Source organism: Gracilinanus agilis, chromosome 2 (genome assembly GCF_016433145.1).
Source record: "Gracilinanus agilis isolate LMUSP501 chromosome 2, AgileGrace, whole genome shotgun sequence".
Lineage (NCBI taxonomy): Eukaryota > Metazoa > Chordata > Mammalia > Didelphimorphia > Didelphidae > Gracilinanus > Gracilinanus agilis.
Genome location: NC_058131.1, coordinates 63,806,154 through 63,874,519, shown reverse-complemented (window position 1 = coordinate 63,874,519; position 68,366 = coordinate 63,806,154). Strand labels below are relative to the sequence as shown.

Genomic DNA, 68,366 nt, shown 5'->3' with positions numbered 1-68,366 from the left:
TCTGCCAGCCAGCTAACCAGGAAACCCAAGAGACCTTTTCTAGTCCCTCCTCTGAATTTAAGCTGCCCTATGCATGGGGACCTTTGACGTCCCCATGCCCAAAGATCGGAAACCCACTGGAATCATGGGTAATGTAGTCTCAAAGCCCCCACGTGTCCATAGGGAGTCTGCTAGACACTTCCAAATAGCACTTCCCTGAATTCAAAACAAAGTATACAATTTTTAAACATCAAAGCAAGCGGTTATAATAATGGGTTTGTTTGCTATTGTCTTTAAATGTGTTATTGGAAATCTGGGTACTTTATTTGAATGTGCATTACGAATCAGCTCTTTTGTAGTCCTGGCTCCTGAATGGGTAATTGCAAACTGCTTAAATCACTTTAATTGGGCCTTGATTTATGGACCTGTTATAAATTTAATTTTCCTTACATTTTTGCACATAAGACTTTGACATTTTACATTTCATTCACAAGTTAATTTTTTCTTTTATTTGGATTTCATTTTTATTTTTTTTGCCAACTGATTTCATACAACCCTGTGACTCAGCCATGTATCCTTAGCTGACCTGGGGTACCCTCTTCAGGGGAGAATGTTATTGATTCTCCTCATGAGGGTAAATTTTATAATCATAATTTCTGTATTATAATCTATAATGTAAAATTTTAACTCTTTTGAGAGTAATTTCAGGGGGGATGTAAAATTCTCCTCAGAAGGGAATGTATGTTTTATAATCTATAATGTAAAGTTTAAATTCTTTGAGAGTAATTTTAGGATAAGAAATTTGCCATCTCCCCAGAATCCAGACAACAAACCTGTTTGGAGAAGGCACCATGAAGATGCCTAAAGAACCTTCACTGGATCACAAAGATCCAAATGAACTTTGGGATGCAGTTGATTGAACTATGGGGAGTTGAATGCATTTTGTTGTGAATGTACACTCTTATGCCAAAGGGGACTGCCTCTAATTGGTGCTTTATCAATGTGGCTAGCAACCATTGATCATTGTTTTTGTCCTCTTTTCTTTTTATTCCCAAATTTCTGTAATTTAAAAGTTAGTTATGTTTACAAGAGCATTCGAGGAGACCAGTCTCTTGCTGCTCTTCAGGGGGGAATGTGATATTGGAAATTTGGGGGTCTTGATATTGAGATCTATGATATAAACTTCCTGTGGACATTTAAGGGACTTGAAAACTACATTTCCCATGATTCCTCTTACGTAATACAGGTGGCAAGAAGTGTGATTATGTAGACAGAGGTATAAAGACTCAGAACTTGATTGGGATGCTTTTTTTCCTATGAAGGAGCCAGGGAGAAAGCATGGCAGGGCATTTGGATTAGATCTTAGCATGCATGTGGTTTTTTTAATTACCAATATGGATTACAATAAAACCCTAATATCTTTAAATATATCTTTCTATATTAATTTTATTTGTTACAATGGTGACTTCCCAGAGAACTTGAATTTGGTGACAGCCTCTTTTTCTTGGCCTGATGAGAATGTAGAATTTTGGAGCTGGAAGTAATCTTAACTGATAATCTAGTCCAATCCTATTTGGTGAAATGAGAAACTGATAGGACTGGCCAGTTCCTATAGCTCCCACATGGGGCATTTTCCTGCTTGTCTATAGACAATGTCCTTTCTTGGAAAGCTCCTATTGCCATCTGTTGATAAAGGTATCAAGGTAAGACCGGTTTAAAAGCCAACCCTGCTAGGAAACCTCTGATCCTCAAGGTTGGAGACTCTATGTCTTTCCTCAGACTTCATTTTGGAGGTTTTTTTGATCTGATTCTTATATAAATCCTGCTTTCCTTTGTATTATTTGTACATCAGGGATGGCGAACAGGTGGCCCATAACACTTCCAAATGGGGCTTGAATTGGATTAAAACATGATTAGGAAACACTTTAACAAAACAAATAAAAATACAATAAAACCTAATGGTACTTTGTGGTTTTCTAAGTCAACAGGAAGCCCCAAAGATCCTTATGTCACCCTAGGTGGTCTTGGTTTTAGTTTTTGACACCCCTGCTATCCAAGCTCCCTCTTCTCCCACTAGACTATAAATTCCCAGAGGCATGAGCTTGTGGCATTCGTTTTTGTTCTCTAAGCTTAGCCTCAAAGGGTTCTGCAATACTCTCCCCAATGTACATGTACTACATGTGGGTAACTTTCATCTTAGATGGAATGAGCTTGGGGCACAGAGGTTATTGATTTGCCCATGGCCACCCAGTCAGTCCATGCCAAGCAGACCTTGAACCCAGGTCACTCTCATTCCAAGGGCAGCCCTCTATTTACTGCCCCTAACGATTAAAGCAGGTATTGCCAACTATTGCACACATTTTAGAAACCACATTTTTATTCTCTGGCTTCTCCACGTAGAAATCTTAGCCAAATTGGTTTTGTCAAGAAGTAGGTCTTCTCAGTGGAATTGCTTGTCAGCTCTGGGAGGGGGGGAGTAAAGAAGGGAGGGAAAGAAAATGAATCATGTAAACATGGAAAAATATTAAAAATAAATTAATAAAATAAAAAAGTAGGTCTTCTTGGAGCTCCAGACCACAAGAAAAAGAAGGGCTGCTCCAATACAAAAGATGTGGCAACCCAGGCTGGAATGGTTATTTCACTGGAATAGAAATATCACCCTCTTCTAAGGCAGCCTGGTGCCTGCCCTGGTGACCCAGGCCAGGAAATCTGTGGGCCATGGAGAGCCAGTGAAGCCTGGAGGATGGAGCCAAGAACTCCTCAGCCTCCACATTAGGAGGGGACATAGGACAGACCTCAACTCCTTTTCTGCCCAGCTGTACCCATTTTCAATCACCCTTTTCACTTCTCCTCTGAGCCCTCTGACCAGAGGAATACCTTCCCCACCAGCATCCCCCACACCCCACCTAATCCTAGCTTTCGCTGGGCTCATCTTCCCTAGATTACCAGCTCTGTGAGCGAAGGGATGGGCCTCTTCTTTTTTGGATCCTCAGTTCTTAGTGCCTGGCACCCTGTAGGTACTTCATGTTTATAGACTTGCCTTAGGGTTACGGTCAGCATGTTGATGGGTAGGATTTGAGCCGAGGCTGGCTGTCTATCCATTCTACGTTAGAGCACCAAGTCAGATTTGAAAGTGATCTTAGAAGGGTGATCATTTATGCCAAAACTTTCATCTTAACAGATGAGGAAAGTGACTTGTCTCATACCACCTAGCCAGGCCAGGGCCCCTGCTACAGGCACTGAGAATGGCTCCTTGGCTAGAAGCAGAGCTCTGAGCACCCATGGCCAAGTTGCTAATCATGCCACTGGTCCCAGTCCTGCCTCCCCCAGGCCCAGCTGACTCCTCCACACCCTCCTCAGCCATTTTGCCTCTTGGCCCCAAAGTTTCAGGCCCAGGGATCATCTGGTTCCCCCTCCAGCTGGTCTTTGCTGGGAACCAGGGGAAACAAGGGTGCAGGAGGGGCCTGGCCCTGAACATGGGAACTCCTCTGAAAACATACCAAAACAAAGTTTAGAAACTTTGTGACAGTGAAGTGGAAATTGAAGATTTATTAAGATATCTCAAATGTCCTCTTCAGTGGCACAACTCATCTACTTGGATCTCCTTGTGCCCGTGCAGACAGTCATTTGCCAAGTGGCCACAGTGAGCATGGCATCTCCCACGTAGTTTTCCTCAAACACAAATGGGGGTTAGGTGGGAAGCCAGAAAAGAAACTGAGAGCTGCAGGATACTTGGAAGATACTTAGCTCTCCTAGGTGTACTAGGAACGGGCTGAGAGACACTGGTTTACCACTTCCAGTAAATGGGAATTCTCCAAAGCTGCTGCGACGCGCTCCTTGTCAGCAAGCTGTTTGTTCACTGGACGAGAAACAAGCAGACAGGAGGGGTGAGGACATGGCCCTTGCCTTGGCCTTTCCCCACCGCTGCCAGGGCCAAGCTTATCCCCACTGTTTCTCAGCACCTCCTGCCTATCAGTCCCACAGTCTGAGGGTAGATAGCAAGATTATTAGAGCTGAAAAGGACATTATGACAGAATGTTGGAGCTGTAAGGGACCCGGAACAAAGCATGAGGATCTCTTCAGTTCAAATCCTCATTTCAGAAGACACTGGGGCTGAGAGAAAGCTGACTTTTCTCAAGCCACAGTTATAGAAAGCCAGACCTAGAACTCAGTTTCTGACTTTAGGCTCAATGCCTTTCCTGCTGTTCTAACTCTTCTCTATATAGTCAATTAGTCTGTTGTTTCTTACTTCAAAATACTATTCAGATTCACCTCTATTTCCAAATCTTAAGACCATAATCCTTGTTCAGTCACTTCCATTCCATACTTGTGCTTCTTCAGTAAAGCAATTGGCATCCCTGTCTTCAGATTTTGGTCTCTAATTGATCCCACCCAGGTCACCAGAAAACCTTTCCAAACCCTCACTTCCTTGTCCAAAATTCCCCTGGCTTACATTTTCCTGCAAGGTAAATTCTGTATGCCTCAGCAGGCCACAGAGTGTTCTGGCTCTGTCAGAAGCTTTATCTTGCACTCCTCTCAGGTCAGTCCACAAACTCTGCTGGAAATCCATGCAGGCCTTCCTGCACTCTGCCCCCCCCCCCCCATTTCTTTGTCTATTCTCTTCTCCCTGGCAGTTGCCATCCATCTTCATTTTTCCACTCATTTATATTCTTAGGCCCTATTCCCAATGAATCTTCCAGATCAATCCTAATCTATAGCAATTCCTTTTATTTGGATTTTCCTAAGCACTTATAATTTGTAAAATAATGCCATCCATAGTAATAATGAAGGTGGTGGTGATAAGTGAAATCTCTATATCTCACATAACACTCATACTTCCTATCAGAGCACTGTTCTTAAATTGTTTACTTTTTCTTTCTCAAAAATTAGGTAAGAAATATCCCCACCCCTCAAACTGTCTAACACTCCTCCTGTGCTGCCCCCACTCCCTCATCCTCCACCCTAACAGGAGTTCTTACCTGTCAGTACAAAAGGCTGGGTGAGGAGAAAGCCCCATATACCCCATGTCTGCCTCCTTTTTGCTCAAAATGTCCTTTTTCTCTAGCTAGTGCAAACTTTTCCATACCATCTAGCCATCCAACAGAAAACCAGGACCCAGCTGGCATCAGTTCATTTGCCTCACTCCTGGTTCCTTTCACCACAAGTGGAACACAATCCTCTGGACCAGACCTTTACTGAAAAAATTTCCTCACCCTGAGGGAGTGGATATATTGGGACAGGAAAGAAGAAGGGAGCCGGGTAAGATATGGTGATGGTATCTAGATTTCAATCCAGATTTCTCCTCTGGCTCGCATCATGATTTTAGGAAATGGGGTTGGGAGAAGGTTGCTTCCTTTAATTCAGACCCCAGAAATGAAGAAAGATTTCTTGATGCATGGCTGGAAATCAGAAAAAAACAACACCACCCCAATTCCATCCTTTCTTGGGTGTTTCCACTGGAACTGAAAATGGAAAACTGTGGGCCTGGGGACCCGTACTCACCAGCATGTTCTGAGGCATGTGTCCCAGGGGTAATGTGAACATCCATCTGGAAAGAAGAGTAAAAGAGCCATTAAAAGGTCTTGAAGGACTTCTGACCCTTGCTAAGTGCCCATCCCCCAGGGCAAGGGGCACTGTGACTTCTGACACCCCATTCTTCAAAGGCCTTTTACTCAGGATGCCAGCGTAATTGGTACCTCACTCAAATTCCCCTGAAAAGTATTCAAAGAGTTAACCGGTGCCAGGACTAGTCACGAGGGTAGGGAGCACGCATGCCCTTCACTGACCTTGAACCTTTCTGGCAAGGAGCGGATCAGCTTGACTTTGATGGACAGACCGATTAATGTTGCCATACTGCAGTGAGGGATTGTGGGAGTAAATTCCACAGCCACTGTACTCTCCCTGTCATTAACCTGTAGAAGGAGGGGAGAGTGTAAACTACTGTTTATCTGGGCTCTTCTCCCAAAGTCAAGGTCAACTTGGCAGGGAGGGAAGCACCTCAGTCAATAGTGATGCCCAGGCATCGGTCAGTCCCACATTCTGACCTTAATGCCAAATAAGAGCATTTCTATATCCCAAGTGGAACAGAAAAGGAGAACACACATTGAATTATGAAACTCTATTATGGACAGTTCACTTTTATAATATATGATAAATTTGACATTTAACTTTTAAAGCTGTCCTGCTTCTATGGGTTCTTACCTGTTTAACTTATAGTATTCCCTCAATGGTCAAACTCAAGAAAACCACAAACTGCAGGGCAAACCCACCTGGGTTCCCTCCCTGAATTCTCTAGGTACACAAAATCAAGAATCTTAAGGGAAATAATTAAAAAAGGGAGGCAGCTAGGTGACACAGTGGATAGAGAGCCAGGCCTGAAGTGAGGAGGGACTTGGGTTCAAATCTGACCTCAAAAACTTCTTAGCTATCTATATGACACTAAGTAAGTCACTTAACCCCATCTGCCTAACCCTTGCCCTTCTATCTTAGAATTACAATTAAGAAAGAAAGGGTTTTTAAAAAGGGGGATGAGGGTTCCACAAGGAATGCCAAGTCTCAAACATACTACAAAACAATAACCATCAGAATAGTTGGTACCAGTTTTAAAAAAGAGATATTGATGAGTGAAACAGGTTTGGCATGCAACATAGGGAGCAAATGCACCCTGTAGCAAAATGTTTGATAAACCTAAAGAGGTCAAATACTAAGTAAGGTCTCATTATTTGACAAAATATGCTGGGAAAACTAGAAAGCAATTAGGTATAAAATACATCTCACATCATTTACCAAGATAACTCCAGATAGATACATTTTTTAGATATAAAGGGTAATATCATATACAAAACTTGAGGAGTAAGGAAGAAATTACTTTTTGGATCTCTGGATAGGGGAAGAGACTATCAAGATCAAAAGGGATCACAGAAAATAATGGACAATTTTGATTATATAAAATTAAAAAGCATATGGGGGCAGCTAGGTAGCTCAGTGGATTGAGAACCAGGCCTAGAGATGGGAGGTCCTAGGTTCAAATCTGACCTCAGACACTTCTCAGCTGTGTGACCCTGGGCAAGTCACTTGACCCCCATTGCCTACCCTTACCACTCTTCTGCCCTGGAGCCAATACACAGTATTGACTCCAAGACAGAAGGTAAGGGTTAAAAAAAAAAAAAAAGTGTATGTTGTTAGTAGTAGCAATGTAGTAGCAATAGTAGCTGTTGTAAATAATTTTGTACATATAGATCTTTTTTTTTTTTTAATCTTGTTATATAAACTCCTTCTATGGACTAATTCAGCATGCTAGAGTCATGAGGGGTTACTCTAAAACATTTCAATTCATTAAACTTCTATTAACAGAGCCAGAAGAATATTGTACACAGAGACCAATACATTGTGGTAAAATAGAATGTAATGGACTTCCGTACTAGCAGCAATGCAATGACCCAGGACAATTCTGAGGGATTTATGGAAAAGAACGCTACCCACATTCAGAGGAAGAACTACAAGAGTGGAAACACAGAAGAAAAGCAACTGCTTGAACACATGGGTTGAGGCGGACATGACTGGGGATGTAGACTTGAAACAACCACACCAATGCAACTATCAACAATTTGGAAATAGGTCTTGATCAATGACACATGTTAAAACCAGTGGAAATGCATATCGGCCATGGGTGTGGGGAGGGCGAGGGGTAAAGGGGAAAGAAGGAGCACGAATCATGTAACCATGTTAACTTTTCTAAAAAATGAATATTATTAAATGTTTAAAAAAATTCAGCAAAAAAAACCAAACAAACAACTTCTATTAAGCACCTGCTAAATGCTTGGTGCTGTACTAAGTGCTGGGAATACAAAAAGAGGCAAAAGACAGTTCCTGCTCTCAAGAAGCTTACAATACAGGAGAGTCAACATGCAAACAAACACCTACAAATAAAGTTATATACTAGAGAAAGGAAATAATGGAGAGAGGGAAGGCACTAGAATTGAAAGGGTTTGGTGGGAGAAGGCTTCCTGTAGGAGGTAAGACTTTAGTTAGAACTTAAAGGAAGCCAGGACCAAAAGGAGATTATGGGATAATCTGGAATAAAGAACACTAGTCCTGGAAAAGATTGGCATTCTGGTCCTGATCTGGCCACTTCCCAGTTATGACACTTTGGGCAAATCTTTTCCCCAGTTAAACCTCAGTCTCCTACAGGAGCGATGATATTGGCATCATAAGCTGAGGAAAGCACTTCCTAAACCTTAGAGCATTATTTTTAAAAAAGGAGGGGGAGCCACGATCACCACTTAGCACAGTGCTAGATACATAGCAGAGGTAAATAAATGCTATTTGACTGAATAATAAAGAAAGCATCCCTGTGAATGGGTTCATCTCTACCGGAGATGCCACTGGGAGAGCCAGAAACCACCCCCCTTCCATCTCCGCCCCTTCCTCACTTTCACGCGGACTTGCTCCACCACATTCAGCTCCTCCAAGGTGAGTGGGTGCTCAGGGTCATTGATGGACCGGATCAGGTGTGGGCGGGAGTGAAGGAAAACGCTACTGAGTAAGCCCAGCAGAGGGCGCGCCAGAGCTTCCTGCCCAGGCCCAGCCCAACTTTCGAGGCTAAAGATGCTCAGGTCCAGTCCCACTAGCCTAGGTCCCGCCCACACCCTAAGGATAAGGATGCTCAGGTCCTGCCCCACCCAGGTCCTGAGGAGGACAAGGCTCTCACTCCACCCCCGGCCGCGTTTCTATCCAGGCCCTGCCCAACGCCGGCTCACGACCCGCCCCACGCCTCGTTTCCATTCAGGCTCCGCCCCCCCCGAAGCAAAGGGCCTTTTGCCGCCTACTCCAGATCCCTCTTTCCCGCCCCCGCCCCCGCCCTGTAAGTGCACGCTCTCCGCGGTGGATATCAAAGATCTCTCGGTCGTCAATGCTATCGGGGACTTGGTCGTCTTCCTCGCCCGCGGTGACAGGCCGCTCTCCGGACCGTTGGTAGATCAGCGGGTTCGCATTCTCCAAGAGGCCGCCCAGGCCAGCGCCACCGCCTGCGCCTACCATCTTTGCTGAACCCGCGGCGGGCCGCTCATTGGGTGCCTCCACCGGGCAGGCTCAGGCCCACTTCCTGTGCATGGCTCTGGAGGCGGGAGGAAGCAAAGTGCGCTTCCGGGAGGGGCGGTATGGCGGTGCGGAGAGGACAAAATCATTCTTCCTGCATTCTAGCCCCGCCCTGCTCCGCTCCGCTTCCCTAGGCGCGTAAGGGCTAGGAGCTAACGTCTGTCTACCCGTAGGTTAGGAGGAATCTGCAATTTTCTATGCCTCTGCAAAGCCCCTGCACTTCCCAGGGCCTCAGCCTTCCCATCTGTAAGATGAGTGCATTGGAACAAATGCCCTTCCAGGAGCCCTTCCCCCTGGAATCTGCTAGTCAACATTTAACAGTCAGCTCTTTGGGTGGGGATATAGGCAAGACGGTCTTAAATTTAATCGACTTCATTAACCCCTTCTTAAGTCTAGATCATCCAAATGGCAATACAGAGGGTAAAGTGTAAAATGCTAACAATGAAAATTTTAACAGCCTACTCTTGTAAGCCATTTGGAACTACTCCAGCACTTTGATCTCGCCTCCACTTCATTCTGCAGTTATTGAGTGTCTATGGCATGGGCCCTCCAAATGATGCTGCCTTTGTTTTCTAGGAACTGGCATTCTACCAGAGGGTGTCTACTGGGTTTTTGGGAACCTCAAATTTGCCCCTCCCTTGAGAACTCACCCATTTCAGACTGAACAATAGACCTTAAAGTACTTAATGATCCCAAGCCCAACCCTTGGCTGGACCCTTTCTTTTTGTATTCATAGTAAAGCTTCAGCCTCTCCCTAATAATCCTGTCTTTTCCTTGTAGCCAAGGTAAAGCTAATCAATCACACTTCCTTGCCCTTATTTCCCCTGAAGATGTGTGTCCCCCAGTTCTATTATTCTTTGGAGAATCATCTCAAACTGATGATCCTCTCAGAAATACTGTTCTCAGAGTCCCAGAGCCCTTGGCTCTGTGCGGTTTTTAGACGCTTGACTCCTTGACTCGGTGTGAGGGTGGAATATTGAGCACTATGTAGTTCCTGATTAAAGACTAGATTTTATCTGACTACTTTAGTGGTTCTGTGTTTTTCCAGGTTCACATAAATGGAGGCTCCAGGGAGAAGATTTGCCAAAGAATAATAAAACATAGGAATCTTATATACCTTTTGGGGAACTAAGGACAGGAAGGTATGATTGACTGGCTTTTATTAAGTACTTTAAAGTCTATTGTTCAGTCAAAAATGAGCGAATCTAGGACTCAGCTCCCAGGAGTTCTCATGGAACAGGGACAAACTTGGGGTTCCCAAAAACCCAGTTGACAAGGGAAATAATAATAATAATAATATATAACATTTCTGTATCTTGTACTATACAGCATGCACTTCACAATTATCTCACTCAATTCTCACAACAGCCCTAGGAGGATGTGCTGGGATCTCCATTTTACAGATGGGGTAAACTGGGTCAAAACAGGTTAAAGGGCTTTGCCTAGGATCACACAGCTAGTGAGTATTTGAGGTTAGATTTGAACTCAGGTTTTGCTACTCATGTCAGGCCCAGCTGATCCACTGAGCCACCTGGCTGCTTACAACATGTTGGGATACACCATGTATACAAGAATGACCTGACTAATGACACACAGGTATTAAGCAATAGAAGATTTGAACCTAGGCCCACCTACTTCCAGACTAATAATACTTTATCCATTTCATCAGGGGGGAGGTTTCGGAGGTAGAGTTGACAAAGCTCAGCAACTGCCTGGATATGAGGGTTGATGAAGTCTTTAAAGAGTTAAGGATGACTTGAAGTTGCAAGCCTGGTAAAGATGAAGAGATCTTATAGGGGCAGCTATGTGGCTCACTTCCCAGCTGTGTGACCCTAGGTAAATCATTTAATTCCCACTACTCTTCTGCTGAAGTGGGGTACTTCATAACACGAGTCCAGACACCCAGAAATTCAATAATTGGAACCATTATTTATTGATTAAAAAAAGAAAAGAAAAAATCTACCACCTGGGACAGCCTTCCCTAGTGGAAGTTGTATCAGATTATCATGACAAGGCACCTTATAAAGGATACAAGATGCAAGGCTATTCCCTTTCACATCCAGGTTCTTATTTGTCAAGACAAAACTCATCACAAAACATCAGTAGTAATAAGTGGGTGACATTTAGGATATTTGCTCTTCACATATACCTAAACATTCAACCTTAATTAGCTATATGTTTACTCTACATTCTATCCTGACCTATTTGTTTGTACCTAAACACTCATCCCCAGTTAACTATGAGTGTTTACCTTGTATTCCATCCTGACCCATTTGTTTGTACTGGAGTCCCTTTGATATCTGCAGGAGGAATTAGGACTCTGACCCTCCACTTGCCCAGGTTGTTTGCCACCTGGAGGGCCTAGGTCAGTTTCTTAAAAAATGCAGGAATGGATTCATCTACTTTGATTCTACTTTGTTCTTTAACCTATTTAGTCTTCTTCACTACTTTGGAACTGATGCACAGTTTTGATTCTAAGTTGGAAGGTAAAGGTTTAAAAAAGAACAAAAGATTATCACATAGGCCCCTTCCAATTCTGGAGATGCCATGAACACACAGAAAACATCTACCATGCATAAAAAGGAGAGCTCTAGATCAGTATTCATTTGTGCAAAACTACAACTATATAAAAGGAGAAAATAGAGAAAACAATAACTAAAAGACTGTTAGATATGGTATCCAGGTGGTACAGTGGATAGAACCTGGAGTCAGGAGATCTGAATCAAAATCCAGCTTCAGAACTTGATGTGTGTGTTACTCTGGGCAAATTATTTTACTTGTTTGCCTCAGTTTCCTCAACAGCAAAGTGGGGATAATAAAAGTACCGACAGGGCAACTGGGTTAGCTCAGTTAGATTGAGAGCCAGGCCTAGAGGCAGGAGGTCCTGGGTTCAAATGTGACCTCAGTCACTTCCTAGCTGTGTGACCCTCGGCAAATCACTTAACTCCCATTGCCTAGCCCTTGCTACACTTCTGCCTTAGCACCGATACACAGTATTGATTTTAAGATGGAAGGCCAGGGTTTAAAAAAAAAAAAAAGCACCTACCTCCCTGGGTTTTTATGAGGTTCAAATGTGATAAATATTTGTAAAATGATTAGTCCAGGGCCCTGTACATAGGAGGTGCTTAATAAATGTTTGTTCCCTTCCCCACTGAAGTTTATGATTTAGTGACCATAGTTCCCAAGTATGTTTAATAGATTCTGTTGTTGAGGACAAAGCATCCATTAAAAGGAAAGTTTTAAATAATAGTTCCAGAACAGGTTGAGGAGAGTGGCTAGACAATAATTTCTTTGGAGAAGATGGGAGATTTGGTGGATTGCTTTCTGGGAGTCAGGTCATTTGAATTCAGACTTGTTTATCCCACCGGTACAGTGCCTCCACCCACACAATCATCTGCAAACTCAGTCATCATCATTGTTTACCCCACATCCTCTCTCATCTGAGCTCTTACTATCTCCCATCTCCAATTTACCTTCCACTCAGTTACAAGAATTATAATATCACCATAGCGTACCTCTCCAGTCTTACTTCACATTACATAACTCACTTTCATGAACGCTGTGTTCTGGCCAAGGCCATCTCTATCAGTTATCTGAACTTAGCATTCCATCTCACATTTAGATAGTACTTTAGACATTTATAAAGTCGTTTACTTATTTTACTGTTTTGATCCATGAGCCAGACTCTTCTGTTGTTTTTTTAACCCTTACCTTCCATCTTTGAATCAATACCGTATATTGGTTCCAAGGCAGAAGAATTATCAGAACTAGCTAGGCAATGTGGATTAAGTGACTTGCCCAGGGTAACACAGCCAAGACATTTGAGGTCACATTTGAATCCAGGGCCTCCTGTCTCCAGGTCTGGCTCTCTATTCCCTAAGTCACTACTTGTTTATTTATTTATTTATTTAGTCTTTACATTGTCTTCCCTTGCACTTGTCACACAACTTTGATTTGTGAGTTGAGTTGTTAAAAAGATGACCACTGTTTTGAATACTGGGTGTAATCCTTTGGGTCTGCACTCCTAATAGTATAATTTGTAAGCTTATGCCAGTGTCCTTAGCAAAGGAATAGTAAGATGGCATAGTTAGGACAGTAGCTATGAAATACATTCTTTGTAAATCTAGGACATTTGTTGTTCAGCCATGTTTGACTGTTCATAATCCCATTTGGAATTTTCTTGGCAAAGATACTGGAGTGACTTGCCATTTCCATTTTTATGGATGAGAAACTGAGGCCGATAGGGTTAAGTGACTTATCCAGGGTCACATAGCTAGGATGTGGTTGAGGCCAGATAAGGAAGATGAGTCTTCCTGACTCTAAGCCTGGTACTCTATCCACTCTGCCACTTGGCTGCCCCATCCACCTAGCAACCCCATTCAAACTTTCCTGCATATGAAGACAATGATTATTGTTCACCTTGAGTTTTCTCCAGGCAAAACATCCTCAGTTCCCTTAGTCCAGGGGTCGGCAGCCTTTTTGGCTGTCAGAGCCAAAAACGCCACATTTTTTAAAATGTAATTTCGTGAGAGCCATACAGTGCTCCCAGTGCCGCTCCTGTAACAGCGCCTGAAAAAAAATTGACTTTATGACTCCTGCAGAAAGAGCCATATCTGGCCCTCAAGAGAGCCAGATATGGCTCGAGAGCCACACATTGCTGACCCCTGCTTTAGTCAATCCTATTATGACATTTAATCAGAGTCTTTACTAGCCTGGTGTCCTCTTCTGGACACTCTCCAGTGTTCCTCCTATACTGTAGTGCCCAGAACTAAAAACAGATTTCCAGATGAGACTAAAGAAGCATTATCACTTTTTTATATCTGTATGGAAGCTTTGCCCTTCGATGCAGCCAAAAATAGAACTTAATTTTTTTTACATTGCTCTCTCGTTTCCTATTTATTCTATCACTCTTCAGTCTCTTTTGCTGTTTTTTTATTCATACCACATCCTCTGTTTGTGGATTATTCTTCAAGGTTCTGTGCTGGGTCCTCTTCTCTTTGCCCTCTACACTATCTCTACATGGTGACCTCATCTGTTCCAGTGGATTCAATGGTCATCTCTATGCAAGTGATTCCCAGATCATTTTCCTTAGTCTCGGCCCTGAACTTTAGAACCGTATCTTTCTCTGCCTCTTGGATATCTTGAACTCTGGGTATCCCAGATGCATCTCACACTCAGTATGTTTCCCCCCACGGACTTCCCTCGTCTGTACTTCCCTGCTGGTATCATGAGTTCCACTATCTTCCCCGTCACCCAGGCTCACAACCTTAGTGTCATCCTTGACTCCTTATTCTCCAATCTGTGGCCAGATTTTGTCATTTCTGCTTTTAGAATATCTCTTTACTCAAAGCAGCCACATCTCTAGTTCAGGCCCTCATCATTTCCTGCCTGGCTTATTTTATCTATTTAGTAACATTATTTAGTAAGACTGAAGGGGAGGGACTAGGCATCCTTCTGTATTTTCTAGCTGGTGTCATGCCATTCTTCCAGTCTCTCAGGCTCATAACCCATGTTTATCCTTAGCTTTCACTATTTCCTCAAACCTAGACTATTGCCATTGCTACTAGTGGGTTTACCTGCTTCAAGTCTCTCTATTCTATTGTATCCTCCATTTAAGGCACTTAAGTGATTTTCCTAAAAAGAAGGTCCAACCATGTCATTCCCCTAATCAATAAACTCCAGTGGCTCCCTATCACCTCCAGAATCAAATACAAAATGCCCTGCTTGGTATTCAAAACCCTTCATAACCTCGTCCCCTCCTACTTTTCCAGTTTTCTTACACTTTACTCCCTGATTTTTACTTTTCAATCCAGTGACACTGGCTTCCTGGCTGTCCCTTGAACAACACATTCTATCTCTTGGCTCTAGGAATTTTCTCTATCCCACATACCTGGAATGCCCACCTTTACCATTTCTGCCTGCTGTCTTCCCTGGCTTCCTTTAAGTCCCAACAAAAATCCCATCTTTTGCTGGAAGCCTTTTCTAATCCCTCTTCTCTCTATTATTTCTTATTTATCCTATAGATATAGCTTTCTTTGCATATATTTGTTTGCATGTTGTCTTCCCCTTTAGATTGTCAGCTCCTTAAAGGCAAGGACTGTCTTTTATCTCTTTTTTATATCCCCACACAGTGCTTGGCACAGAGTAGTGCTTGACAAATGTTTGTCAATTGATTGATTGGTGAAATAAGGGGTTGCTAAAGCTCAGTGAGCAAGAAAGTTACATGACCAGATCTTTGCTTTAAAAAAAAAATCACCTTAACAGCTAAATGAAAGATGAAATAGAATGGAGAAAGGTCCGAAGCAGGGAAGCCAGTTAGAAGGCTATTCAAGGAATAGAGATAGGGCAGTTAGATGGTATAATGGATAGAGTATGGGGCTTGGAATTAGAAAGATCTGAATTCAGATTCTAGTGGATTCCAAACTTAATCATGTGGAGGGGACAGCTAGGTAGCCCAGTGGATTGAGAGCCAGGCCTAGAGATGGGAGGTCTTGGATTCAAAAGTGGCCTCAGTTTGCCTCAAATGGCAAACCACTCCAGTATCTTTGCCAAGAAAACCTCAGATGGGTCATGAAGAGTTTGGACATGGCTGAACAACAGCATACTTTACTCAATGATGCATCTACATTGGTTTACTTTCTGTTCCTTTGCACTGGTTGTCCTTCATGCCTGGAATACTCTGCTCCCTCATATCTTCCCCTTGTGTACTTGACTTCTTTCAAGACTGAGCTTGAAGCTTATTTTTACAAGAGGCTTTTCCTACCTGCCCTTCCCCCAGCTGCTAATGTCTCCTTTTTCAGATGACCTTACGTCTCTTCTGTATATATCTTATGTAGATCTAGTCGACCCCTTGAGGGCAGAAACCATATTTTTGCATTTCTTTGTTTTACTAGTGTCTGGCACATAGGAAATAAATGTTTATTGCTAAGCCACATGATTCATATCTATATAGCTATATAAAACCCTTACCTTCTGTCTTGGAATCAATATTGTGTATTGATTCCAATACAGAAGAGTGGTAAATACGAGGCCATGGGAGTTAAATGACTTACCATTTAAGTGGATCACACAACTAGGAAGAGACTAAGGCCACATTTGAACCCAGGACCTCCCATCTCTTGGCCTAGCTCTTAACCCACCGAGCCTCCTAGCTGTCCCCTCTACATGTATCATATTTTGACTGGAATCCACTAAAATCTCCCAAATCTTTCTAAGACCTGCTCTCTAACCATGCCTCCCTCATCTTATACCTGTGAAGGTTTTTTGTACCTAAGTATAAGACCTTACATTTGTTGCTATTAAATTCTATTTAGACTCATCCCTATGTTCTAGATTAGATTCAGCCCTGTGAGTGCTATTCTTCCCAGCTAGTATTGTCTGCAGATTTGATGAACATATCATCTATACTTTTTTCCCAAGTCATTGATAAAAATGTTAAATAACACAGGGCCAGGGGGCAGCTGGGTAGCTCAGTGGAGTGAGAGTCAGGCCTAGAGACAGGAGGTTCTCGGTTCAAATCTGGCCTCAGACACTTCCCAGCTGTGTGACCCTGGGCAAGTCACTTGACCCCCATTGCCCACCCTTACCACTCTTCCACCTATGAGACAATACACCGAAGTTAAGGGTTTAAAAAAAAAAATAATAACACAGGGCCAAGCACAGATCCCAGTGTACTCCACTGGGGACCTCAGCATTGGGAACCTTCATTTGGAGATAAAAAACCTATGTGAATGACACAAACACTCTACATGTGGGAACCTTTTTTTTTTTAAAGTTCATTTAATTAATTAATTAATTAAGAATATTTTTCCATGCTTACATGAATCATGTTCTTTCCCTCCCCTCCTCTCGCCCCCCCCCCCCCATAGCCAATGCACAATTCCACTGGGTTTTACAGGTGTCATTGATCAAGACTTATTTCCATATTATTGATATTTGCACTAGGGTGATCCTTTAGACTAGAGTCTACATCCATATATAACCAAAGCCCCCAAATAAAACCATAAATACATTGATGTGAAAGACAACTCCAGCAGTTCTTTCTCTGGAGATGGGTAGCATTCCCTGTCATAAGTCTTTGAGGATTATCCCAGATCATTGCATTGCTGAGAGTATCCAAGTTTTCACAGATGATCATTTTACAATATTGCTGTTACTGTGTACAATGTTCTCCCAGTTTTATTTGTTTCACTCTGTATCAGTTCCTGCAGATCTTTCCAGCTTTTTTCTGAAGTCATCTTGCTTATCATTTCTTGCTATAAATGTTTTTGTACTCAAAGGTTCTTTTTCTTTTCTTTCCTTTTATTATGTCTTTGGGATACAGGCTTATAGTACTGTTGCTGGGTCAAAGGGTATGTACAGTTTTATAGCCTTTTGGCCATAGTTCCAAGTTGCTCTTCAGAATGATTGTATAAATTTATAACTCTTCTAACAGTGCATTGGTATCTTAGTTTTTCCACATTCCCTCCAATGTCTGTCATTTTCCTTTTCTGTCATATTAGCCAATCTGATAGGTATGAGGTGGTATCCCAGAGTTTGAGAATTTGCATTTCTCTAATGAAAGAATTTTTCTAATCTAGAGAATTTGCATTTCTCTAATCAGTAATGATTTAGAACATTTATTCATATCACTACAGATAACTTAGATTTCTTCTTTTGAAAACTGACTGTTCATATCTTTGACCATTTATTAACTGGGAAATAACTTGTACTATTATCAATTTGACTCCATTCTCTATATATTCAAGAAATGAAGCCTTTATCAAAGAAATTTGCTATAAATTGTCACCCCCAGTTTCCTGCTTTCTTTCTAATCTTCTTTGTGTAAAACTCTTTTTAATTTAATGTAATTAAAATTATTCATTTTACTTCCTGTGATCTTATCTCTTATTTGGTCACATATTCTTTCCTTATCTATATATCTGACAGATAAACTTTTTCATGTTCCTTTAATTATCTTATGGTATCACCTTTTTCTAAATCATATGTCCATTTTTAATTTATCTTGGTGTGGGTTTGAGATTTTGGTCTATTCCTAGTTTCAATCAAATTGTTTTCCAGTTTTCCCAGCAGTTTTAGAGAGATACTGTTGATCATTTTAAAGAAAGCATTTATTCCTATGCTTTCTGCTGTTTTTAATGTGTTGTATTTTATGAAAAGGGTTTTTTTTGCATCTATTGAGATAATCATATGATTTTTGTTATTGCTATAGCCAGTTATGTTCAGTTTTCCTAATATTGAGCAAGTCTTACATTTCTGATATAAATCCCATCTGCTCAGAGTGTATGATATTTGTGATATATTGCTATAATCTCCTTGCTAGTATTTTATTTAAAGTTTTTTTTGTATCAAATATTCATTTGGGAAATTGATCTAGAGTTTCTTTTCTCTCTTTTTGCTCTTCCTACTTTAGTATCAGTACCATATTTGTGTCACGAAAGGAATTTGGTAGGACTCCTTCTTTGCCTATTTTTCCAATAGTTAAATAGTATTGAAATTAATTATTCTTTAAATGTGTGGTAGAATTCACATCCGGTCCTGGGGATTTTTTCTTAAAAGCTCATTTGTGACGTGTGCAATTTCTTTTCTAAGATAGGGTTATTAAATATTCTATTTTCTCTTCTGTCGAATTGGGCAATTTATATTTTTGTGAATATTTATTTCTCTTAGATTGTCAGATTTATATATGTAATTATGTATGTATTTATGCATGTAATTGGACAAAATAGCTCCTAATAATTGCTTTACTATTATTTTCATTGGTGGTATATTTAGTGTTTTCATTTTTTGTTACTGGTAATTTGATTTTCTTCTTTTTTAAAAATCAAATAAACCGGGGGTAGCTGGGTAGCTCAGTGTATTGAGAACCAGGCCTAGAGATGGGAGGTCCTAGGTTCAAATCTGGCCTCAGACACTTCTCAGCTGTGTGACCCTGGGCAAGTCACTTGACCTCCATTGCCTACCCTTACCACTCTTCTGCCCTGGAGCCAATACACAGTATTGACTCCAAGATGGAACGTAAGGGTTTAAAAAAATTTTTTTTTTTAAATTAAAAAAAAAATCAAATAAACCATTTGCTTATTTATTTTATTGCTTTTTTCATAAAAACCTGCTCCTGCCTAAATTTATTCATTAGTTCAATTTTTTTTCCTTTCAATTTTATTGATCTCTGCTTTGATTTTCAGGATTTCCAATCCATTATATCATTGGGGATTTTTAATTTCTTCTTTTTATAGTTTTTTTATTTGTATGCCCCATTCATTGATTTGCTCTTTCTCTGTTTTATTAATGTAATCATTTAGAGATAAATATTTTCACTTAAGTACTACTTTGATTTCATCCCACAAATCTTGGCATGTTGTCTCATTGTTATTCTTTTTAATGAAAGAATTGATTGTTGCTATGATTTGTTCTTTGACTCACTCATTCTTTAGGATTAAATTATTTAGTTTCCAATTAATTTTTAATCTATGTTTCTATGGCCTCTGTTAAATGTAATTTTTATTGTATTATGATCTTAAAAGGATATATTTACTATTTATACTTTCCTATATTTGTTTGTGACATTTTTATGGCCTACTACATGGTCTGTTTTTTGTGAGGATGCTGTGTAGTTGAGAAAAAGGTATATTCCTTTCTATTACCATTCAGTTTTCTCTATAAGTCTATCATATTTAACTTTTCTAAAATTTTATTTATTTCCTCAACTTCTTTTTCATTTATTTTATAGTTAGATTTGCTTGATTCTGAGAGGGGAAAGTTGAGATTCCCCCCACTAGTATAGTTTAACTGTCTGTTTCTTCTTATATCCATTTAACTTTTATGCTTAAGAATTGGATGCTATGCACTTTGGTACATATGTATTTATTATTGATATTACTTCATTGTCTATGGTACCTTTTAGCAAAATATAATTTCCTTCCTTATCTCTTTTAATTAGGTCTGGTTTTGCTTTTGTTTTATCTAAGATCATGATTGCTACTACTGCCTTTTTAAATCTCAGTTAAAGCATAATAGATTCTGTTCCTTATTTTTACTTTGTCTCCTTTTCAAGTGTGTTTCTTGTAAATAATAAATTGTTGGATTCTGGTTTCTAATCCATTCTGTTTTATGATTGAGTTCATCTCATTCATATTTACAGTTATGATTACTAATTTTATCTCTCCATGCTAATTCTCACCCCTTCCCATTTATCCTTTTTTCTCTCTCTTTTTACCCTGCCCCTCCTCAAAAAACTATTTTACTTCTAACTATTACCTTCCTTTACCTACCCTCCCTTCTATCAGGCCCATCTTCCCTTCTCTTATCTCTTTCTTCTCCACTTCCTTGTAGGGTAAGATGGGTTTTTATGCCCAACCAAGTGTGTAGTATTCCCTCTTTGAACCAAATCTGATGAGAGTGAGATTTAAGCATTTCTTGCTTTCCCACTCCCATTTTCCCCTCCACTACAAAAGTGCTTCCTCATGTGCCTCTTTTATATGAGATAATTTTCCCCATTCTTCTTCCCTTTTCTCTTCTCCCCTACATCCCTCTTTCTTACCCTTTAATTTTCTTTTTGAGAATTTTCTATTCATCTCTGGTCTTTTCATTAGGAATTCGTGAAAGCCCTCTATTTCACTAAATATCTATTTCCCCTCCTGAAAGATTATACTCAGTTTTTCTCAGTAGGTTATTCTTGGTGGTAATCCTAGCTATTTCGGCTTTGGGCATAGATTATTCCAGGTACTCCATTCCTTTCATCTTATGTGATCTTGACTTCATTCCACTATATTTAAATTGTTTCTTCCTGGCTGCTTGCAATATTTTTTCCTTGGCCTGAGACCTCTAGAATTTGACTAAAATATTCCTGGAAGTTTTCATTTTGGGATAGGTGAATTCTTTCCATTTCTATTTTACTCCCTGGTTCCAGGATATAAAGGCAATTTTCCTTGATAATTTCTTGAAGTATGATGTCTAAGCTCTTTTTAAAAATAATAGCTTTTAAGTAATCTAGTCATTCTTAAATTATTTCTTCTCAATAGACCATATACTTCACTGAGCACTGAGGTTACAAAGAAGGGAGAAATGGAAGGTACTGTGGAGAAAAATAAAGTTGACCTGGATGGCTGGAGCATTTTTCCGAAGATGGAGGTTCTGGGAGGAACTGAACAATCAGAAGAAAGGTCTGAAAGGACAGAGGCAAGCTGAAAATCAGGGATGTGTTAAGAATTAGGCTCTTCAATATGTCAGACACTTCTCACAAACTTTTTTCTTTCTTTTCCATGGGTTTCTCCCTAAAGAGAGTCTGGAACCATGTGTGTACACTCTCAAAGAAGAAATGAAAAAGTTTTCTCCTCTCCATGGCTCTGATATCAACTCACGATGGAAGGGAGGGAAGGAAATAAGTATTTATATAGCACCTGTTCTGTTCCAGGCTCTGTGCTAAGGGCTGTACAAATATTATCTTATTTGTTCCTCACAACAACACTGCAAGATAGGTGCTGGTATTTTCCCCATTTGAGGAAATTGAGGCAAATAGAAGTTAAATGATCTGCTCAGGGTCATACATGAAGTAAATATTTGAGGCAAGAATTGAACTTGGGTCTTCCTGATTTCACTTAACTGTCTAGAACTTAGCCCCTTATTCTCCCCATGAAGATGTACAGCACTGTGCTATCATTCTCTCCAATAATTAGGAGGATCTTAGGCAAATGCTCCAGGCTTGAAGCCTGGGTTGCAAGGATATTGGCAGGAAAATTGAGAGAGAAGGACAGCCTAGAGCTTTGCCAAGCATTGTAGGGTTAAGAATGGGTTCTGGGAATCTAGGGAAGGGGAAAAGAAGGAAGAAAGCTTCACTACCCATTCCTTTTCTACAACTTCCTAGAGGTTATTGTCTGAAAGGGGAATTATGGAATTTTGGGTCATGGAGGGTAAACATGGACAATGTTGAGGTTGGGGTAAGACTATTTCTGTGTGTGGTGAAGGTGGAGTGTAGGTGGAAGATCATGGGAGTTGAAGAGTTTTGATGAATTGGGAAGCCTGGGTGATAGCCATCTCCCTTGCTTGGAAAGCTCTTTTCCCTCATAATCATCCCCTGGCTTTTCTGATTTCCTTCAAGTCCCAGGTAAAATATCACCTTCAACAAGCCTTTGCTAATTTCCTTAATTCTAGTGTCTTCTCTCTTTTGACTATTTCAAATTTAGCTTGTACTTAGCCCATTGTGTATAATTATTTGCATGTTGTCTTTCCCATTAGACTGGAAGCTCCTTGAGAAGGGACTATCTTTTATCTTGCTATCCTCAGTGCTTAGCACAGCACTTGACACACAGCAGGGGCTTAATAAATAGTTATTGACTGAATAATTGAGTGGACATCAATGTGGATATTGAAAGTGGGAACTCAGGCCAAATCACCTTTTGCCAAGGTCAAAAAAGAAAGGCCTGACCTAAGGAGGAAGAAGTGCCCAAAGCCTAAACTTAGTGGGGAAGGGTTATCCATCTATTTACCCACCTCCCTTCCATCTCCCTACTTCTACAAAGTAATATAACCAAAGGGCCTATCTCTACTAAATTTTATGTTGATTATAGATACAATTCTGAAAAAGATGTGAATGTAAGTCTTGAAAAATCCAATCCAGTTGTCTTGGAGAAGTTATATTTTAAACATGGAAATGAAAATGACCTTTTTCAGTATTTTGGTCCAAATGATTCCAAGTATAAGAGAAAGATTTTATCTTTATTCAGAAAGGATCATTTAGACCAGTGATGGGCAAACTATGGCCCCGGGCCAGATGCAGCCCCTGGAAATGTTCTATCTGGCCATACGACATTATTCCTAATCTGACCAATACAATGAATAGGATACAATACAATGAAACTTCAAAAGAGTTGCCTTAGAAACAGACTGACAGATAAGAATTTCCTTTCCTTTGGCCCCCCTCTTTAAAAAGTTTGCCCATCACTGATCTAGACAGTCATGACCAAAGTTAAAAAAAAAAAAAAAGCCAAAGCTTAATTGGTTCAGGAAGCTCTTTAGTCCCTGAAAAGACTGGGGAGATGTTGAACAACATTAAGTGTTCAGATTTACCAAAAGTCAGTGGAACAGACGATGATTTAACAGATATTCAGGACAAAAAGACACGCGATGTGAAATCAAGAAAAGTGTCATCTCCTTGGGGCTTGGGGAATGAAAAATAATTTCATTGCAAAATCTTATAATTGAGGAACAGCTAGGAGGATAGAGTTCCAAGTCTAGAGTCTGGAGAGCCTGATTTCAAATCTGGCCTCAGACACTTCCAAGCAATGAGATCCATGGCAAGTCCCTTAACTAGATTTGTCCAGCCTGCTCTTCTGTCTTAGGATTGTTTTTGGGCAGAAGGTAAGGGTTTTTTTAAATCTTACAATTGAGAGAATTCCTATGTTAGTAGCACTAGAGGCAGATACTAATTTGTTGTTTTCTTTAATACATTATTAATCTATACATTTTTAAAAAGCTCCCCTAAGGGTTAATATGTATCACAGAGGAGTCAGTTTTGAGTCAGCTGAGGAAGCAACTTTATGCATAAACATTTTTCCAGACCTCAAGAAGCAATTGAGTTATAGGCAAGTGATAACATAGTTATGTTTTCAAAATAGATTGATAGCCTCTGTGCTGCTTCTTAACACAGTCAAATCTAAGCATTTAAGTGCCTACCATGTGCAAGGCAAAAACTAGCATATTTTTAAGAACGTAAAATCACTTTTCCCTGATTTAATAGTGTAGACCAGTGATTCCCAAAGTGGGCGCCACCGCCCCCTGGTGGGTGCTGCAGCGATCCAGGGAAGCGGTGATAGCCACAGGTGCATTTATCTTTCCTAATAATTGCTATTAAAATTTAAAAAAATTAATTTCCAGGGGCGCTAAGTAATATTTTTTCTGGAAAGGGGGCGGTAGGCCAAAAAAGTTTGGGAACCACTGTTGTAGACTAAAGACATTTTAAAATTTCGAACTTTAGGATATAGAATCAAACTACTGAAGCAAAGTGTTGTAACTCTACTATTCAAAACTAATAATATGCTCTATCTCTTTGAGTACTTTAGGTTTGCTCTTCTAAATTAAAAAAAATTATTCGTACAGTGTTCGATTTATGTATTTAAATGATCACTAGTGTTCTCCTCTTTCCATTTTTTGCTCCAGGAAGAGTAATTAAATCATTTTGTACCAGGCTAATGAAGGGCACACCAATCATTTGGCCTAAGGTTCCATTCATCATCTAAGAAAATAACCCTCCTTTGCTACCACTCCCATGTATGTGTTGTTTTCTTCTATTAGAATGTAAACTCCTTGAAGGTAGGTACCGTCTTACTTTTTGTGTTTGTATTATCATTGTTTAGCAGGGTGCTTGGCACCTTTCCTTCCTTTCTCCCTCCTCCTCACTTCCTTGCTTTCTCCCTTCTTGCTTCCCTCCTCCCTCCCTTCCTTCCTCTCTCCCTTGCTTCCTTCCTGAAGCCTTAATTTACATAGTTCCAAGCCAATATTAGTAAAGTTTGATCCTTTAGTTATTTTCATCTCTTAGGATGGAGGAGAAAGAATTGTTGTACTTTTTTGCTTCTTAGCCTGTATATTGAAATCAAATCAGTATTTGTCAGTATCAGCAGTATGGAAAAGGGGTGACAAAGTGTTAAGATGTGATTAGCTTAGTGGAGGAAAGGGTGCAGTGTTGGAATCTGTATCAAACAGGGCTAATCTACTCCCATCCCCAATTGTATTGTGAACTGTGGGGATTTTGAAAAATTCTTTCTAATGAACAGTTAAAGACTTAAAAAAAAGTGCATGTTGAATTCCCCCAATGTAAGGGCAGGAATTGGGATTGAAAGGGAAACTGTGAGCCAGGTATTATACCACTAGAGAAATCAGAAAGAGAGATCTGGAGGCTTGTAGATAGCAACCATTAGAATCAGGCTGGATTCTGGATCTCTGGAGAGAGAGAGCTTCCAAGGAGGAGAGGTTGCTGAAGAAAGAGGAACTGCCTGGAAATGCTCCTGAGGAGCAGGGATAGTGTTAGACACAAAATCTGCAAGACTTGAATTCTAATCCTGTCAGATAATTGCTAGCTGTATGATCCCAGGAAAGTCACTTAAACTTCCTCAGCCTTATTTTCCTCATCTGTTAAGTGGGGTTAGCAACAGCATCTGCCTTTGTTGTGAGGATCAATTAGATAATGTCTGTAAAGGGCTTTCCTGCTATATAAGTGCTGCTATTATTATTATTTATTATTATCTCACAGATACAGCATGTTAAGGGAAGGGCCTGGCATGAGCCAAGCAGCTTGCAGTACTAGGGAAGGTGGCCAGAGATGCCACATATTTTGAGGGGGAGTTAGGTTTCTGTCTGTCCAAGAACAGAGCGTTTTTAGAATCAAGTGTTAAACATTTACCAGCATATCCCTGATGGGAGGGTAAACTTGTTAATCTGCTTTTCATTTTTAGGGATTCAATCAAAATTCTCATTTCAAGCAGCCCTAAAGCAAATTTTAACAAGGAAATCAATTCAGAATCCCTTAGCTTCTACTTTCCCTGGGATGCCCTTTGACCCAGCTGATTTCAGTTAAAACCCAGTCCTAGAATCTGATCAGGCATAACCAGAAGACTGTGCAGAGAAGAAGATGTGGAAGAAGACTTCCCAACTGCCCAAGGTCCTGATTGTAGGGGTCCTGTGCCTCCTAATTTCAGCCCAAGGTGAGAAGTTTTGCCAGGCTGATCCAGAATGGGAGATGATTTCTAGGGGAAAGTAGGACACTATGAGGCTTGTGGGTTATTTATTTTCTCTTGTTGCCCTCACAGACTGGTTGGGTGGGCTGGGGATGAGTGATTATAGTTAGCTTTATTTCAAGGGGACAGAACTGGGTTTGCTTAATAAGAAATTGATGCCCTCTTTACACATTCTTCCATCAGTGAGATTCACTCCAGGAAACATCTAATTTAACAACAATAACTTAAGTGTCAAGCCTGTGCTAGGCACTGGTAATACAAAGATAAAGGTGACAAGGAGCTTATAATCCACTGAACATATGTAAGTATATCCATAATATGAAAAGCACGAATGTGAGGTAGTTTGGAGAAGGTGGGCACTAGCAACTAGGGAGATCAGGGAAGGTTTTATGTAAGATGTAACACCTGAATGAAGGAAACCATGGATTTTGAGAGTCAGAGATAAGAAGGGAGACACCATATCATGTGAGCTGGATAATAAGCACCCCAATATGGCTAGATAGCACAGTATGTGAAGGGGAGAATATAGGAGGACATTAAAAGGAAGAAGGGACCAGGTTTTGAAGAGCTCTAAATGACAGAGGGTTTATATTTGACTCTAGACAGGTAATGGGAGCCATTGAAGTTGACCAAGTGTGTAGGACTATGGGGGTGACATGGTCAGACCTGGGCTTTAAAAATATCACTTTGGTGACTGTGTGGACAATGTATTGGAATGCAGATGGGCATGAGCCTATTGCTATAGTCCATGTAAAAGATGCCCAGAGTTGGGACTAAGATGAGAGCCATGTGAGGGGAGAGAAGGGGAGGTTGTGGAGGCAAAAAGGATCAGATTTGTCAACTTAGTGGATTTGTGGGATGAGTGAAAATGAGCAGTTGAGGTGAGCACTGAGTTTGTGAACTTGGGTGATTGGAAGATAGTAGTATCCTCCCCTATAATAGAAAAGATTGGAAGAGAGGAGAATCTGGGGAGAAAGGTAATGAGTTCTGTTTTGTCATGTTGAGTTTGAGATGTCTTTAGGACATTTGCTTCAAAATGTCCTAGATGCAGTTTGTGAAGTTAGAATGAAGGTCAAGAGAGAAATCATGGCTGGCTATGTAGATCTGAGGAACACTGGCATAGAGAAGATACTTGAACCTGTAAGACCTGATAAGGTCATCAAAAGTGAGAGAGAGTAGAAAAGAGAACAAGGACCAGATATGACACTGATGATGAATGGATAAAGGAGACTGAGGAGATACAGCCAGATAAGGAGGAGACTCAGGAAAGAATAATTTCATCAAAACCCAGAAAGGAAAAAGAATCCAGTGAGGAGATCATGGTCAATAGGGCCAAATGCCACAGTGGGATGAAGACTGAGAAGAGGCCATTCCCTTTGGCCATTAAGAGACCATTGGTACAGATAGAAAGTGAAGTGAGCAGAACTAGAAGAATATTGTGCACAGTTACAGCAATATTATATGATGAACAAACGTGAATGATCTAGCTATTCTCAGCAATAGACTGATCTAAGAATCTCCAAGGATTCAGGATGAAAAATACCATCTGCCTCCAGGGAAAGAGCTGTTGGATCTGAATGCAGACCAAAACTTACTATATTTCACTTTCTTCATTTTTTTGTTAGAAAACTCTTATACAAAATGACTAATATGGAAAGTTGTTTTACATGATTACATGTGTACAATCCATATCAGATTGCTTACTTACTATCTTAGGGAGGGGAGAATCAGAGGAAGGGAGGGAGGAAGAGAATTTAGAACTCAAAGTTAAAAAAAAAAAGATCTCAGTTGAATTATGAGATTGGATGCCAGATCACAAGAAAGTGAGAGGAGAGGAAGGCACCAAGTACATAAATAGCCTTTTCAAAAAATTTGACTGAATAACCCAGATTGAATCACCTGCTAGCACTGGGAGGGAGAAATGAAAGGGAGGGAGAGAGATAAGTTTGATCATAAAACTTAGAAAAACTTGTATGGAAATTTGTTATTGCATGTAATTGGTAAAAAAAAATGTAAAAATATTTTTAAAAAACAGTTTAACTGGGCAGCTGGGTAGCTCAGTGAATTGAGAGCCAGGCCTAGAGACAGGAGGTCCTAGGTTCAAATCTGGCCTCAGACACTTCCCAGTTGTATGACCCTGGGCAAGTCACTTGACCCCCATTGCCCACCCTTACCTCTCTTCCACCTAGCAACCAGTACACAGAAGTTAAGGGTTTAAAAAATTTAAAAAAAAAACAGTTTAACTGAGTAAGGGAGGTGAAATATATGATTATATTTGGCAGAGATAAGGGGATAATCATTTTTAGGTGAGGAGTCTTTGGAAATAATAGAAATTGGACCTGGGTGTGAGGAAAATAGGGATCATAGGATCATACATTTAAGCTGTAAGGGCCTCTAGAAACCATCTAGTCTAAACTTCTTATTTTACAGATGAATAAACTGAGGCTCAGGGAAAATAAATGACTTGACCAAGGCCACATAATAAGTAAGTAGCAGAAGTGGGATTTGAGGGGGCAACTGGGTAGGTCAGTGGATTGAGAGCCAGGCCTAGAGATGGGAGGTCTTAGGTTCAAATGTGGCCTCAGATACTTCCCAGCTATGTGACCCGGGGCAAGTCACTTGACCCCCATTGCCTACCCCTTACCACTCTTCTGCCTTGGAGCCAATACACAGTATTGACTCCAAGAGGGAAGGTAAGGGTTATTAAAAAAAAAAAAAAAAAAAGAGAGAGAGATTTGATTTGATTTGAGCTCAGGTCTTTCTGACTTCACGCCTAGAATTCTTTGCACTGTTTTAGTGACTTGCTTCTTGATTTTCAACCTCAAAGCCTTGCTATCATAGAGAAGAGAACAAAAAGTAATGACCTGTATTTCAGTACATCCCCATGTACTTTGTATTTTTTTAGAGTTCTTTTAGCTAGAGAAGGTTGACAGGCTTTCAGAGGTGCTGGGCTGAGATGTTAGTACTTATATTTTTGGTCTATGAAATCCTTCTATAAGCTCCTTAACCTGGGGCTGCAAACTGTTTTTCAAAGAATATTTTGAAGACCATTTCATTTGAATTGCTTTCCTTTGCAATCCTTTAAATCTTACCTTATGCATTTGAAAACATGATTCTGAGAAAAGGTCCCTCGGCTTTGGCTTCATAACACCCAGAAAGGTTAGGAACCCCTGATCTAGTGTGGAAGAGAGAAGAGTGACCATAGAACATTGTGCAGGGCAGCCTATTGCTTTTGGATCAAAGGATTTCAGGCTTGAAGAGTCCCTAAAGATCATCAAGGTCAGTCACCTCCTTTTAGACAAGAGAGAAATAGGCTTGAGGATTGGAGATGATTTGCCAAAATTCCCAAAGGCACTATGTGCAAGGGCTGGGATTCCAACCCTCCTTCTCTGATCCCAAAGCCAGCATACTGTCTCCAACCTTGGCTCCTCCTAATACCCCTTATATTCTCCAGCCTAATAAAATGACTTCACTCCCCTGCCCCTGCCACCTTCTTGTCCAATTCCCTCTCATCTCTCTTCTTTTGTTCATATCTCTTCCCTTTCCAAGGTAGTGAGGGGATATAGTGGATATAGTACTGGGCCTAGAGTAAGGAAGACATCTTCCTGAGTTCAAATATACCCTCAGATTCTTACCATGTGACTCTGAACAAGTCATTCACCTTGTTTGCCTCAGTTTCCTCATCTGTCACATGAGCTGCAGAAGGAATTGTGGATCATGAAAAGTCACACATGACTGAAATGACTGAACAACTTCCCTTTCTAGTCCATCCTATATACAGGGGCTAAAGGGATATTTTCCCTTTATTCTTAGGATAGGCTTCTCTTAGTCTCTCTCTTGTTTCTCTTGTTTCAACAACCAATTTACATGCTACTGCCTTCAGAAATTTTCCAATTATCCTCAGATTTTTTCTTTCTTTTTCTAATTTCAGTTTTTATTGATAGGTTTTGTTTTTAGATATTCATTTCTTTCTAGAACCATTCTTTATAACAAAATATTTTAAAGAGGAAAATCAGTTTAATAAAACTAGCCAACATGTCATGGTATATCTGAGGTTTTGTACCCATGAAAGAAGAGAGACTCATCAGGTTTTTCTAACACTTTTCCTGAATCTTTTCTTTGCAATTATCTGAATTCTCTCTTGTAGCTCCCCCTACTTTTTGTAGAGGAAGGGGTAGGGCATATGTCTTTCTCCCTTATTAGAATTCAAATTCCCAGAGCAGGGCCTGGATCATTTTTATCCCCAACTCAGAGCTGAAGGCCTCGCCTCTATCAAGTGCTAATGAAATATTTGTTCAATTAAATAATCTCTATGAACTCTGGCACTGACTTTGACTTTGTGCCTTCTTAAGCTAATTGGGAGTGGGATTGCTAGGGAGCAGTACATTGGCTGGGACTCAGAATCCCAAAGCTAGACAGTTCTTGAGGCAGTATCAGAACTATCTAAAGGTACAATGGCTTTTCTCTGGAGTAAGCTTCCCATCACCAGAGATCTTTAAGGGAAGCGATGACCACATTTCAATGACACTGTAGAGGGGATTCCTACTCTGGAATGGATTGGAAGGATGGCCTCTGAGGTCCACCCATTCTAAGACTTTGTAAGGGCTCAGGCCATGGGGTAAGGTTGCTCAGGTTGTCTGGGTTCAGGAGCTCCAGTTGAGGGAAGGTGGTTAGGACTTTTTATCTCTACAAGTCACTTTTTTGGAAACATTTAACTTTATTTTTTTAATGAACAAAAGTAGATTTTTTTCTCCCTCCCTTCCCATCCCAAACACATTGAAAAAAATAAAAAACAAAGCCCTTGTAATAAATATACATAGTCAAGCAGAATAAATTTATAAATTGGCCATATCCAAAGAAAGTATCTTCTTCTGCACTCTAAGTCATCACCTGTCTATTAGGAATTAAGTAAAATGCTCCATCATCGGTCATCTGGAATCTGGTTGGTCAGAGCACTGATTAGAGTTAAGCCTTTTGGAGTTGGGTTTTATATACATTTTTACAAGTTAGGGGAGTGTTTTTAAGACTGATCCTGTATTAATTTCTTTATCTTCCCTTTGAGAAGGCAGAAATAGAAGGAGACCTGCATTCCTATACAAGGAAAAAGTGGTGGATTGGGATAGGGAGAGAGGGATATTTAGACATCTCCAGCAATTCCTGGCCCTTTGTCTGTCCCTGAGGATTTTATTTGTTTTTGTTCCAGGGCACAAGGCTGATGACTTCATCAGGAACACCAAGAATGGAAAAGTCGAAGGGACTCAAATCACCATCAAGGAGCTTGCCAAAAATGTCAATATTTTCTTGGGAATCCCCTTTGCCAAACCCCCCATTGGAGCTCTGAGGTTTTCTCCTCCACAACCCCTGGATTCATGGAGTGATGTGAGAAATGCAACTTCTTATCCACCCATGTAAGTAGCTTCCTTTTACACTTCCCTTGCCAAATGGGCACAAGATCTTGTCTTATCTAAACTTTGTATCTTCCCCAATGCAAAGAGCATAGTTCTCTGTGGACATTTGAAAAATGGCTCTTGAAGGAATGAACGTCTGTCCCTTTCTAGTACTATGGAGCCTCGGAGAATTGCAGAATGATAATTATCCACATTTATATAGGACTTAAGAGTTCCAGAGCAATGCTGTGAATTAGTTAGTACCAATATTTCTACAAGGAAAACTAAAGTTAAGAGAGATTAAATGTCTCACCTGAGGTCACAAAGCCAGTAAATTACAGAGCCCAGATTCACTGATTCATAAAGATTAGAGTAGAAGGAGGTCAGAGAGACCATAAGCTCAACATTTTTGTGTGTTTTTTAAAAAGATTTAAGGATGCCTTAGTTTAAATATATATATATATATATATATATATATATATATATATATATATATATATATATATATATAAAACTTACCTCTCTCCTGCCTTAGAACTGATAGTAGAACTAGTATATAAATGCTAGCTCTCATTATTAGCAAAAGTCAGAATATCCAGTCATATACATGTCTCATTTCCTCCTACACACCCCTTCCTCTATTCCCCTTACCATGGGATCTTCCTTTGGGACAAAGACCATTCAGTGGACCAAAGGACCTATATCTGACAGCGCATACAACATTCTGCACCCCTAGTCCTCCACCCCCACCTCCTCTCCCTATTGAGGGGAGGGAGGGAGGTTTCAACATATGTTCTTTGGAGCTAGTGTTCTTTGCCACATTGGATCTGAGTCTGGCTGCCCTACAGGATTATTTTCGTTTGGATAATCATTGTATATATTATTCTCCTGGTTCTGGTCACTTCCCCCTGCATCACTATCCAGGATTCTCCAAAATTATCTTTCATCATTTCTTACACTGCAATGACATTCTATGAATTCATATACCACAATTAGTCCAGATATTCTGAGTATCAGTCTGGTTTCCATTTTGCTACTATCAAATACAATACTGCCAGCAGTTTCCCAGGGCAGCTTGGTGGCACAGGGGACACTTATTAGCCATGGGACTCTAGACAAGTCACTTCACCCTGTTTGCCTCAGTTTCCTCGTCTGTAAAATTAATTGGGGAAGGAAATGTCAAATTGCTCCAGTATCTTTGCCAAGAAAGCCCCAAATGAGGTCAGAGAGTCTGAAATAACTTGATAACAATGACAACATCAAAAAAGCAATTTACTGGCATATATTGGGTAACCCAAGATTTTAGCACCATTTAAGTTTTAATACATCCTGAGTGCCCAGACCCTTCTTTTTATAGTTGAGGAACCTGAGACCAAGAGAAGTTAAATAATTTATTTGGGGCAGCTAGGTAGCTCAGTGGATAGAGTGCCAGGCCTAGAATTGAGAGGACTTGGCCTCCACTGCCTAGTCCTAGAGCTTTTTTGTCTTAAAAGGTAAGAGTTTAGGGGGCAGCTGGGTAGCTCAGTGGATTGAGAACCAGGCCTAGAGACGGGAGGTCCTAGGTTCAAATCCGGCCTCAGACACTTCCCAGCTGTGTGACCCTGGGCAAGTCACTTGACCCCCATTGCCCACCCTTACCATTCTTCCACTTAGGAGCCAATACACAGAAGTTAAGGGTTTAAAAAAAAGGTAACTTTTTCAAGATTGGCTTAGACTCAGGCGCTAACATTACATCTATTGTGTTTAAATAATAATAATAAGAATTAAATATCATATATAGTATAATAAAATATATAATAAGTAATAAAAAATAATGCATTTCAATGTCAGCAAAGTGCTTTCCACATAGTAATTCATTTGTCCTTTCCACTGTACTACATTGCCTTCCTCTACAAACAGTTCTCAGAAACTCACAGTTTTGTGGAGAGCTGGAAGGAACCTTAGAGATCCTGTAGCTTAACTCCTTCTGATGTAAACTGAGGCCCATTGAGGTTAAGTGATGGACCTGAGATCACACAGTATCAGAACCAAGGTTCAAAACCAGGTGTTCTGACTTTTACTGTTAACAAGGACTAGCATTTATATATTAGGTAATTTCTTTCTTTTTTTAAATTTAAATACTTACCTTTGTCTTAGAATCAATACTGAGAATCGATTCTAAAGCAGAAGAGGGATAAGGACTAAGCAAGGGGGTTAAGAGATTTGCCCAGAGTCACATAGCTAGAAGTATCTGAGTTCACATTTGAACCCAGGGTCCTATCTTCAGGTCTAGCTCTCAATCCACTGTGCTACGTAGCTGCCCCAGCTAGCATTTATATAATGCTTTCAGGTTTTCAAGGATCTGTGCAAATATTCTCCATTAATCCTCGTCTACACCTTGGGAAGTAGATGTTCTTATTCCCATTTTACATATAAGGAAAACTGAGGTCTGACAGAGATTACCTGACTTGCTCAGGTTGGTAATTACCTGAGCCTGGATTTGACTCCAGGTTCAACCCTCTATCCACTCTACTGCCAAGTTATTTACTTCTACTTTGCCCCAAAGAACTATTTTAGGAGGAAAAAAAAGGGGTGCTTTATAGAGCTATTTTAGGAGGAAGAAAGGGATACTTTGTGCATTATATGAGTGACAAGTGCACATGCTGAACCTTATTCTGCACCATTAACTTACCAACAGGTTCTGGCAGTTCTCAAAGTGTGGTCTGGGCATCCTTTCAAATGGTTCATGAGGTGAAAACTATTTTTATAATAGTATCAAGATGTTTTCATTTCCAATATGGTAATCATCAATAGATCTAACTCTTAAACAATTGCTTTTGGGGGGATCCTCAATAATTTCTTTTTAAAAAAAAATAATTAATTAGTTACTTTAGAATCTTTTCCCATGGTTACAGGATTCATGTTCTTTCCCTCCCCTCTTCCTCCCCACCTCCCCACCCCGAGCCAACAAGCAATTCCACTGGGTTATACATGTATCACTCAATAATTTCTATTAGAATAAAGGGTGCCTGACATCAAAAAAAACCTCTGAGAATCCTCATTCTAGGAGAACAAAGATAGAGAAACAGAAAGTGTGGCATAAAGAGTCCTGCCTGGGAGCTAGAAGGACCAGATCCATCTTGGGTGTCCCACTAACTGGACGTCCTCAGCGCCTGCATCAATTACAGGGGTTTGGACTAGAGGGCCTCTGAGCTCTGTTTGGAGTCCAAAATACGATCCCAAGCCCACTTCTATGACTTTTTTAAACCCTTAGTTTATGTCCTACTAAAAACTCTGTGCCAGAAGGGCAAGGGCTGGGCAAACAAGGTTAAGTGCCCTGTCCAGGATCACCCAGCTAGGAAGTGCCCAAGGCCAGATTTGAACCCTAGAATGTAATCTCAATCAAACTAACTTTCTTATGTGGTTATACTGGCTTTTCTCAAAGAGAAATTCTAGCTTTTTGCCTTATTGGAATTTGATTACGGCCTCTTGATAGGAGGCTTCCAGCTGCTTCCAAGCCTATAGGAGCAAAACAGAACCTCTGGCAGGTGTTACTGACCTGGAAAGGCTTTGACTGGGTGCCTTACGGTCAGTGGTCTGACCTCAGCACCCACCTCGGTCAGTTTGCAGAGCTTGTGCAATCAGCGTGGCCCCAGGTGAGTTAATTTTTTTAGCGACAGTCACTTGGATGGAGCATTAGCCTGCTCATTCACGGAAGGGGTCAGATCTCTGTCGGGAGGAGGAGTGCTCACGTGGACTTGCTCCCTACTAGCAGGGAGATGTGGATAAATGTACTCGTTCTTTCCAGGCCTCAGGGTCTCAGTCTGTATTCTATATTTGCCCGGCCCACCTCAGATCTTTTTTGAAAATCAAAGGAGATGTTGGGAAATAATAACAATAGCTTACATTTATAGAACTCCCAATTATGTGTCAGCGTTATTCAATATCTTGTTTGATCTTCAAAATGCTGGGAGGTAGGAGCTATTATTCTTCTCATTTTACAGATAAAGAAATTGGGGCAAATAAAAACTAAGTGACTTCCCCAGGGTCATGTAGCTAGGAAGTATCTGAGACTGGATTTGAACTCAGTTCAAATCCAGGATCAATGCTCTATCCACCTACCTGCCACAAAGGAAAGCAGTTAGCAAACCATTATGAGGGCTAACCCATAACAAAGTTTAGCTATTATTAACTATTATTATTATTAATAAAAATATAACAATAAATAATATCAATATATCACTTTGAAATTATAAAGCACTTTACATAAATTATCACATTTGATTCTTGCAACAACCCTGAGAGGTAGGTACAATTTTTAGCTTCATTTTACAGATGAAGAAACTGAGGCTGAGTTAGAGTAGGTGACTTGCCCAGAGTCATGCAGTGAATGAGTGTCAGAGACTGGAGAGATAAGTATCTAAGACTGGAGTGAACTCAGATCTGCCTGACTCTAGGTGCAAAACTTACCCAATGTACTAAAGATCTCATCTTTTTTTCTATGGAGCTCAGATAGTCAGACAGTTAGGAGAAAAGTTGCCATTCAGTGTATTATTTTTTATATGCAATATTTTTTGGAATCTATATTTGATTGGTTATTGCCTCAAGGAGAGGGAGAGGAGGAAGAAGAGAGAATTTGTCACTCAAAAATTTTAAAATATATATTTTATTTTACCAATTACATGTAATAACAATTTTCCACACAAGTTTTCTGACATTAGAAGATCCAAATTGTCTCCCTTCTTCCCCTCCCTCCCCCTTCCCAGAGATGGTAAGCAATTTGATCTGGATTTTACATGTATTATCATACAAAACATATTTCCATATTGTTCACTGTTGTAAGAGAATAATCATGTAAAACCAAAACCCCCAAATAAAAACCTAAATAAACTAAAGTGAAAAATCATATGCTTTGATCTGCATTTTGGATTCCAACAGTTCATTTTTTGGAGGTGGATAGCATTCTTTGTTATAAGTCCTTCAGAATCGTGCTGTGGAACTAAAAAAAAATTTTTTTTTAAACCCTTACCTTTCATCTTAGAATCAATATTGTGTTTTGGTTCTAAGGCAGAAGAGCAGTGAGGGCTAGGTAATGAGAGTTAAGTGACTTGCTCAGGGTCACATAGCTAGGAAGTATCTGAGGCTAGATTTGAACTCCCATCTCTAGGCCTGGCTCTCAATCCACTGAGCCACCCAGCTGTCCCCAAGCACACAAAATTTATAAAAAAAGAATGTTAAAAATTGTTCTAGTATAATGGGGAAAAATAAAATATTTAAAATATTTTATGGACTATTGCACCAGTGGATTAAATAACACTTTATAGTTGAATAAATTATTGGGATATAATTTTATCTGCAGGCTACTAATCAATAGTATTTAATCAATACTGAAACCGTTCTTGGTACAAATCCAATAATATGCAAGACAACAAGGATGGTGCATCCATCATTCTGTTTCAACATGATTCTGTTTTCCTTTGCTGGTTTCCTCTATTTTGGAAATGTTTTTGTTCCACGTAGCTTGGAGATCATCACTATTTTGTTGTTTTTGTTATTATCCTTTCCATCCCAGTAAGAACAGTTGGTGAGACCATATTGGAAGTGGAGCTTAACTCCATTTGGAATCCAATATCATCATATCCCTAAATGTAGTGTAGGATCAGAGGGTGCCTTCAGTGATTCTCTTCACGTCCATTCTTTCTGCTGTTTTCCAGGTGTTTGCAGGATGTCAGTATCCTAAGAAAACTGATAAAGGTCCTGAAACTAAACATCCCTGTGACTACCAGTTCTGAAGACTGTTTGTACCTCAATGTCTATGTTCCCGACAACATAAAGGAAGGGACTGGATTACCAGTAAGCCAGATCTCTGTAACTTCCAGCGCTTCCAGAGCATGGGAGTAAAATCCCAGGGCATCAGAGCCAGATGAGGCCTCAGGGTCATCTCCTCCCACTAGTATGGGAGCACTCATCTGCCCTAAGCATCTCTGACAAGTCATCCAGCTTTCTTGAAGGCTCTAAGCTCAGGGAGCTCGGAACCGTTCATGACAACCCACCGTACCCTTGGCTGGCAGCTCCCATTGTTAGGAAGTTCTTGCTTCTCTCACTCCTTAGAACTTTGAGAGGTAGTTCTGGGGTCTGGAATTTGCTAAAGGTCAGCATTGCTAAAGGAATAGAGGAAAGTATTGATGAAGTCTGGCCTTTAAAGCACTTCTTCACCTATCATTTCACTGGAGTAGGGAAGAAACTCCTATTGGTGAAGAGATGAACTTCTTCTGTAACTCAGACTCAGAGAGCTACCTGATATACTGAGATGCTAAAGTAATTTATCTGTGGCCCCAGAGCTGATAGGTGGGATGGGGACCGGTACCTTTGTAAAGTGTGTCAGATTGCTTAGTTTCTCCACCTGGAGAGGTAAATGAGCTAACCACATAGCCAACTGGAGCCAGGCACAAATGATCTTGGTATGTTCTGGGGTCTTTCCAGGGCACTTCCTTTACAGAGTATCATAACTCTTTCAGAAGCAGACTCTGCAGTTTTTCTGTGGGAAGCATCAGGTCAACGTGTTAGTCACCATTATATAATTGTCAGAGGCAAGACTTGAACTCAGTTCTTCTCCAGGCTAAGGCTGTCCTTATTTCACTTAAACAAGGTTTCCTCTCTTAAGATCAGTGATAATGGGGACAGCTGGTTGGCTCAGTAAAGAGAGAGTTCTAGAGAAAGGAGCCCCTGGGTTCAAATCTAGTCTCCGACACTCCCTAGCTGTGTGACCCTGGGCAAGTCACTTAACCCCCATTGCCTAGTTCTTACAACTCTTCTGCCTTGCAATACATAATATTGATTCTAAGATGGAGGGTAAGGATTAAAAAAAAAAATCAATGATAATCAACAAAACTGCTCAAATGTCAGCTCGCCCACGAAATCATCTCTGAATCTCAACAAGCCAACATTTAATTTGCCAATGTTTTCCTCTCTGGCTTTCCAAATGGCAGGCTGCCCCCACAGCTTGTACTTGGCTGAAACTTGCTGTGAACTTCTTTGCTGGAGAATTCTGCAGGTGTTTGGTATCAGCCATATAAGAGTGACACAGCACAACCTGATGTATATGTGTGAGTGGTTGACAGATGGCCACACCACTACATTCTGGGGTGAAATGATATGCAAGGACAGATGGCAAAGAGGATGGGCAAATATGCTGGCACAGGGCAAACATTGGTTTGATCACTGAAATGGATTTTCATCAGTTGATTCTTTTTTTCCTTATAAATCAAGTAGCCTATAAGAACCAGCAGAAGGCATAACCTCTGCTAGTAATCTGTTTTGGCTGCTTAGCTTAGCTTTGAGATCAGTTACTGTTTCAGAGAAAAATTCTATGACTACTTATTTATCCCCTCCCCCTCCCTTAAAACCCTTACCATCTGGCTTAGAATAAGTAAAGTATGGGTTCCAAGGCAGAAGAGTGGTAGGGGTTAGGCAGTTGGGGATAAAGTAACTTTCCTGGGATCATACAGTGAGACAGTATCTGAGGCCAGGTTTGAATCCTTTCTTTCCACTGTGCCAGCTAGCTGCCCCACATCATTAATTCATTATTTATTTAGTTTTTTAAACCCTTACCTTCCACCTTAGAATCAATGCTGTGTATTGGTTCCAAGGCAGAAGAGTGGTAAGGGCTAGGCAATGGGGGTTAAGTGACTCGCCCAGGATCACTCAGCTAAGGAACTGAGTGAGACCAGATTTTGAACCCTCTCTTTCTACTGTGCCACCTCACTGCCCCACACTACTCACTTATTGCCTACAGTGCAATCTCTATTGTCTGGTTGGGTCTGTGCCCTTAGAATCCATCCAGGGAGTTGCTTCCTTTTCCTGTTCCAGAGGAATAAGGATCCTTTAGAAGGGATTGCTTTGCTCTTTGTGTATCCATTGGCAGTGGAAGGACCTCAGGGAGCTGATTTGTGCCAGTAAGGTACAAGGGGAATTTTTACTGCCTCCAAAGCAGACCAAGAGGGCTGTTATCTGAAAGAACAGCTCTTACACATGTCCTGGCTACTCTTGATATACAATATCTTGGTAAGAAGTAAATTCCCTCACACTTTGTGCTATGGGTCACAAGGTAACAGGATACTGTGTTTTACTGTTGAGCAAGGGAGCTTCCTGGCCCTGTTTAATGGGATTTGTTCCTGTAAGGAAAATCATGTTTGATTCTTTTTTTTTTCTTTTTAAACTCTTACCTTCTGTCTTAAAATTGATACCAAGTATCGGTTCCAAAGAAGAAGAGTGATAAGGACCAGGCAGTTGGGGTTAAGTGACTTACTCAGAGTCACCCAGCTAGAAAGACCATGTCTGATTCTTGCAGGTGATGGTATGGATCCACGGCGGTGGTCTCATTTTTGGCTCAGCCTCCATGTATGATGGCTCAGTATTGTCTGCATCCCAGAACGTGGTGGTGGTCACTATCCAGTATAGGCTGGGTGTTCTTGGATTCTTTAGGTGAGATTTGACCCCAGTCAAATGTGAGTACAAATGTTTGTCCTGACGAGGTACTAGATTTCTTGTCATCCTTTGTCTTCTCCCCCCCCCCCCCCCAACTAAGCCTACTGTAGTAGAAAAAGCATTGGATTTGTAGCCAGAGGATCTGAGTGCAAAGTATTCTGCTTATGATGTCTTTGACTTCTGTTAAGTCCCTTGTTGAGCCTCAGATCCCTCATTCACAAATTGAGTGAATAGGATTATGCTTCTATGAACCCGGTGCTTTTCTTCAGAATTCTCAATCCTTCTCTAATCCATCTTTCAGCACTGGGGATGAGTATGCACCTGGCAACTGGGGTTACCTGGATCAGGTAGCTGCCTTGCGGTGGGTCCAGGAGAACATCGCCTACTTTGGAGGAGATCCTGGCCGTGTCACCATCTTTGGCGAGTCTGCTGGGGCAATGAGCGTTTCCTCACACGTAGGTGGTAAAGGAACTACCCTGGTCTGGGAGGAGGCTTCTGATAGCCAAATCCAAGATCAAATCACATGGACGGGAGCTTTTTCTTACCACTTTTCTTTTTGTCTCCCTTCTCTGAACCACTGGGGTGATGACTTCTTTCTCTCAGGCTGGTACCTGCCCTTGCCTGCTGTTTGTAAATCCGGCTAAAACCCTTTGCCCCAAGCCTAATTGATTTATCTTAGCCTAGAAGTGGATCCAAACCCTTCTTCCTCTTACTTCATCTGAGACAGAGAATGCATTTGTAAAAGTTGAACAACAACAAAAGGGAAAAGGTAAAAGAAAAGGAACTAAAGGATCAAAATGGTAATAATAACCATGATTCGATGCTTCAGGGGCCCCCAGTTTCATTACTATGGAATCCTTTCTAATTCTGCTCAGAGCCTTTCTGTTGCTGAAAAAGTCATCACTGCAGCAAACTTAGGCAGACATTAAATTCTTTGGTAGGCCTCTAATCAAAGCTTTTCCAGACTGGTTGGACCTAGTAGAATCTTTCACCCCAACGACATATTAATGAAAGAGAGTATTTGAAGATTTGCAAAATTCTTCATATAGGTAAGCTCATTTGATCTTTGCAGTAACCCATTAGCTAAAATAAGAGAGCACCATTTTACAGATGAAAGCACTGTGACCGAGAGAGATTAATCAACTTTCTTAGATCTCATGGGTAGAAAGCATCTGAAGTAAAATTCCATCTCAAGTCCCTTCATACTCCAAGTCCAGCATTCTGTCCACAATACATGTGGGCTCAAACTCAAATAGAAAGGAAGGCATCGATCCATACATAAGGATCTCTGCAAGCCACATAGCGACACCTTTAAAATGAAATGTGATCCATGTTTTATTGAATTTTTATTAATTTTGTTAAATGTTTCCCAATGATACTTTAATCTGGTTCTAGCTCACTCAAGAGGGTTGTAGGCCTTATCTGGTCCTCCAGCAATGCATCCAACCTGCTGTATACCACCCACTGATGTCCTCCTGACTTAGGCTCAAGATGATGATGAGGCATCAGATGAAGATAACAAGGGGAGGATAATAATAGCTGACAGGAGACAGCATGGCAGAGGACTGGGAGTGAGAGGACCTGGGTTCAAATCTTGGCTCTGTGACTTACTAGCTCTGTAGTCTTGAACAAATCATGTCATCTCCCTAAATCACATCTCTTTCCTGCTCTTTTTCCCCCCTCATTATTAGACTGTAAATTCCTTGGGGGCAGACTCTGTCTTGCTTCTGTTTCTCTGTCTCCAGTGCAAAGCACAGTGCTTGACACATACTAAGCATATGTGTGTGTGTGTATAAATATATATAAACCCTTAATTTCTGTCTTAGATCCAATACTATGTATTGGATCCAAGACAGATGACTAGTTAGGACAATGGGATTTAAGTGACTTGCCCAGGGTCACACAGCTAAGAAGCATCTGAGGCCAGATTGGAACATAGAACCTCCAGGCTTGGCTCTCCATCTACTGAGTCACTTAGCTGGCTCTTGATAAATGTATTTTTAAAAAATTATCTGATGTATAAAATGAGAAACATGAACTTAGATGACTTCTAATGTCCCCACAAATTGTAAATCTGTGATCCTGACATGGCATGTTATGGTTTACAAAGCACTTTACAGCTATCATTTCATTTTCTGCTCAGAAAAGCCCAGAGAAGTAGTTAGGGCAAAGTCTAAGGAGGTTGAAATGCATTGAACAGGTACAGACCTCTTATTGTACTTTGTGCCTATACCATCGGCCTAGGCAGCATCTGAAGCTAAGTAGCCCCCATTTCTGTTTGAACTAAGATGTAGGCCTGGCTGTGCCAAAGGGTCAGTAGGTCAGTGTCCTCAAGAAACTGTTGTTTATGACTGTCCTATATTTTTAGCTTAGTGATGTGGCAGGGTACGAGTCCTATCTTTCAGGCTCCTCCGTCTCTCTGCTAAGCCTGGAGTATCCAGGCTTCCATAATTGCTTCCTCCTCTCCTCTGCTGTGGTTTGGTTCCTCAGGTTCTGTCCCCCATGTCCAAAGGCTTGTTCCACAGAGCAATCATGGAGAGTGGTGTGGCCATCCTTCCTGGCATGCTTTCTACCAGCTCCGAAGCAATTATATGCGTAAGTTTCTTGGATTTTGATCTTTACAAACACTCCTCTTTCCTTGAGCTTATTGGCCTCCCAATGCCACGGCCAGTCCCACGGAACTTCAGTGTCTCCTGGGATCATGAAGAGTCAGACATAGCTGGAAAATGACTGAACAACAATAACAATTAGCATTTGTATAGCCCTTTAAGATCCTTTGGAATGCCATTGAATGGTCAAGCAGAAAAGGACTGTAGAGATCATCTGGTCCAACCTCCTCATTTTATAGAGGAGGAAACTGAGGCACAGAGAAGGAAGAAATGATAGTATAGTGGAATTAGTTAGCTGCCTTGGATTCCACTGCTGGCCCTGCTTCTTACTATGCTTGTAGTTTTAAGTAAGTCATTTCCCTTCACTGGGGCCTCAGTGTCCTCCTCTGTAAAAGGAGATTAGACTAGAAGATATCTGAAGTCATTTCTAGCTCCAAATTCAATTTTCTGAAATTTCTAGAACAGTAGGAAGACCTCAAGGGTGCCCATGAACAGGTTAGGTGAAATGTTCTGTGAGCTCCCTTCTCTCTCTGTGGTTCTGTCATTCTGTGACTTACCCAAGGTCACCCAATGAGTTGGTGACTGACCTGGGACCAGAACTGAAGTCTCTGAAGCCAAAGTCAGGGCTCTTTCAACATAGCAGACCAAATTATGCCTCCTTTATAGATATTTGTGTCTTTTCTCCCTGAGTAAATAGTAAACTCCTGGATAGTAGGGACGATTTGTAACCTTTCTCTGCCTGACTTTGCCCCCACTGACTGGTACTGAGCCTGTGCACCCTTAGGCACTCAGACAGACTCCAGCTTGGTCTTCTCCTTGCCATTTCTGCATTGTCACTCATAGAAATGATGTCTTGCTAGTTTACTACTGAATATGATAGAATTTCTTTATTCAAGCATAGACTGAAGATTCTGTTATGAGGCTGCTAACACTTTCTGGGGGCCTCTTTGCAGCTCGTTGCCAATCTGTCTGCTTGTGATAATTGTGGTTCTGCCTCCATAATTGAGTGCTTAAGAAACAAAACTGAAGAGGAGATGCTGGCTATTAGCAAGGTATGTAAGCTAAGATGGAAGGATTACAGAGTCAATAAGAGCTGCCATATTGGCTAGGACAGTGCTGGACACCCATTCCTGACATTCTTTTTTCATTCCCTCTTTTGGTGGAAAATAGGGTGAAGACCTTGAGAATATCACTAGCTATCTGGGTCTCAAATTTCCTTCTGTATAAAAAAAGGGAAATGAATTGTCTCTAACAGTCCTTCCAGATTGAATATTCTATATTCTAAGGCCTCTTCCAGCGTTAATGTTTTACTTTGTAGGATCCTTTCCAATCGTGGCATCCTCTACTTTAAACCTATGGTATTCTTAGCACTGACATTCAATGTTCTAAGTCCCAGTTCTAATATCCTATATTCTATAATTCTTTGGTCTAAATGTTCTTTCCTAACTCTAACATTCTATTCTAATATCCCTTCTCATTTTAATGTGTTAGAGTTCTATGGGTTTGTGGCTTTATGGTCGGGGTTGTGGAAGTATCATGGTGAAACTTTGCTTCAGAAATGTATATTGCCATGTGAAGGACAGATGGCATGGGCTTGGTAGGAAGATTGGGGGCAGGGAGACAATTTAAGAGGCTATTGTAAGGAGGATCATAAAGAAGAAATGAACTAGGAAATGGACAAAGGGGATGAATATTGTGGAAGGAGATGAGACTTTTTCCTTCCTTTTGTTTTTTCTTTAGCCTTTTAAAATAATCCCTGGAGTGGTTGATGGCCAGTTCTTCCCCAAACATCCTGAAGAGCTCTTGGCCACTGGAACATTCCATCATGTCCCCAGCATTATTGGTGTCAACAATCATGAGTATGGTTGGTTCATTCCTATGGTAAATAAGATTCTTGATTTTTCTCTTAACAATTCTCCTGTATGCATGGAATGGGATGACAAAAATAGTTAAGCCCAACTCTTTGTGATTTTGGCATTTTTGCTCTTTATAGAGTCACAGAATTTCAGAGATGGACAGGACCTTTGATAGCTATGGAGTCCAAACCAGAGCTAAATTTCTATAACAAACCTCACAAATGGGTGTCTAGCCTATATTTAAAGACTTCCAAGGAGAGGATACTTGTACCCTTGAGGTGACCCATTCCACTTTTAAACACCAATAACTGTTTAACAGGGTATCTCACTCCATCAAGTCTAAATTTGCCTCTTTTAACATCCATTCATTGTTCTTCATTCTACCTTCCAACCAAATAGAACAAATTTCTTTTTTTAAATTTCCTCTGACACATGACATCTCAGAAAGTACTTAGTTGCCATCTCTGTCTCTGTTTACCCTTCCATACCCTGCCAGATTTTCTTCTCCAGGCTGAATATCCTCCATCCCTTCAACTGATCCCCATGTGGCACCATTATAGTGATTCTCCTCTGGATGTTGTCTAACTTATCTGTTTTCTTCCTAAAATGTAGCTTTCAGAACTCAGAGTGCTCTAGGTATGTTATGACCAAAGCAGAGTTCAAAGGAATTATCCCCTCCTTATTCCTGAAAGTTCTGATTCTCTTAGTGCAACTCAAGATCACATTGCATTTGTTTGTGCCTTGTTGCATTATGCCTTTAGCAAATGCACCCTGTTTTAGGCTTTCCTGGAAGAGTCAGAAGTGATTTCAGACCCTGGCTATTTTTTCCAAGAAATGGATTTTACCTACAGATTTCCTCAGAGAGGCTCAAGACAATTCTAGTTGTTCTTTGGTTAAATATTCTCTACAAGTTTCCTTTATCTTAAAGGCATCATCATACCCATTCGCATTGATGCAGCACTCTATAGTTTACAAAACAACCATCCTCAAGTATTCTCGATGAAGTAGAGGCCTCAAAGACAATCACCCCCATTTTTGTCAATGTGAGAATGGAGGCTCAGGGAAAAGAACCTATATTCCCACAGCAAGTCAGTGTCAGAGACATGCCTAGAGGTCAGGTCTCCCAAATTCTAGGCCAGATCTCTTTCCTAAGGGAGGTATCATTCTTTAGAAGTGAAGACCAAAAAAATAAGCATTCAAACTGACTTCTCCCCCAAAGTTTATTTTGTTCAACTTTGTTCTTTAAAAAAAAAAGAAGTGAAGGCCACTGGGTCTACAGGGATGTTAGATATACTATTAATGCTGAGATAACTATACATCCTTTACCTGTTTGAAGGATTCATGCTTGTGCTATTTCTCATGCTCATGTAGGCAAAGTTGGACTCTTATATGGGTCAGATGAAGAGGAGGCTGTGTGTTTCCTTTCTAATATTAAGGAGCTCTTCAAGTATTTGAGTTATCGAGTGTGTTTTGGGAATTATACCATAAACCCCAAATCTTGTTGAGTATGTCCTGAGCATAGTCCAGTATGTGCTAGGCCATTGGCAGTAAATGCTGGATATTACATTTAGGCCCCATGTTATTCAGTGTGTGCTGGGCATTATTTGAGAGTGATTAACCAAGCCAATGGTGACGGAGCCTTCTTAAAGGGCTTAAAAATGGCTTCTTAGATACAATTAATTTAAAAATGTATAAAGTTCTCGAAGTGTACTCATGGCATACCTTTTCTCTTTTCAAAGGCCTTGGGTATCTCTAAGTTCAAAGAAGAGATGAGTAGAGAAAGCATCAGAGAAATACTTCTAAGCCCACTCATGGTAAGATAGCTATGAAGGTAAACTTACTTTCTTCTTTCATGGTCCTAGACTCATAGTGTCACAGAGTTGGAAGGAATCCTTAGAGATTATCTACTATAATAATGATAAATAATAACTAGAATTTATATACTACTATAAAGTTTGCCAAGTGATTTATTCATTTATTTCATTTGACTTTTTCAACTATCCTGAGAAGTAGAGGCTATTATGGTCCCCATTTTACAAATGAAGAAAATGAGGAAGAAAAGGGTTAAGTGACTTGCTCAGGATCACATAGCTGGTCTAAGGGATTGAGACTAGATTCAGACTCAATTTTTCCTGTCTCCTGATAGCTTAGTGTAGGCTTCTGTGCACTTCTCAATCTAGTGCTATCTTTTCACTGAGGCCTGAGTAACTTCTACACCATGCCCAACAGGTGGTTGCCTTATATCTTCTAGAAGAATTTAACCCCAGAAGAATAGGCCCTGGGGAGGTGGACAAGGATCTGATGGGACCCAAGACTCATGAGCAGCAGCTCAACCTTAAAATCAATAGACATAGATTCCCCAAACAATCATCCCCAGGTAAAATCTCTTCTCTCTTACTTGGTCTCTTCCTGGGTCTCATATAGAATATTTCTCCTGAAATTGTACACGAAATGATGGAAAAGTATTTAGGAAATACTGAGGATCCCAAAGAACTCCGAGCGCAATTCCAGGAGATGATGGGGGACTTAGTCTTTGTTAGTCCTGCCCTCAGAGTGGCCAAACACCATAAGAGTGAGTATGGCTTTGATCCTGTATAGGAACAGGGACAGAAGGTCTCCTCTGGGGGTCATGTGTATTCCCCCACTTCCCCCCCTCAACAGGAGTTTTCTGCCCTTGATTTTAATAGGCTCACCTCAACTTCTTTCCTTCTTCTGCCTCCCTTTTCTTCCCATTGACTTTCATGTTGGGCTTAGTGAAGACTCCCTACAAAAAATAGTAATAGTTATCCACGTTTCTAAAGCACTAAGTGGTTATTAAGTATTTTATATGCATTATCCTTCTGGAAAATGATTTTCTCCATTTCGTAGGTGAAAAATCAGCCTCAGGGAGTAAAAGGATTCCCCCAAGGTCCTATAGTCAGGGCCAGGATTCCACTCCAGGACCTCTTTTTTTGTTGTTTTTTAAACCCTTACTTTCTGTCTTGGAACTGGTACTAGGTATAGGTTCCAAGGCAGAAGAGTGGTAAGGGCTAGGCAATAGGTATTAAGGGACTTGACCAGGGTCACACAGCTAGAAAATGTCTGAGGTCAGATTTGAACTGAGGGCCTCTAATCTCCAAGCCTGACTCTCAGTTGCCTGAGCCATTTAGCTCCTCGCCTCCTTGCCTGTTAGTGCCCAGTTCCCATTGTCCTCCACCCCAAAGGAGGGAATCAGGTCAGGGGCCTATGGCTATGCCCTGGCCCTGTGTTCTAAGTGTCAGTAACAGGGGGCATTTCTCATCTTTGTCTAGATTCTAGCTCTCCAGTCTACTTTTATGAATTTCAGCACCGACCAAGCATGTTTAAGGGCATCAAACCGAATTTTGTGAAAGCAGACCATGGTGATGAGCTGCGTTTTGTCTTTGGAGGACCCCGTAAGTGGTGGAGACTGGAGGGAGGGAGAATCTGTGGCTTGGGTGGGGGGCTGAGAGGGGGAGGAATCTCCGGGGCTGTCCTCCCTGTCAGCCCCTGCCCATCTCTCTTTGACATCCAAGTGAATCTCAATGCCTAATCTTTCCACCAAGCACCTTCACAGAGAGCTACTCATTTGACCTTCATGGCTGCCCTGTGAGAGTTGTCTCGTCCATGTGTATAATCAGAACCATTTTGGAGGGAAGAAAATTGGGACACGGCTATGTCACACAGCTAATAATACTACTAACAGCTGACAGTTTAACGGTGCATATAGATTTGTGAATGGCTTTATTTTGTGCGTGTTATCTCATCTGATCCTCACAACAACCCAGTGAGACAGGGGCTGTTATCCTCATTTTATAGTTTAGGAAACTTGGGCAAACAGAGAATAAGTGACTTGTCCAGGGTCTCACAGTTAATAAATATTAAAGCTGAGATTCATTCCACCTGGGCTTTCCTCCAAGTCTAATGTTCAAAGAAAGACACACAGCCTGCATGTGACTTGGGGCTGCTTCTGCTCCTCTGTGTTAAGATATTGGCCTCAAAGGTCCCCCAACTCACCTTGCTTGTTCAAGTAATGAGGAGAATTGAATCAGGCTCTGGATTTGATTCCATTCAATTTACGTGTTTAAACACATCCTACATGCAAAGCCCTATGTTCAGCTCTGGGGAAGACCCAAAGATAAAACAGTCACAGACTGATTCCTGGAGTTTATTACCCAGAAGAGAAGATGAGGCATAAGCACATATGTCAGTGAACCTGTGACTTACTAATGCCCACATTCTTTCTTCTGTTATAGACCCTAACCTATCATACCATCTCATCCTGCATGATTCTTATGTTTGTGCTTCTACAAATCCTCCACAGAGGATCTACCCAATGTGCTGGAAGCCTTCTTTCCTTCCCTCCCTCCCTCCCTCCCTCCTTCCTTCCCTTCCTTTCCATTATCAGTTTCTCCAATAGTGCATCCACTTGTTGGTGAATGGACAAAATTCTCTCTCCCATTTAGCAGTCTTTGGAGTTAATGCTGGTTTTGTTATTGTGGAGTTTTCAGCTCTGTCCAACTCTTTGCAACTCCATTTGGGGTCTTCTTGGCAAGATACTGAAGTGGTTGGCCATTTCTTTCTCCACTAGTGCATCTACTTGTTGGTCATTGGACAGAAGTCTCACATTTTTGGAGTGCACATTGTTACACGGTCCCAAATTTGTGCTCTTGGAAGCCTCCTGCTTCTATTTCCATCTCCCTGCCATTGTCCTGGCCCCATAGAAGACCAGTTTGTACATTTGTCTGTTTAATGACTTGCCATGGCAATGAATTCATTACTTTATGGCCCAGCTGCTGGTGATGCGTGTGTCTATACCATCCAGTGCAGGGATCTTAAATGACGGACATTGTCTGGGCCTGGGCCCACAAGCAAAGACTGTATAACTACCAGTACTATTATATATTGTGCTATGCTGTTGTAGCTTAGAAAAGCCCTCAGCCACTTGTACCCGCCTGAGGAGGCTTTGAGAAAGGGGCACACATAGCCACCATAACAATAGAATGTGAGAAGTGGTCAGGTGAGACCCTGAATGCTCTGAAAGTTCTAACCAAGGAGAGTTCCTGTCTTTGCCTGAAGAGACCCTGGTGGCTCTCTGAGGTGAGACTTTGTTGTAGTCACACAGGCTCAGTCCTAAGACCAACAGAAACCCTCGGAGGTTTTCCAGTATTGCAGCAACATGCAGAAAATGGCATTTTAGGAACTTGGCTTTGGCAGCCTCAGCAGCAACATCTGGGGAAGTGGAAAAGGGAGACAAGGAAACTAATGTTGACTATTTCCCTCCTGCTCTTAGTTTTAGGTAGAGCAACACCTGAGGAAAAACTATTCAGCCAGAAGATAATGGCCTACTGGGCAAACTTTGCCCGAAATGGGTGAGAATCCCCCTTCCACCAATTCTTTAGGAAGGTTCCCTGGAAGGGACCATTTGCCTTCCTGTTACCCAGGGGTTTTCCCCTAGCAAAGAAATTTTATGATTTATTTATGTTGGTTCAAAGAAAACAAAATTATCTTTGACTGCTTGGGAAAGGTCTGGTGAACAAACACAGCCCTTTCCTCAAGTTCCTGGCCCAAGAAAAGCAAGTAGTCACTTTGGGAGAAACCCAACTCAGCTCACAGCATCGCCCCCGGGCTCTGGGGACCTTTCTTCCTCCCTGAGAAAGAGTGGCATAAGGTCTAGCAGCAAGGATACTGGGCTTGGTCTCAGATGACCCAGATTCAAATCCTGGCTCTGCTGTGTCACACTATGAATCATATCATCTCTCTGGCCTTCTCCCTTAAGGATGCCACCATGCACCACATGAAAGATTAAGCCGGGCTGCTTCGGTGTAGGTGACCAGCTCTTACCTGGGTGGTTGCTGCTGCTTGTGGCTGACTCCTTCCCAGCTTCTCTGGCTGCCCATTCCAGGATGGATGTCTTTTCTTCTTGACCCTCTGTGACTTCTTGTCTGTAGGGACCCAAATGGCGCAGACCTGCTGTACTGGCCAGCCTACAACGAGAATGAAGAGTACTTGCAACTGGGCCTGGAGCTGTCTGTGGGAAGGAACCTGAAGGCAGAAAAAATGGAGTTCTGGCTGAAGAGTTTGCCTCAGAAGAAGAAGGCAGTGATGGACCAGTTGTCCAGAGGGCATGACTCCTAAGCCTAAGACAGCCCTGCTATGGCTGCTGTCGGACAACTTCCCAACGTTTCCTTTGAGCATTTCCTCAATACCTACTAAATACAATGCACTTTGGGTCAGATATTTTGACTCCCAATCATTATTACTGCTGGAGAAGAATTAAACTGCTATTCAAAAGGGACAATAATGAGATACATAATAATATATCTGCATAATAAGGAGATAGAGAGAAGTTTTAGTTTAGTGGATCAAATGCCAGATTCTGAATTAGGAAGTGGTGGGTTCCAGTCCTGTCTTTGACACATCAAAGCTGTGTCATACCAGGCAAGTCACTTAAGCTCTTTGAGTCACTTTCCTCATTCGTTCAATGAAGGAGTTAGACTATATGATTTATAGATCTCTCTGTGGCTCTCTCTCTTCCTCTTTTCTAAACCTTTTCCTTCTATCTTAGGCAATAGGGCTAGGCAATGGGGGTGAAGTGACTTGCCCAGGATCTCTTAGCTAGGAAGTATCTGAGATCAGATTTGAACCCAGGACCTCCCATCTCTTAGCCTGGCTCACAATCTCCTGAGCCACTTAGCTATCCCAGGCATATAGATCTCTTAAAACTCAATTATATTAACCCAAGAGGAAGTAATTTAGTTCATTCTACCTCTAGAAAAGAATCCTTTGTCTCCAGAATTAAAGGGCTTAGAACCAGAAGGGATGTTAAGTCATCAAGTGAGAGCCAGAAGGAGAATGGCTTGACTAGGGCCAGAGAGACAATGAAAAGCCAGGCCCTCTGATTCCAAATCCAACATTCTTTTCAGGAAATGGACTGTTCTGCCTCTGGTGATCTGAGTGAAGAGCAGTATTTCTGTCTTGCTTTAGAGGCCAGCCATCACTCTATATGCCATTTTTTTTTTTTTTGTGAAGAGACAGCACTTTAGGTGGAAAGGGTATGAAGCCTGGAGTCAAAAGACCTGAATTGGCATCCCAGCTTTTCCTCTAATTATGAAGTATTGGGGTAGCATCACAAATAGAGCCATGGACTTGGAGTCCAGAAGACCGGAATTAAAATTCCACCCCAGACTTTCTTACTATCCATGTGACCTGAGGCAAGTCACTTCAGCTTTCTCACCTTTGGTTTCTTCCTCTGTAAAGTGGGGAGAATAATGGAACCTACTTCCCAAGGGATTAAAGTGCTTTGCCAAAACTGAGGCTCCAGAGAGACCCACATGTTCATTAGCTATATGACTTAGGGCAGGGGCTTGTGTTTTATGGTCTCTTGACTCATTTTTGGTAAAATGAGTAGGAGGGATCATAAGACCATCTCTATGCTCCTCTTCAGCTTAAATAGTTAATTACTCTGAGGGACAGGTGAAACAAGTTATTTTCCTTGAAAAAAAAACAAAACAGATGAATGTCACACAAGGACAATGGAGAAGCTCCTAATGGGTGGCAGCAGGCTGTACAAAGATCGAGCATCAATGGAGAAGGCTAGGAGTAAAAGACTTTGTCAAAGAACCTTATGGGATTGAGAGCCAGACTTAGAGATGGGAGGTCTTAGGTTCAAATCTGGTCTCAGACAGTTCCTAACTGGGTGATCTTGGGCAAGTCACTTAACCTCCACTGCCTAGCCCTTAACACTCTTCTGCTTTGGAACCAATAAACAGTACTGATTTTAAGACAGAAGGTAAGGGTTTAAAAAAAAAAGAATCCAATTATGGGAAGAGAAAACTGTCTGGTCACATTGTAAGACCAAAGGATGACAGGTAGAGAGCCAGAGTCCTCCACTACTGACCTCTCAGTGCCAGAAGAAAGCAAGGAACAACTCCAGAATGTTAATCAATGTCTATAGCAAACTTTTGGCAGAACATAAATCAACAAGCATTTATTTGGCACCATCTTTGTGCCAGGCACTGTGCAGGACATACAAAGAAAGGCAAAAGACAGCTTTTGTTTTCAAGGAATTCACAATCTAATGGGAGGGGGGTGGACTATACGCAAGCAAATATGTACAAACATGATAAATACAGGACAAATTGGAGGTGATCTCAGAAGGAAGACACAAGAATGAAGGAGGATTGGGAAAGACCTGTTGTAGAAGGTGGGATTTTGACTGGGATGTAAAGGAAGCCAGGAAAGCCAGGAAGCAGAGATGAGAAAGGAGGCAATTCCAAGTAAGGGAGATGCCCAGAGTCAAGAGATGGAATGTTTTCTCCAATGATTAGCAAGGAGACCAGAGTCACTGGATTGTACAGTACATGGAAGGAAGCAAGTTGTTAAGAAGACTAAAAAGGTAGGAAAGGCCAGATTATGAAGGCCTTTAAACAGCAAACAGTGGATTTTACATTTGATCTTGGAAATAATAGAGAGCCCCTGGAGTTTATGATGAGACCTAAAGTTCTAGTTATTTATAGGAAATGTTAATTCAATTAAAAGAGTGAAATTATAATCTTGGGGACCTTAATGTACCCCATTTGGGACTTAGATAAAGCTACAAATAAGATAAAGAAGTGAAAAACTTGAATAGAATTTTTAAAAAGTAAGATACGAATAATTTCAATGATTACTGAATGGGAATAGAAAGGAATCTACATGTTCTTAGCAATATATGGCACTTTCACAAAAATTGCCAATTTATCAAAAGAAATATTAAATATAGCATACTGACTACGGCACAATAAAACATTCAATAAGGGGTCTTTGAAAAGAAGACTATCAAGTAGAGACAATAATTTAAGCCAAAAGAATTGACGAACCAAAGAATAAATCATAGACATGATAGATCATTTAATTGAAGACTATGTCAATGAAGAAACAACATGCCAAAATTTTTTAGATGCAGAAAAAACAGTTCTTCATGGTAGTTTTTATCTCTAAATGGTTTCATCAACATAAGAAACAGCAGAACGGTAAGTTAGATGTGCAACCAAAACAAAACCAAGAAAAGTATCAAAAAAACTCCAAATAAACATAAAAATCACCTTAGAAGAACAAAATTTAAACAAAAGTTAAATTGGTAAGTAAAACTAGATACTTTAAGAAAAACACTAGTAAATACATTTAGCTAAAATAATATTAAAATGAGGGAGGAAAACCAAAATGCCAGCATTGAAAACAATAAAGGATAAGGAAATTATCAGAAATTATTCATTCTAACTATATGCCAACAAAATTGATAACTTAGATGAAAATTGATGAATACTTATAAAAATGTAAATTAACCAGATGAACAGAATAGAGAATAATAATCTCATTTCAGAAAAAGAAATTGAACACACAATATATAAATTCCCAAAGGGGAAGATCAGATAGATTTACTAGTGAATTCTATCAAATACTTAAAGCATAATTAATTCCAGCCGGAAGGCCTAAGGGCAAATTAACAAGGATTTTAGCCAAGAGGCTTCCTCCAGAGGACTGGCCCCTCCAGAGGCTAGTACCTCCAGGAGAAAACCAAGGAAGGGAGTCAGCTTTTTTTCACTTACCCATGTGGTAGTTCCAAGGAGAAATATAAAGCAGTACAAGGTCCTCAGCCAGAACTCCTCCAGGGTCCAGTTCAAGGAAAAAGACCTTTTCACAGGAGTGTCTTGCAATTTATAAAGACCATTCCTTTTGCCAGTTCCTATGCCTTCCTCCCATTTTACATGTACCAATTACAACTAAAGCTTTGTTTAGGACTGTGACAGGGGGCAGTCAGTCTATTCTGATTTTGTCACTCACTATTGCATACATGGGTCACAGACCTCCCCCACTTGAGGATAATTGGGGTATGTACACTTTTGGTGATTAAATCTAAAATCTAAAAATGGGCAGGGTAAAGTTAATCCTATCTTCACAATATTGAGAACACAAGAAAAAGAGACCCTATTACAAACTTTGATAGTCAGTGAAAATAAACTACCATTTTTTGACATTGGCCATTCAAAAAAAAAATTGTCTCCTGCATTCTGATTTGGTGCTTTTCTTATTAGTATTATGGCCACAGCTCTTAAAAAGATGATTAAACATAATAAATGTTACAGTTAAAATTATTTTGAGAGATTGATTTTAGGTAGAAATATCATTTTATTGATTAGGCTAGCATCATAACCAATAAAGTGATAGGTCATTGTTCCTCAATGATCAGAGACCCAACTGGATCTCATGGCAGATTGATAAATAGAGTTTTAGGAGCTTATTATTCAGCTCCTCCCTTGAACATCCTAAGACATCTCTACGTAGTAAATAGCTAATTAGGAGGTGGCCCATTAAACCATCACATTTCTCTCCATTCCCATGTGATAGGGGACACATACACAGGAAAAGAACCCTTGTCCCCTTCATTTCTTAACCAAATTTTGTTAAAAAGGAATACATTCATTGGGATTTCTAAGGACAAAGAAAATATAAAAAGGAGAGTTTCTGACCCAGAACCCAGACATAAAAATACACAGTAACCCTCTCTAATAAATAGAAATTGATTGGGGCCTTTCTAATTTGGGGTCCTACTCTAGGAATTTATTCAGTATATGAAAAATAAATTCACACATAAGAAAACAATACCATAAAAGATCAATAATTGTTTGCCTTAAAAAAAAACACTTTACAAACAGTTCTAGGAGTATCAATTTCCTGATTTTACATATATGGAAACTGAGGACCCAAGCAGGAAATGACTTGCTCAAAGTAATTAGCTAATAAATGTTAGAATCTCTTGGTATTTTGATTTTACCTTCTGATATTTTTCCTTCCATGATGCCAAGCTTCCAAGAATAGCTAGGTGGTCCAGTCTAAGATAGAATATGGGACTTGGAGTCAGGAAAATTTGAGAGTTTGATTCCTGACTCAGACAGAAACTAACACAGAGTCAGCTATGTGACAGCTGGGCAAGTAATTTAACCTCTGTTTGCCTCAATTTCCTCATCTGTAAAATGAAGATAATAACAATACCTATCTCACAAGGTTGTGCTGAGGTTCATTTTTAAACCTTAAGGTATTAGATCAGTGATTCCCAAAGTGGTTGCTACCGCCCCCTGGTGGGTGCTGCAGCAATCCAGGGAGGCTGTGATGGCCACAGGTGCATTTATCTTTCCTATTAATTGTTATTAATATTTTTAAAAATTAATTTCCAGGGGGCTAAGTAATATTTTTTCTGGAAAGGGGGCAGTAGGCCAAAAAAGTTTGGGAACCACTGTATTAGATAAATGCTAACTAGTATTTTTATAACTAGTACTATTGCGTTTTGAACTATTGGGCTGACTTTATTGATCCATCCCTTGGATTGGCATTTTTTTGAACTGTATACAAGCAACGCTCTTTTTGAAACAGATGAGCCATATTGACGTTTAGGATTCTCTGTTGATGATCTTGACTGCTGCAAAGTGATTTGCTAAGGAGGTAGGTAATATGATATAGGCTGTATGTATGTTATCATATAATACATATTTCCAGATTTGTCATGCTGTGAAACAAGACACAAACTACTTACACCAGAGAAAAATTCACGGAGGAAGTAAAGTGAAGAATGATATACTTCAATCTACATTTGGACTCTGTTCCTTGTAGGGCTTTGGGTATCCTTTTCTTGTCATGATTCCCTTTGAGTTGTCCTGGGTACGATCCTTGCCTTGTTAATATTAGTAAAGTCATTCACAGTTGGTCATCATACACTATTGTTGTTATTATGTACAATATTTTCTTGGTTTTGCTTGCTTCACTTTATATCAGTTCATATAAGTCTTTCTAGGTTTCTTTTTTATCATCTTGTTTGTTATTTCTCAAGGCACAATAGTATTTCATTACAGTCACATACTACAACTTGTTCAGCTATTTCCCAAATGGCACTAGCTCCCATTTTTATAGGACTTGACAGAAAGCATATTCCTCATCACAGCTCTATGAGGCAAGGATAAAAAAAATCATTCTCTTTTTGTGGATGAGGAAAATGAAGCTCAGGGATGCCATGTGGCTCACCTAAGGTGTGATAGGACCAATGACTCCCTGATGTGGTTTTTTTTTTTTCATCTCACTACATGGGGAGGCTTAACCTAAAAGAAAACAAAGCTGTCCCTGGGACATGATTGACCCCAACTTCCTTGACCGAGTTTCTTAGTCATCAAGTGCATCAAGGCTCCCCAGCTGCAAGGATTTTAGGTCTCTTAGACTTGGTGGTTGCCTAAGACTGCCTGAGTTGCCATACCCTGATCACTTACTAACTAGATTTGTTTCCAAATGGATGTGTAGATAATCTAAGTGCCCCCAAGTTCTTGTTGCATGTCCTTGATGTGTTAGGACAAAGTAAATTTCCTTTTGTAAATATTCAATTACTCTTAAGTGCCTCTTTCATCTCCAAATTGAACCTGAACTAAAAATGCTAGTATTAGAGCTGCAGCTCTGACTCAAGGACATTCAGCTGATATTCTAGTGTAAGAAAGAACAGGTTATAAACCCAGGTTTCCCTTGACTTCAGGTCCAGCCCTCTTTCTACCACACTAGATGCTTCTCAGTGTTACAATACTATGTGCAGGGGATTGTGATGGATGGTGGAGGGGATAAAAAATTTAGGTAAGATACCCTTTCCCTCAAGGAGTTTACAATCTAATTGGGTGGGTGGAGGGGCGGAGTAGAATACAGAACACACAAATAATGAACATTTATTAAGGAGTGCTAAAAACTGTGCTAGATACTAGATACAAATACAAAGAATGAAACAATATCGACTTTCCAGGAGTTTACATTCTAGTGGAGGAAGTTAACAAGACCAAGAGAGATAACTATAACTCCACTATTGAGTCTGAAGTACCCCCTAGTTGGATGATTGTGGCCAACTTTTCCATACTAATTTTTTAAATGCATTTAAGACAAACAAGGTTAAGTGATTTGCCCAACTGGTCACATAGCTAGGAAGTGTCTTGAGGTCATATTTGAACCCAAGTCCTTCCAACTCCAAGACTAGTGCTCTATCCATCTATTGTTTTGGTAATTAATTAGAGAATTGAGTGTAGCCAGCAATTAGTGACTTAAACCAAATTTAGGAATTTAGAATTTTGATCCTTTAAAAACTGTTGATAAAGGCCATATAGATTTGGCAAGAGAAAAATATCTTCTGAAAACCCAGAAAGTTAATAACTTTTTTATAGACCTAATTTTAAAATTTTGGAAATATATTATCTATAAATCTGTAGATCAGTGGGTTTTTTTTTAGATAAGGGGGCGTATCTTGTTAATAAAAGCAGTCAGGACACAGTTGAGAGATCTAGAGCACTAATCAGAGACAGAGGGAGAGTAAAACTCTATTCTAGCTGTGACTTCATTAGGGTAGCTGCTACAGGAAGCGGAGCAGTGGGGGGTGGGGTGGGGTTGAATCCCTGGGAAGAATTATCTGAGAGATGTTGCTCTGTGAGGGGTGAAAACCCTCACCCTCTTATCCGTCTCTTTCTAGATACCAAAAGACAAACTCCATCTTAGCAGAGAACCTAGCTTATAGACCTAAAACAAAAAGACATAAATCTCTAGGTTGTTTTCACTGAGGAAATTTAGGAGATCTACATTTGGAGAAAAGGTAAGATCAGAGACGAAGCCCTTGGAATCAGGACAGGGAGAACAAGTCTGAACCTAGGCAGAAACCCACATATGGCACTGTGGATGTCACAGACATCCAGAGCATGAAACTGAGGGAAAGACAATAGATAGTTAAATTTAAAAGGTAAGGATTGAGTCAAGTTTTGTAACACTGGCAATTTCCTCCCACTAGTAAAAATAAATGAAAAATAGCTATGAAAAATGTGACATATCTACAGCAACTTGTAGGAGAACCTGCTTGTAGAAGTGTCTGCCTCATCTGTATTGTGTGCTTTGAGCTAATCCATATTAGCAAATGCTTCCAAATTTTTGTCTCTCTAGGCCTTTTCCTTTGATCTGATCAACCAAAGTCAAAAGACTGGATAAAGTAAGACTTTCAGAAAATCTGAAAAACATTTGTCCTTTCTTCTCTATAAATATTCTTATTTTGTTCTTCTATGTACTATACAATTTAAAAGAGTTTATAACCAATAGAGACTAAATTTGGTAGCAAAATAATTCTTAAATTTTAACCTTTGATTATTTTGATCAGATTTTCTTTCCCTTGCACCAGTCTTTACAAGATTATATTTTTAGACACTGATATGGTTTGGTGTAATCTGATAGAGATAACAACTGGAACCTGACACTGCTTTTAAAGTTGCAGTTTGAATTTTATGACTGATCCTGGAATCTGTTCAGGAGAGTCTCAGTGGAATAGAGCGTCAGAGAAGATCAGAAAAGTGCTAAGATAAAGAAAAATCTAGAAGAAGAGTATAGGAGAAATCCTCTGGGTTTAAATAAATCCATAACTTGGTTTGCTGTTTAAAGGAGAGAGTTTAAAGAATTAAGGACTGAGATTAGACATTTGCTGCTCATAGTGTCAATTCTATTTTTTGTCAGCAAAATAATCTAAATCTTTTGGGAATATAAATTTAAAAAACAATCAAAGAGAATGATAGGTTTTCTGCTAGAAGGAAATGTGATTTTTTTTTAGCTGATAAAAGACAGAATGTGATCATTTTAGGCCAACTTCAGTTTTAAGGGAATAAAAATAAATAATATAGAAATTTATTTATCCCTTTGTTACCTTTAACATCAAATAAGCTCTGTTACTGACCTAGCGTGTTGTAGCCTTAACTTTTTTCTCTCTGGGCACTTTAAGGGAGTGAGGAAGGTTGTGGAGTTCTACTAGGTCAGGATAAGGAAGGAGCTTAGCCTTCAAAACATCTGATAGAAAATGATGAAAAAAAAAGCTGTATCTTGAGCCCTTCAGAAATGTACAATTTCCATCAGACCTTTTATTTGTGCAAGAAGTTGTTATGCTAAAGATCAAAAGAAAGTTTCTCATATAAGTCATTGTTGCCCAATTACCAATAAGGAAACTTTTTTTTTTAGTAGATGATGATAATCTGCCTTACTATCAAAGTAGTAATGAAATTGACTAAAGATTTTTTTGACTTTCTTATGAAATTTGCAAGAATGCTAATCATATGATTAAAAATGTGAATTATCTTTTAATTAGAATATGCTTTTAAACGATTCAGCCAAATAAAAATTTTATAAATTATTGCAAAAGTACTTTTAGTGAGACTACTTTCCTAATGTGTTATTAAAATGTGGAAATAACAATATTTGAAAAAATGTAATAATAAATTCTTTTGTTTTAAATTCTTATTATTTAATGAGAGGTTTTTAGGACCCCCAACGAGAGTTGTTTGTTTTTTTTAAACCTTTACCTTCCATCCTAGAATCAATACTGTGTATTGGTTCCAAGGCAGAAGAGTGATAAGGGTAGGCAAGGGGATCAAGTGGTTTACTCAGGGTCCCACAGCTGGGAAGTGTCTGAGGCCAGATTTGAACCTAGGACCTCTCATCTCTAGGCCTGGTTCTCAATTCACTGAGCTATCCAGCTCTCCCCCCCAACCAAAGTTGTAATCTCAGTTTATAACTGTGCTTGGGTAAAGTCACTTCAAAATGGACTAAATTGATGTTATTAGGCTAAAGTAAGTTAAGAGTTTTATAAATTAGATTGCTAAAAGATAAGAAGAGTGTATTAAAAACTTGAACAAGATTGCATTAGCCTTTGAATTAGCCTCTTAAAGGGAAAGAACTAATTGTATCAGTTCTATTATATGAGTTATCAAATGTTTTAAATAAAAGAAATAAAAACCACCAAAACTCAATAAACCATAAATTGAAAAAGAGAAGGAAAATGTCAAACTGTGCAGAAAGCTGTTGATCATTTGGTCTCATGTCATTAGAATTTGTACTAAATTGTAGGAAAAAAATTCACTAGTATGGAGACTTACTCTGTAGTCAGTCTTGGACATGAATGGAAAATAATGACATGGGGAAACAAACAAGAAAAAGAAATGAGAGGTGTTGGATAAGATCAATAAGAAAGGAAGAAAGAGTTTAAGAAAGTAGGGATGAGAAAAGAATGAGGGCAGAGCTAAGTCTGTTTGCACTGACATTATTGACTGCAAGTCTTGAAGGTAAAAAATGTTTTGAAGTTGTATAATAATTTGAGAAACAGTTTTTGATGCCACTAAAATAAAAAGGGATTTAAGGAATCTTTCAGAGAAATGCCCTTTAGGTACACTGGTAAGATTAAGTTTGGAAAATAAACACTGGGATATTGAGTTCTATTAGTTGAAATTTTGTTCTGAATCTAAAATTTAAGAGCACTATAATGTTCAGATCTTAATAGAATTTATTTAAATAAAATACTCTCTCACTTAAAAGTGCATTTCCTAACTGTCATGGAATGGAACTCATTTGCTGGTATATTTCAGAAATACAAATTGCAGCTGAGAAATTAAAAAAAACCAACCCTAAACATTTTAAAATGCCATAGAAGACAGACTTTGAAATTCCTCCAAGTAATCTTTAAGAACTAGAAAGAAGCCTGGCATGTGACAAGCACAGTATGTGTGAATTTTTAATTGATCTTAATTTCTCTATCCTGGATAGTTCTATACTTGGTTTTATATGTCATTAGATGTAAGCAGTAAAATACCAAAGGAGCTAGGATGAGTGATTTTGTCTATCAAGAGAATATATTCCGTTGAGTTATTACTATCTGACTAGTAATATATTTCATGTTTTAGATGCATGATATTGTATAGACAAAATTTTCTTTTGTACTATAAAAAGAAACAAAACAAAACAAAACTGTGGAGACAGTTTCTTCTTTTTCTCTAAACCTGTTAGCTCATAAATGTATACAAGTATGTTTGAAAACTATAAATTACCAGCTCGGTATATAGCTAGACAGGTTTCTAACCACTATAATCCAACCATCATCTTAGAACTACTTACTGGTTCCCTACTAACCTTCATCCTCCTATGCATAGCTTTGACCTTGGGATCAAAAAGTATGGTCATTGAGGGGGCAGCTGGGTAGCTCAGGGGATTGAGAGTCAGGCCTAGAGACGGGAGGTCCTAGGTTCAAATCCGGCCTCAGACACTTCCTGGCTGTGTGACCCTGGGCAAGTCACTTGACCCCCATTGCCCACCCTTACCACTCTTCCACCTAGGAGCCAATACACAGAAGTTAAGGGTTTAAAAAAAAAAAAGAAAAAAAAGAAAAAAAAAGTATGGTCATTGAAATCACTTTCATTGTATATGAAAGCCAGCTAGGTAGTATAATGGATAGAATGCTAGACTTAGGAAGTGTTGGACACAAAACCAGCCTCAGACATTTACTGGCTGTATGATCCTAGGAAAGTAATTCTCTTAAAAGTTTGATTCAGTTTCTCCATCTGTAAAATGAGGTAGTGATAGCCCTACCTTCCAGGGTTCTTGTGAGGATCGAATGAGATATTTGTAAAACATTTTGTAAACCTTAAATCATTATGCAAATGCAAGCTATTATTAGCTAATATTATTCATTCCAAATTATTTCCCAGAATTGTCCCAATTCACAGCTCCATCAATAATGTATTAGTGTGTCTTTCTTTACACAACTACACTGACATCGACTATTCTTATATCTAGTCATCTGTGCCAGTTATCTGGATATGAAGTGAAACTTCAGGGTTTTTTGGGTTTGTATTTCTCTTATTATTAGTGATGTGGAACATTCTTTCAGTTACCTGGCCCATAAATCACTGGGGGGGGGTGGGCAGGGTCTTTATCCAAATTCACATTGGCAAGTAGATTATCCCGTGGGTTTTAGCTACATCTAGCCCTTAGGATTCTAGGGGGATATCACCAAGGGGTTGTGGGTGATTCTCCTAAAGCTACTGGCTCTAGTTCCCATTCAGCTATGTTATTCGACCCAATTCCAGTTAATATCCCCTCATTATTATTAATTCCAAAAATTATCTCCCCATTATCATTTTAACCAATTAACATCCAACCTCTTTTTCAAAGTAATATTTACTGAGAAGATTAGCAAAAAGAGAAGTACAAGCACACCAATGGGACACTCTCCCCCTCTAGCCCCTCAGTCCGTGAGAACAGACTTGAACTTAACGCAGTTGCTACAGAGTATTCTTGCCACTAAGTTCATTTTCAAGTTCAGCATAACTAATAGTCCTCTTGCCAAAGGCAGCTGCTGGGCGGAGACAGAGGCCAATGGCAAACTCTGATGTTGACTCTAGACCCTGGACCTATGACAGATGACTCCTCTGATCTTTCAAAACTTAACTAATTCATATCTGTCTCCTATACTCCTCCTAGAAATGGAAACAGACCCAACAAGGGCAGAAGAGCAGCTGTTCTAGATGAGAGAGGGCATAAGGACCGTCTCCCATCCAATGGGGCACAGCAATTCAACCTCTTAAAATGTAGTCAGTGAGAGATGGAGTTGCTCTTGTGGAAGTTTTTTAAAATTTAATTAAAACAAATTTTTTTTCACAGTTACATGATTCTTGTTGTCTCCCTCCCCTTTCTCTCCCACCTCCTGGAGCTGACAAGCAATTCCACTGGATTATTCATATATTATCACTCAAAATCTATTTCCATATTATTCATTTTTGTAATAATCTTTTAAAACCCGAACTCCAAATCATACACCCAAATAAACCAGTGATAAATTATATGTTTTCTTCTGGATTTCTACTCTGTGGGAGTTTTTTGTACACATATTTATTTTTAATTTTGCAGCAGCTCTTGGAAGGTTTCCTTACCACACAGTAATCATATACCCTCAAAAATTTTTTGAATTTATATAATAAAAACGATCTATTTTATTTTTCATAACTAACTCATTCTTTACTATGAGCTATGAAAGGTATAATATGACACATCTAATTTTTTAATTGATGATTTTTAAATATCAATATACTCATCCATTTTGAATTTTTTATGGACAATTTCATAAGATGCTATCAGGCTAAGTCTAATTTCTATCAGATTGCTTTCCAGAAGTATTTATTAAATACAGGATTTTCCCTAAGTAACTTGTGTTTTACACTTTAACAAATGCTTGATTATTGAATTATATTGTTTTTGAATCTCTCTTGTCTAGTCTGTTCGATGCATTGATCTATCTCTCCATTCTTTAACCAATACCAGGTGGTTTTAATGACTTCTGCTTTAAAATATAGTCTGATGTCTGGAAGTACTATTCTTTCTTTATCCCTGCTTTTCAAAATTTCCCTTGATATTCATATACTTTTTTTCAAATAGATTTTATTATTTTTATTATTATTTCAAGTTATTCAAATTAATATTATGTTGAGTTTTATATTCCTTTGGTAATTTGATTAGTATAGTATTACAAGTGTAAATTAATTTTGACAGTATTGCCATTTTAATTATATTGGCACAGACTAGATATAAGTACTGAATATTCCTCTAGCTATTTAGGATGCTCTTTACTTTTTTAAGGAGCACTTTGTTATTGAATCTGTAACAGTCTTTTATGTACTTTGAGAGGTTCATTCCCAGGTATTTATTATGTTTTGTAGTTACTTGGAATGAGATTTCCCTTCCTATCATTGCTTCTTGTCTCAATTATTTTACTAATTTTTTCAGTTATTTAGAATGGATCTTTCCTTTTTGTCATTACATTTGGGTGTGGAGATCTCTTTATCATTTCTGATAATCTGATAAGGACAGTTTAGTTGATAAGGAAATAAGGACAGGACAAGGGAGTTGTCTTTTACCTCATGCTTCTAGCTCTGGCTCCAGGAGCATGGAGTTTATTATATATGTTTCAAGACTCATTTCACACAAAAGAACCCCCCCTGAAACTTTGCAGATGCACAGAAGTTACAAATTATGTCACATCAAAACACAAAACATTGGCTTCAGAATAGACCAAGGCCAAGGCTGAATTTTGACTAGGATCTTATCAGAAAGCCAAGTTGGGGAGTATCTTGGCCTTGGCTATAACAGGCAGCAGCATTCCTTGCTGTGTTAACAGTGTTAACCCTTTAAATTCAGGTTTGATAGGAACTTAAAGCTTTTCAATAAGGTCACAATTTTCACAAAAGGGGTCAAAAGAGGAGTCTTAGATTTTTATCTATTCTCTTATTGGCTTCCCACATATTCTCCCTTTTCTTTTAAATTGAAAAGGGCATCCACCTGTTGGTTTGTGTGAATTTCTCTTATGAGGGCCAAGGGAAATTTTTAAGTTACACAAATTTGGGGATGAAAAGAAATGAGGACAAAAACAATGATCCAATGATTGCTAGGCACATTGACAAAAAGCCAATTAGGGGGCAGTCCCCTTTGGCACAAGAGTGTACATTCAAAACAAATGCATTCAACTCCCCATAGTTCAATCAATTGCACCCCAAAGTTCATTTTTGGATCTTCTTGATGCAGCGTAGGTCTCTGCAGGCATCTTCATGGTGTCTTCTCCAAACAGGTTTGTTGTCTGGATTCTGGGGAGATGGCAAATTTCTTATCCTGAAATTACTCTCAAAAGAATTTAAACTTTACATTATAGATTATAAAACATACATTCTCCTCTGAAGAGGGTTAAGGCTAACATCCAGATCCGCTAAGAATACATGGCTGAGTTTTGGGGTTGTGTGAATCAATTGTCAAAAGAAATTTAAAAAATTAAAAAAAAATCTAAATAAAAGAGAGAGAGAAAAAAATAAGTTGTGAATGAAATGTAAAATATGAAAGTCTTATGTGCAAAAATGTAGGGAAAAATAAACTTATAGCAGGTCCTTGAATCAAGGCCCAAGTAAAGTGATTTAAGCAATGATGCAATTACCCATTTAGAAGCCAGGACTATAGAAAGTTTCCATACTTATAAGAGAAAGAAAAAGACCCAATTTTTTGTGAGAAAGGGAAGTGTCTTTTCCTGGTCTGATTTGCCTGCACTTGAGCCAGGATGATGGCCAACCTTTGGTACTTAACTAGGATGAAGCTCAAGGAAGTCCAGCCTCTAACATATGTCAGAAAAGCTGCAACCCCGAACCCAATCACTAAGTTTAAGTCCTTCAGTATTGGCATGAGAAAGTTTTGTCAATCCTTTTTGGATTGGCATGATTTTTTTTGACTTTGTGGTGCTACGCATTGTGCAGTTTCTCACCAATCCCATTGGACTGGGTGGTCTCCTTAACCTTGTGACTCTTTTGTTCCCTTCTCCTGGAATCAGACAGAATCATTAATTACAGTCCCAAAATAGTTACCAATTCATGGCATGTTTCTATAGACTAAGGCTTTGTGGGTATGCATTAATATTAAATTTATATTACTGTAAAATCAAAAAGGATTAATATTGATAGTATGTAATTTAAGCACAAAAAATGAGAAAAAGTGAAAAAAGTCAATTATTCTATATATTAAAAATTAAAAGGAAAAGCAATAAGAAAATTAAAAATTCAGGGAAAAATACAATGTTTAAAATCAAAATTATATATATAGTTTAGATTTAATGAAATGTCTTTTACCCAAAAATGAGATCCATTTCCTGTATGAATAAAACAAAATCTCAATCCCCATATTATAATTCTGGGGTATTATTTGTTTCTTTGTATCTTTAATTAGTTATTCCAATTGATGTTCAAAAATTATACAAATAAATTAATGTACAAGAGATTCAAACTAACTTTCATTGAAACACTTGGGATAGGTACAGTTTCTTGTGGAACATATTGGCTTGCTTTACAATTCAAATTTCTGGGGCTTCAATTATTATGTTACTTTGCTTTGAATATGGCAAATGGAGGGAAGGGAGTATAATATTGTTTGACTTCAGGTAAGATTCAAGGATTATTTATCAATGATATCTTTCTTTTGAATGGTGAATCCAAATTAATAATCCATAAATGAGTAATATCAGTTGCAAATCCAATGACTTTTACCTTAAACAGTAATTATTACCAATAGCATTTGAAAGGTTTCCAAAATTTACATACACAATGAAAAATTATAATGTTACAAAATATGATAAACAAATTTTCTTTTCAACAAATTCTCAATGTATAAATTATCTAGTAATTCTTTCCTGTAATATAGAAAAGAGTGAACAACTTTGCTTGGAATTAAGTTTTCATTACTGTTATCTTGATTAAAGAGGGTTAAGGCAGGGGCTGGTTATTCTCTTAACTTATTGAAATAGTCAGTTTACTTTAAACTTTAATTCATAATACAAATCATATATTATTGTAAATAGGCATGATAAATTTTTAACAAATATCTTTTACACATAGTTTACATTTAAACATATGTTTTCAGTTTTCACAAAGTAAGGTACATGTTTTGATAACATTCAATAACAATTTTATTAAAACCCAATATTTGTATTAGCTTTGCTTGCAACATTATTGTCTACATCACATCATAATTCAATGAGGCTGCTAATTACCCCTTTAGGTTCTAAATTTATTGTAAGGAAGGGTTTAATAAGTTTGTTAGAAGTTCTAAGTTTTTTTGAAGGAAAATTCCTTTTCTCAGTAGCAATTTTTATCCTATGTGACTATTTAAATTATTGTACTTGTAAAATTTACATGTTTTGATCTCAATATAAAATTACTCTTCAAAGGTTATTGATTTAAAACTTCAAAATTTGCAACCAGGTACCTTGGAATATTCCTACTTTTACAAATAATAGTCTTATTTCAGGTCCCTTATGATTACTGAGATATTTCTAGTTAAATGCATTCTTCATTATGATATGTTATAATATTGACAAGTTTGGTAATTAGTTTTTTAAATTTTTTAAACTTTTATTAATATTCATTTTTAACATGGTTACATGATTCATACTCCTACTTTCCCCTTCACCCCCCGCTCTCCCTCCACCCATGGCTGACACACATTTCCACTGGTTGTAACATGTGTCATTGATCAAAACCTATTTCCAAATTGTTGATAGTTGCATTGGTGTGGTTGTTTCGAGTCTACATCCCCAATCATGTCCACCTCATCCCATGTGTTCAAGCAGTTGCTTTTCTTATATGTTTCCTCTCCTGCAATTCTTCCTCTGAATGTGGGTAGCGTTCTTTACCATAAATCCCTCAGAACTGTCCTGTGTCATTGCATTGCTGCCAGTACAGAAGTCTACTGCATTCAATTTTACCATAGTATATCAGTCTCTGTGTACAGTGTTCTTCTGGCTCTGCTCCTTTCGCTCTGCATCAGTTCCTGGAGGTCATTCCAGTTCACCTGGAACTCCTCCAGTTTATTATTCCTTTTAGCACAATATATACCACAGTTTGTTCAGCCATTCCCCAATTGAAGGACATACCCTCCTTTTCCAGTTCTTTGCTACCACAAAAAGCGCAGCTATAAATATTTTCGTACAAGTCTGTTTGTTTGTGATCTCTTTCGGGTACAAACCCAACAATGGTATGGCTGGATCAAAGGGCAGGCATTCTTTTATAGCCCTTTGAGCATGGTTCCAAATTGCCAGCCAGAATGGTTGGATCACTTCACAACTCCACCAGCAATGCATTAATGTCCCAATTGTGCCACATTCCCTCCAGCATTCATTACTTTCCCCTTCTTTCATTTTAGCCAATCTGCTAGGTGTGAGGTGATACCTCAGAGTTGTTTTGATTTGCATTTCTCTAATTATTAGATTTAGAACACTTTCTCATGTGCTTATTGATACTTTTGATTTCTTTACCTGAAAATTGCCTATTCATGTCTCTTGCCCATTTATCAATTGGGGAATGGCTTGATTTTTTTATACAATTGATTTAACTCCTTGTATATTTGAGTAATTAGACCCCTGTCAGAGTTTTTTGTTATAAAGATTTTTTCCCAATTTGTTGTTTCCCTTCTGATTTTGACTACATTGTTTTTGTTTGTACAAAAGCTTTTTAGCTTAATATAATCAAAACCATTTAATTTACATTTTGTAATTTTTTCTAACTCTTGCTTGGTTTTAAAATCTTTCCTTTCCCAGAGATCTGACAGGTATACTATTTCGTGTTCACTTATCTTATTTATAGTTTCCCTCTTTATATTCAAGTCATTCACCCATTCTGAATTTATCTTGGTGTAGGGTGTGAGATGTTGATCTAAACCTAATCTCTCCCATATTGTTTTCCAAATTTCCCAGCAGTTTTTGTCAAATAGTGGATTCATGTCCCAAAAGTTGGGCTCTTTGGGTTTATCATACACTGTCTTGCTGACGTCATTAACCCCAAGTCTATTCCACTGATCCTCCCTTCTGTCCCTTAG

General features: G+C 39.5%; 2 protein-coding genes across 2 annotated transcripts; one reads left to right on the top strand and one right to left on the bottom strand.

Moving 5' to 3' along the window:
- Positions 1–3,502: 3,502 nt before the first annotated feature.
- Positions 3,503–9,069, bottom strand: CIAO2B (cytosolic iron-sulfur assembly component 2B). Its single transcript, XM_044660602.1, has 5 exons — positions 8,871–9,069; positions 8,412–8,491; positions 5,766–5,891; positions 5,482–5,527; positions 3,503–3,838 (listed from the first exon to the last, which is right to left on the bottom strand). Exons 1-5 carry the CDS (start codon positions 9,016–9,018, stop codon positions 3,741–3,743), a joined length of 498 nt encoding a protein of 165 aa, XP_044516537.1. The 5' UTR covers positions 9,019–9,069; the 3' UTR covers positions 3,503–3,740.
- Positions 9,070–25,696: 16,627 nt separating this feature from the next.
- LOC123234657 (cocaine esterase-like) lies at positions 25,697–50,387 on the top strand. Its single transcript, XM_044660600.1, has 13 exons — positions 25,697–25,769; positions 31,006–31,210; positions 36,883–37,021; positions 39,519–39,652; positions 39,957–40,110; positions 42,146–42,250; positions 43,218–43,316; positions 44,005–44,145; positions 45,860–45,934; positions 46,545–46,692; positions 47,411–47,533; positions 49,411–49,489; positions 50,069–50,387. The coding sequence occupies exons 1-13, from the start codon at positions 25,697–25,699 to the stop codon at positions 50,253–50,255; spliced, it is 1,662 nt and encodes a 553-aa protein (XP_044516535.1). The 3' UTR covers positions 50,256–50,387.
- Positions 50,388–68,366: the final 17,979 nt, after the last annotated feature.

Excerpts from the sequence above, each read along its gene's own strand:
- CIAO2B (XM_044660602.1), bottom strand. The coding sequence starts at position 9,018 with ATGGTAGGCGCAGGCGGTGGCGCTGGCCTGGGCGGCCTCTTGGAGAAT. Across the intron at positions 8,492-8,870 it reads TGACGACCGAGAGATCTTTG|ACCTGATCCGGTCCATCAAT; the intron begins ATATCCACCGCG and ends ACTCCCGCCCAC. Across the intron at positions 5,892-8,411 it reads TGGAGCAAGTCCGCGTGAAA|GTTAATGACAGGGAGAGTAC; the intron begins GTGAGGAAGGGG and ends CTCCTTCTACAG.
- LOC123234657 (XM_044660600.1), top strand. The coding sequence starts at position 25,697 with ATGTGGAAGAAGACTTCCCAACTGCCCAAGGTCCTGATTGTAGGGGTC. Across the intron at positions 39,653-39,956 it reads GGTGTTCTTGGATTCTTTAG|CACTGGGGATGAGTATGCAC; the intron begins GTGAGATTTGAC and ends TCCATCTTTCAG. Across the intron at positions 42,251-43,217 it reads GCTCCGAAGCAATTATATGC|CTCGTTGCCAATCTGTCTGC; the intron begins GTAAGTTTCTTG and ends GCCTCTTTGCAG.